This window comes from Citrus sinensis, chromosome 9, assembly GCF_022201045.2.
Source record: "Citrus sinensis cultivar Valencia sweet orange chromosome 9, DVS_A1.0, whole genome shotgun sequence".
In the NCBI taxonomy this organism is placed as follows: Eukaryota; Viridiplantae; Streptophyta; class Magnoliopsida; order Sapindales; family Rutaceae; genus Citrus; species Citrus sinensis.
In genome coordinates, this window is record NC_068564.1 from 11,431,927 (window position 1) to 11,502,552 (window position 70,626).

Genomic DNA, 70,626 nt, shown 5'->3' on the forward strand with positions numbered 1-70,626 from the left:
ATTTTCTCTCCGATAAAGCATTGTAAATAATTATCGTTTGAATTAAAAAAAAGAATAATTATTTTTTCTGTATTTACTTTATGTATTTTCGGGTGGTCCCCTGGACACAAGTGAGAGCGCACATGTCTCTTCACCCGAACCGTATCCGTATGTACATTCTTGATTACAAAGCTACAGTTTCGCTACAGTGGAGAAGCTACAGTTTCGCTACAGTGGAGAAGCTACAGACTCGCTACAGTTCTAAAAGCTCTTTCTATGTATTTAAATCGGGAGGAAGACTTAGACTCCTCAGAATTTTTTGAGAGCATTATCTATCTTCTCTCTCTCTCTCTCTTTGGGAATTAGGAATCCAAAGACACCAAGGAAATTTTTCTGTTTTCAAACTAGTTCCTTGTCTTCAGATTAATTTCTCATTTCTTTTCTTATATTTTCCTTTAAAGCATCAAGATCAAAAGAATCAAATGTAAAATTTATAATTCCTTTTAAAGTTTGTAATTTTAAAGTTCTGTATGTTTAATTTCCGCAATTATTTTAAAGCATTTTACTTTCAATCATTTAAATTTTTATGCATGATCTGCAGACTGATCGGTATCAGATCTGCCATACAATTGCTACGTTCCTCTGAGGCAACGAGACCAAATCTCTATCCTCAGTTGTATCTTTCTTTTCTCCCTCCATCTATTCAGAGTGCTATTTCTGGGATCCAAATTTAGTACTGTCTATGAGCCTTTAGATGTATGTTGTTGCTAGGCTTGCTTAAAGAATCTAATCAATATTTGGTAAAGCAAAGGTATATCGACTGGAAACCAGAACATGCGGGATATTGATCTGTTTTAAGTCAGATTTGGTCCCTAAGGCAGACTAGTCTCTGCATTGATCAGGTAGAACAACGCCACGTACCAATTAAAAGCAACCAACCGCGTTCCAAAGCAGATCCATTTATTTCTCTTGCTTTAAACATTTTCATTTACAGATTATCTTTTGTATTAACATCCTTCCTTCGATCCTATTTCCTTCTGGTATCAGAGCCAAGAGAAAGTGTATGTGATATAATTGTACGTCTTAAGTGGTCTTCCATGTCAGGAGATAGTGAACCACTCCAAGTTGAGCCTCGGGGGTAAGCGATGAGAATGGTGTAGACGTTAAAAGTCTTGAGCCCTAATCCTACAAGTAAACACACCCTTAAAAAGGAAACCCTAGCCTAATACAGAAGCTACATAAATATAGAATTGCCATGAACAAACTCTAGAGTTTTTTATAAATAAACATTAGACACAATCCATAAGGAAATCAAATGCTCGACTTTCCTTCCTTTTTTCCTTTTCATAAAATCCCCCCTCTTTGTCTAAAACGATAAAGCAATGTAATGTGAATTAACTGAATTACACCCTTAAGCATTAGACAATTTCTAATTACATATAAGCCACGCACCCATAACCTGCTGCAATAGACCTACTTTGAAGATTTATATGATGATTTGATCTTGAATCAACCAATTTCAACTCCTGAAAAGCTTTCCTTATACCACAAAATTGAAATAAAACAGAACTATATCACTCCTGCAAAACTAATTTCCAGATACAAACACCTCTTATGGCTAATAACAATGAGGTGCTCACATTCCATGCAAGCAATATAAGAAATTCTCAAACAGACATGGAATTCTGATTTGATTTTCCTGATTATTTGTACTGATGAACCTAAAGACAACATTGAATATTAGCAATAACTTTAATACACTTTTATTACTTTATTTTTCATACTGCACAAGTTGAATGTATTATTTGGCACATGGCAGTGATCTTAGAAAACTTTATTATCAATAATTTTCATATCTTGTCATATCTCATTTTAATGTACTGCCATAATCTTAGGGCTAAAGAAATTCACTGTGAATTTGACAGAAAGAAAACAAAGAATACACACTTTAATCGGACAAGATACAAAAATAAAACTAACCAATATGGGGTACGTCTTAGATGGTATCTGATAAAGGGAAGAGCTTCTCCAGCATGTTATTGGAGAGGATTCTGTTGGGATCCAACTCCTTTCGGGCTTTATTATAAGAATCCACTGGAAAACGCTTTCTTAGCCTTGCTTGGAGTGCTGCAAGTTCTTCTTTGTCCTTTGGAACCTGGATAGAATTTACCAGTGGCTTAAATATGAAAAAAGTGATAACAATAATAATAATAATAATAATAATAATAATAGAAAATGTTGTAGGTAAAGAATCATAAAAGAATTAGTTAACAAGCTGAATTCGGCATACAAAAAAGATACTATTTATTAGAATGTCAACGTATGACCCCAAGAAATTTTAATTATTATTTTTTAAGAAACATGAATAGAATTTAGAAAATTGGCGTATAATTCCATGGGCATCTGAAAATTCAAGAAATTCATTGTGGATTGAATAATGAAACAAACTTTTAATCTCATTCCAAACCATAAGTGATCACTTAATTTGTTTCAAAGGTCAAGTTTGTGAAAGAGAAGCTAAAAGAGCAGATCATAAAAGATGTAGACAGTACCTCAATCTTAGCCCAATGCTCATAAGCAGAATATTGATCCCACAACTGCTTTTGAGACAGATGCCTGTAGTTGAAGAATTCGTCCGTTATTTCCTTTCTCTGACGAGCGTCCATGGTAGGAAGGTACATAATAATGCCAACCTGAAATGGAATCAAAACATAGTTCAACACAAGCAATCCAAACAACTCACAACATTTTCCATAGATCACCAATCATAACCCACAACTAAACCATTATGCACATACAAGCACTCAAACTAATAGCTAAAAATAGTAACAGCGACTGGGGGCTGTAAAATGCAGAATAAGTGTGTTGATAATGGTTAAGGAATTGAATTTGAGGCCATTTCTTCCCTGCGGATCAGCAGTCCCCTAAGAATACCCTTAGTTTTACACTCATTAATATCCATTGGATTTGGGGTGAATCAATTGATCAGATTTATTGAAATTAAATATTCAATAATATTTTATATTTTTTCTCTTTGTGTGGACCCATCCCAAATCTTTCTCCTCCTATATTTTTTCTCTCCTTCTGCACATGCTCTCTCTCTCCTTCTCTCTTCTCTTTTTGCTTTTCAATCCCGGACTTTCATTTGTTTTTTTTTTTTTTTTTGCTCAGCCACAAAAATTTCTTTACTCTCTCCAAATTCATCTCACAATTCTTTGTAAAAATTTCTGAAAGAATAGAAGATTTGGTATATTGTCATATTTTTACAATTGACTTTTATAATTGCTTTTTTTATTTCCCCCAGTTAATTTTGGCTAACTTTTCTAATTCGTAAATTATTTTCCTTCTATATTTTCATCTTTCATACACTGTTTATTTTTCATTCTATTAAAATCATTATGTTGTCTCAGTATTGTTACTTTCTTTCATAAAATTCAATGAACTGTTTGACACATTGTAGGGAAACAATGGTGAAGTTGAAAAAAACCATGAACAATTAGAGGCACCATATGTGGGGATGCTTTTTGAATTGTTAGAGAAGACTAGAAACTACTATGAAGATTACAGTAGACAGGAGGGGTTTTGGATACGAACTTGATCTTCTTCCAAGAATAGTGTGGGTTGTAATGAGGTGACTAGTGAACAGTTTAAATGGGTTTTGGTAGTCTGGTAAAATCTTTTTACCAATTAGATCTAGAGACAAGATTTGAAGTAAAAAACATATACAGAATAAAAATTAACAGGGAATAACAGAAAATATTACCCATGAGAATATGTCATCCTGGACTGAGCTATAAGCAGGGCTCATGACGCTCTGACTTCGTGCTGTCCAGCGCTGTTCTATAGGAGCAGGTGCAGGTATATCTTCCTTCTCAATCAGCTGCTTTAGCTCTTCTGTATACTCAAGATCTTTCATGCTCAGCTTGGCAAGGGTTCCAGAAGGAAAGCAAGTTTCTGATACCCACTGTTGCCCACCACAATCAAAGCCCAAAATTTCATCAGCCCATCCCACTCTGTATCCCTCTGACTTCCTCCAGAACTCAGCCTCAGCTTGATTAACCTTTATGACATGCTCTTTGTTAAGAGGATCGAGTGCAAGAAGTTTATCTCTTAACTCTGTAAATGAAAGTTCATTTATGTCTGGTTCAGTGCCGTCAGGAGATTTAGCTGTCATTACATCAGCCCTGCAAGTAACTAAAACAAGCATTTAAAGTGACTGAAACAAATAAGCAAACACAACAATGGTGCTGTCATTACATCAGCCCTGCAAGTAGCTAAAACGAGCATTTAGAGTGACTGAAACAAATAAATGAACACAACAATGGTAACACTTCCGTGATATGAGGTAAGGCTTTAATTTTTTGAGGGTCAGCAGTTAACGGTCTTTATTTTGCAAAAGGGAACAACAATGACAAGTGGATTTAATAAATAAAAGATGAAAAAAAATTATGTTGATCATAAAAGTGGTTAACAAAGATGCAATTGGACAAACTAGGATCAGAAACAATCAAAATAGAGAGCAAATGCAAACTGGAACTTATAGTAAATAGCTACCATTAGGCTTAGAATATGGAGATATGTGCGTCCAATGGCCTACATTGACTTCATCAATTCGGTTACCAGAATTCTGAAGAATTAGACAACACCACGTACGTTTTGTTATTAGTCTAGCCACACGTGCTTGTTTATGTCTAAAAATAATTTATTGAAGCAACATAAAACTAATAATGTCAAAATTACTTTTTACATTCTTAAAGATTTTATCATTTTAATGTTACCCACTTACATTCTTGCACAATGGGTGGAATTTTTGACCAACTAATAATTCAATAGAATGTCAGGCAAGCAGTTCCTGACTGAATTAGGGCCTCAAATATACCCCTAAGACAACAAATTATAACAAATATAAAGTAAAGAACAAAGGAAAAAGGAAACAGAATGCAAATGTGAAACCATTCGTGTTCGCAATGTTGACAACCTTGATTTTTCCACTATGCAAGAAAAGTTTTAAAATACTTAGAAGCTAATACCTTGCTTTACTCTCATAAAGGCATTAATGCCAAGTTATATGGGATAAAAGAAAAGGAAAGCCTTATTAAAATTAGTTAAACAAAGAAAGAATAACTTATTTGTGCGATCTCATGTGTGTGCTTGTGGTGTTTGTGCATGAAAGAGAGAGAGAGAGAGATGTTCAGCTCATCCAAGCATTTCTAGGGCCCAAAAAATTATTAGTATCACTAGTTACCTATCCTTGTGCCCAAATTTGTAGAAGCAAAATGTATACCAAAGGTAACAACCATACCTGTACTTTTTAAGAGATTCCCTGTAGAGGTCTCGAAGATGCTGTAGAGCTTCGTCTTTAGTATATTTGGGCTTGAATTTTAGTGGACCTTTCCATTTTGAAACAGGGTTGCATGTCACAACTACAACTGTGTCAGTATAAGGAATATGAAGGTACTTTACATGCTTATTCTCAGACAGTAATTTCCTGCAAGTAGAAACAGAGAAAATTTTAGTATTTGAGACACAAAAAGATCCACCATCTTTTGTTATTTCATTACACACTACGCTATGATAAAAACAATAGTCACTTCTGTCTCAATCTCATCCCAAAGATATAAATAGTTATGCATCACATCTGAAATAAATTGCATGCAGTGCATAACCACTAAAAGAAGATTCAGTTTACAATACACAGGCAAAATTCTTATTTATATAATAATGTAAAATCTATAATTTCTTCTACATAGAGTTCATAGCATACAAGAAATAATGAAACATGATGAAAGCAAATGCACCAAAATTTTCCAAAATAATTCACAACAAAATAACATTGGGAGGGACTCAATGAGTTGTAGGCTAATGATCTACTTGAAGATTGGATTAATATTTTGGGACAACCAAGGATCTTAGATTTGCTCAAAATAAAATATAAATGGAACAAATAATTACTTGTGGTTTTTCTTGATTTCTTTTATGTTTGAGACAGTTGTGTGCTCTACAAGCTCTTGTCTCTCGACACACTGAAGGGTGACTTCAGCAACCACTCCAAGACCCCCAAGACCACAACGCGCTAGATAAAAGAGGTCCGGATCTTTCTCTTTGGAAACCTCTATTGTTCCCTTTGCAGGAGTGACCAATTTCATGCTGATGACTTGCTCATCAACAGGAGGCAATTTTGCACCTGTACCATGTGCACCAACCTAACAACCAATAGACAGAAAATAATAATCAGAGGATAAAAAAAATAAATAAAATAAAACACTGGCTCACATCATATAATCGATAATTCTCAGCTCAATGTGGAGTTTTGTTTCTTTTCCTTTAAAAACAGAAATGGCAAGTATCATATCCAGTTTTGTGCTGCTCTTGAAGCTTTCTAGATACTCCAACTGTTCCAAATTCCAAAGGAAAAAGTGAAAACGATTCTTTTAAGTCTCTTTTTAGTATCAAGGTGTTCAGCCTTAAAAGCTACAGCTACTATAAAATAGAACCAAATTTAATTTTGTTGAAATAGGAGATTCAAAAGGATTTTTATGTCAACATAAATTCATCTTAGCTCGAAATGTCAACATAAATTCATCTTAGCTTTCAAGCTTTGCCTTAAAAGCCACAGCTGCTGAGTCTAAGCTTAGTGCTTCACCCGTACTCGACAGCTCGTGATTCCATAGGAAAGCAGAGAAAGCTTATGCAATTTATAGCTTATAAATAAATAAAATAAAATAAATAAAAGACACCCAAGAAAAGGAAAATAACCTGAACAATGCCACCAATTTGTTGCTCTCGAATAGAAGCAAAGTTCTGAAGGGTAAGGCCATATTGTTTAATCTCATCGACCAAACCCTGAACTCTAATACCAGCCTGCACTCTCACTCTCTTCATCTCCTTATCAACTTCCAAAACCTTATCCAAGAGCGCCAGATTCACCATCCCAGCGCGGGCGAGCCCAATGCCATTGGGGGACAGCCCGGAACCGACGGGCCGGATCCTGGCCCGCTTCTCATTGGCTTCCTTAACTAACTTCTCAAGCTCCTCAACGCTCTCGGGCTGATGGAAGTTCCGAGTCTGCACCTCGTGGGTCCCGCTCCAGTTGGACACAGTGTGGAGGTCTTCGGGTAACGGGGCATAACGGAAGATCTGGGCCTTCTTGTGCTTGGCGTCTTCGGAGAATGGGAAGGAATAGTATGTGGCGGCGCCGCAGAATACGAGGAGAGCAGTGTAGCCCAAATACTTACGGATTTCAGCATCAGACGGTGATGGTGATGGTGATGGTGATGGTGATGCAGATGGTGTTGATGAGAGCGTACGGATTGAAGGTAATGGGTGGTGTTTCAATGGGACCGATTTGTTGAAGAGGAGGCGGTGATGAAGGGATTGGAGAGTGCGTCTGATGGAGAGAGCTCTCTGCATCTTTTTAACTGTTCAGTGGCTCAGAGGGCCTTGGGTTTCTGTTTTGTGATGCCGCTCTTTTATTGATTTTTCAACCAGGAATTTGTCCCCAAAGTAGGGTATTTATGTACATAGACCCTCGTACTTACAAAATTCCTCATATACCCTTTTTTATATGCAATTACCTAATTACCCTAAATTAAATTCTAATCCTTAAAAATTCAAGATAGTTGAGCACGCACCGCCTCTTCTTCACGACGCTGCTGCTGCTGCTTCACTTCTTCTGCTGCTACTAATTCTAGCACCACCAATCCGATACTTTCTACCGAAAATTCGCGGAATAAAGGGGTGATTTACTACATCTACACTTGATTTTTACTGTATAAAGAGAATTTATGGTTTATAATTGTTCGGGTTATAGGCTTTAGGATTTTAAAAAGTACCCTAAACTGTTCTACTGATTTTAAGAAATATTTACAGTAATAGAGGATTGAGTGCTCATTTAACTATGTGAATTTTCATGGTTTAACAAAAATATTGGAAGAAATTATTTGATTACATGATAAAAAGGTCAATATGTTTAAAATGTGCGTTTGGTACATTGTATTATAATATATTATATTATATTATTTTAATATATTTATATTGTATTATATTAATATTGTATTATAATAATATTATACAACGTTGTGTTATATTGTATTGTATTAATTTTTAATTATAATATGTTCGGTATTATACTATATTGTATTAATTTTTTGTGATTAATTTAAATTATATATTTAGAAAATAATATTTATTATTACTTAGAAAAATACTAAATATAGATACCTTAAATTTTAAAAATAATATTTGCTTTGAAATTTAACAGTATGTTAAAAAATATCACAATTCTACATAAAGATTGAAGCTCATGGCCTTAAATTTTCGGCAACATAATATTTATTTTTCAGAATTTTTAAATACGTAACATGTGAAATATCAAAGCAAATAATTTAATCAAATAATCTTTAAATAATATAACAACATAAATAAATAGTTAAAACCTATAAGTTAGTTTAAAAGTCATCTTAAGATGATAGAATAAAAGTTTCACAAAATAATAAAGTGATACAATAGCTATACTATATTCACTAACAAATAAATTGTGCTAAATAATCCAAGTAAGAGTTTTGTAGCATAGGTAATAATATTTTATACGATTATTTATATTACTATTAATTTTTCATTAATATTATTCAAATATATTTACATTTAATATTTATTATTAGTTATATTAAATTGTTAAATAATAATAAATTTTTATATATTAATTGCTATAATATAATTAAATAATGTAATATTATGCTATATTTTTATTTTTATAAATTATTTAAGTATTTATTATTAGTTATATTAACTTATTAAATATTAATCAATTTTATATATTAATTATTATAATATAATTAAATAATACATTATTTAGTTACATTTTTAATATAATATTATTGAATAATAAATTATTAATTTATTAATTTGCATTAATATTTATAATGTAAAAATAAAAGAATACAAAAATTTATATTATATAATATTACATTAAATTAAGAAGTTATATTTATTTAGCAATGCAACCTTATGTAATGAGGGGTGCCAAACATTCCCAAAGTACATTACTTATGGTTACATACTTGCATATGACTTTTTAGGCACGCATTACATTTTGCATTGTACATTTTGTTGAGTGAGGAGTGAAATGGTGAAAATGACAATTGAAAGAGTGAAGCTCTAGCGTCGGTCTTATATTTCTCTTTTATGGATATGTAGTTAATTCACAACCCAGAAGATATACGTACATAATTTTGAAATATAGGTTGTTTGGGGAAAAAATAGGAAAGATAGCAGAACGCCACGTGTCAACGAATGGAATAACTTCAGTGCAATCCGAGGTACCCGGCACGATTAGAGGTACCCCGCACGATTAGAGGTACCCGGCACGGTAAGAGATACCCCGCATAACTCCAGAGTAACTCAAGGTATCCCGCATAGATTGGGGTACCCCGTATAATTCGAGGTACCCGGAATAACTCCAGCATAATTCAAGGTACCCAAAATAACTCCAACATAATTCAACGTACTCAGAATAACTTGAGGTACCCAACCTGATTAGAGGTACCCCGCATGATTAGAGGTACCCGGCGTGATTAGAGGTACCCGGCGTGATTAGAAGTACCCCGTATGATTAGAGGTACCCAGCAAGATTAGAGGTATCTGACCTGATTAGAGGTACTTCGCATGACTAGAGGTACCCTGCACGATTAAAGGTACCCAGCGTAATTAGAGATACCCCACTTAACTCCAAAGTAACTCGAGGTACCCTACATGGATCAGGGTACCCCATATAGCTTGAGGTACCCGATAGGTCCGACTCAGGAGAATCCTCTGAAGAAGTCCACCATAGGAAATATCTCCATAACTTAAATGATAATATTTGATTTTGTCAGAATTAGGAATCAAAAATGTCGTGCTAAAAGGGGGGACAGCCGCTTGTCACCTCTACCAAAAGTGAAGGACATTGTCCCAAGGACAGTGGTCCTCAGCCGCCTATCCGACAGCTACTGCAGTGGTACCTTGGACCACTCTCTAGGGCGCACCACGTTTCCAAAAGATGAGATACGCCGCGAACATGCACATAACGGCCTAAAAATCATAAAAAGGAAAAAAGACATTAGCCAAAAAGGGTACGCCACGTGGCAGCTGAGGTACTCCATATATAAAAGTGCCTAGGTTTCATTCTCCAAGGGGTCTCTCACTCACCATTAACACACACTCCAAAAAAATAGGTTTTCTTCAACCTTAAACCCTAATTTATTGAGGGCTAGCCAGCTCTCTTTGCCATAAAAGCTTGAGCTTGCTAACTTGAGCGTCGGAGTGTGAACGCCGGGGTACCCTAGCTTCACCTCTAACCTCTATTTTACTGTTTTGTAGGTGTAAAGCTCATTTGAAGGACATCTCTCTTGGTTCTGACCTTTCACCATTGTTACCACCCTCTTTCCCCTTCTCACCTCCCCCGAATTTCAGATACACCACACTGCGCACAACAAACTAGTGAGGTACCCCGTCTCCTCTAAAAATAAAAATTTATTGTTCTAGATAGATTTGTCTTTTCCTAGCCCCAAAATCTGTTGAAAACAATTGGCGCCGTCTGTGGGGAGAGCACACAAAAAGCCTCATTCACGGTTACCAAACTAGTTGTTGTATGTACTCCAATACATGGCACCTGACGTACCTCTCGAAGAAAAGTGTCCTCCAAAATGAGCTTCACGCCTGCAAAATAATGAAATAGAGGTTAGAGGTGAAGCCGGGGTACCCCGGCGTTCACACTCCGATGCTCAAATTAGCAAACTCAAGCTTTTAGGGCAAAGAGAGCTGGCTAGCCCTCTGTAAATTAGGGTTTAAGGTTGAAGAAAACCTATTTTTTGGAGTGTGAGTGTTAATGGTGAGTGAGAACCTCCCTTAAGAATGAAACATACGCACCTTTATATATAGAGTACCTCAGCTGCCACGTGGCGTACCCTTTTTGGCTAACGTCCTTTTACCTTTTTATGATTTTTCGGCCATTATGTGCATGTTCGCGATGTATCTCATCCTTTGGAAACGTAGCGCGCGCTGGAGAGTGGTCTAGGGTACCTCTGCAGTAGCTGTCGGGTTGGCGACTAAGGACCACTGTCCTTAGGACAGTGTTCTTCACTTTTGACAGAGGTAGCAGGCGGCTATCCCCCCCTTTTGATACGACATTCTTGATTCCTAATTCTGACAAAATCGAATAATATCTTTTAAGAGATGGAGACGTTTCTCACGACGGATAATTTTTGAGGATTCTCTTGTATCTGATCTGCCGGGCACCTCAATTTATGTGGGGTATCTCTATTTGTGTGGGGTACCTCTATTTGTGCGGGGTACTTTAAATCATGCCGGGTACCTCGGATCGTGCGGGGTACCTCAGATTGTGCTGCAGTCATTCCATTTGTCGACACGTGGCGCTTTACTGTCTTTCCGGGGATACCTTGCTTAGTTTCTTTTTTTGACTAAACTTTGTGTACTGTCGAGATAAAAAATCTTCTCTTTGTCTTTTCCCTTTCCCGCCACTTTTTTTTTTTTTACTCAACTGCTGATGAGAACGAACAATTGTCTTTATGTCTCTCTCCTGTTTTCTTGCGAAATGGCAGCCTTCTGACACATAGTTTCAATTTTAAAAATATCAATCTCACACATGTTAACATAAATTATTTTTTATTGATTTTGATGATAACAAACATGATTAAGATTGATTAATCGTTTTAAAAGCTCAACATAATTTTCATCTATTTTGACAAGTTTCATAAAGTATTTTTATAAAGATTTGGAGACAAAACAGTCATCTTGCAAAATAGTTCACTGCAGCAGTTTTTGTGGAAAACGGCGATCCGACATGTGTATTAAACAGCTCACCGATTTCAAGCAGAAATGGAGATTAGCCTCTGGACGAAAACGGCACACCGACATTTGTGATAAACGGCTCGCCGATATCAACCAGAACTGAAGGGTAGTCTCTGGACCAAAACGGCGAACCGACATATGTGATAAACGGCTCGCCGATATCAACCAGTAGCCTCTGGACCTAAACGGCGATCCGACATCTAGATAACGGCGATCCGACAATTTGAAAAATCAGCCCAACGGTCATATTGACCAATCAAACGACGATCCGACATGTAGCTAACGACAATCCGACAGTGTGCAGAAAGTCAATATCAACCAGTAGCCTCTGGACCTAAACGGCGATCCGACAATTTGAAAAATCAGCTCAACGGTCATATTGACCAGTCAAACGATGATCCGACATCTAGCTAACGGCGATCCGACAGTGTGCAGAAAGTCAATAACGGCTAGTTTTCAGCAGCAGCTATAAATAAGCCCATTCAAATTCAAACAAAGATTGATCACAACACGACCATTGAGTAAATATTCGAGAATACAATCTTCATAGAGCTTAAAACACATTCTCTCTTCATCTATTCACAAATTGGGCATTGATTTGTAATCTTAAATATTGTGTGAGAGAAAAACAAATTTGTAATCTTTTACTTTGAGTGATTGTAAGTGTTGGGATACACTTGGGTTAAGAGATTGGGGATAATCTCTTGTTGTAAAGGTTTATTGACACCTTGGAAGTCAAGTGTAAGCATTTGAAGCCTTGGAGGCTTGCTTAGTGGAATCCTCAAGCCCGGAAAGCTTGGAGGCGTGGACGTAGGCGAGGTTGGCCGAACCACGTAAAAATCTCGGTGTTTGAATCCCTCTTCCCTTATCTTTTTATATTGTGATCATCTTAATTGTTATTGCTTTGAATTTGATTTATAATTGCATTAAGTTTTTCTTTAATAATTTGAATAATTTTTTAGAAACCCAATTCACCCCCCCCTCTTGGGTTGCATACTTGTATTTCAATTGGTATCAGAGCCTCGTTCTCTTGTTAAGACTTAATCGTCTAGAGTAAAAGATCCATGGCAACCCTAAATGACTCAACCTTTAGAGAAGGGCAATCCACAACTAGACCACCATTTTTCGATGGTAATGACTATGCTTATTGGAAAACTAGAATGAGAATCTATTTGCAAGCATTAGATTATGAAATTTGGGAAGTTGTTTGTGATGGTCCATTCATGCCTATGTTCAAAGATGTAGTAGGAGATTATATTCCTAAACCATCGAGCCAATGGAGTGAGTCAGAAAAGAGAAAGATGTCTCTAAACTCCAAGGCTATGAATGCTTTGTTTTGTGCCCTTGATAAGAAAGAATTCCATAGAGTATCTAGTTGTGAAAGTGCACAAGAAATATGGAATAAACTTGAAGTTGTCTATGAAGGGACAAGTCAAGTTAAAGAGTCTAAAATCAATAGATACACTCGTCAATATGATCTGTTCCAAATGGAACAAAATGAGAATGTGTATTCTATGTATACTAGATTCACGGACATAGTGAACACTCTAGGTGTCTTGGGGAAGACCTTCTCAAATAGTGAGAAAGTTAAGAAAATCATTAGGTCACTTCCAAAAGAATGGAGACCTAAAAAAACTGCCATTGAAGAGGCTAAAGATTTAAATATTTTACCTCTTGATGATTTAATTGGTTCTCTCATTTCATATGAAGAGGATTTAGCTGCAGAAAAAGGACATGAGGAGAAGAAGAAAAGCATTGCTCTCAAAGCTTCAAAATATGAGAGTGATGGGGAGAGTGAACCGGATGATGAAGAGCTAGCCATGCTAGCAAGGAGGTTCAGAAAATTCTTCAAGAAAACCGGAGAGCGAAGAAATTTCAGAAACTTCAAGAACCATAGGGAGAAAAAGGATGCAATCACATGCTATGAATGCAAGAAGCCTGGACATATAAGATCGGAGTGCCCACTTATCAACAAACTCAAGAAGAAAGCAATGGTTACAACTTGGGATGATAGTGAGGAAGAATCAAGTGATGAAGAAGGATCGCAAGAAGTATCAAACCTAGCACTCATGGCAATAGGAGGGGATGATGATCTCAATGAGGTAAGTGATCCCACTTATGATGAATTGTATGATGCTTTTAAAGATTTGCATGATGAGTTGATGAAGATTGGTAAAAAGAATATATGTCTTAAAAAGGAAATGGCAAAGCTTAAAAATGAAAATGAATCTCTAAATGCAAGAATTGTATGCCTAGAAGTAGGGAACAAAACATTGCATGATGAAATTGCATTATCAAATGAGAAACCTAACATCTTGCATGAGCATTTAGAATCACACATAGATGAGTTGAAAAATGAGAACGAAATACTTAAGAAAAAGAGTAATGAATTGAATGAAATCGTTTTGAAATTTACAAATGGGCAAAAGATGTTGGAAAATATGCTTAACTCACAAAAATGTGTTTTTGATAAAGGAGGATTTGGATATAAGCCTAACTTGAAGCAAAAGTATTATAAGAATTATTTTGTTAAAGCTACCTCCACAAATGATCATAAGATTGTATGTCACTATTGTAATCAAAATGGTCACATGAAATATAGATGTCCCGTGAAAAGGAATGCACATTATGGTGTCAAATACATTTGGGTTCCAAAAGGAACCGTTGCTAACTCTCAAGGACCCAAAAAGCTTTGGGTACCTAAAACTTGAGATTTTTTTTTTCTTGTAGGGATTGAAGAAGAAGAAAAATAAATGGTACTTGGACAGCGGTTGTTCAAGGCACATGACCGGAAACTATGCATGGTTCTCAAGCTTCACCAAAGTTGAAAATGATGGAGACGTATCTTTTGGAGACAACTCAAAAGGAAAAATTCTTGGAATTGGAAATGTTGGTAAAGTCTCTTCAACTCTAATTGAGAATGTATGTTTGGTTGAGAATTTGAAACACAACTTAATTAGCATTAGTCAATTATGTGACAAAGGTTATAAAGTTATCTTTGATAAATTTAGTTGTGTTATTGAGAACTCATGTGATGGCAAAACCTTATTTGTTGGAAATAGATGTGGTAATGTTTATATCATTGACATAGAATGTGCATCTACTCTTGATAAATGTTTTTCGGCATTGTATGATGATTGTTGGTTATGGCATAGAAGGTTAGGACATGCAAGTATGGATTTGATTTAAAAAATTTGAAAGATGATTTAGTTAAAGGTCTTCCGAAAATTGGTTTTCAAAAGGATAAGATTTGTGAAGCTTTTCAATTTGGAAAACAAATTAAAACTTCTTTCAAGAATAAAAACCATATTTCTACTTCAAAACCACTTGAACTTCTTCACATAGATCTTTTTGGGCCATCTAGATATGCAAGTCTAAATGACAAATATTATGCATTTGTGATAGTGGATGATTATTCTAGATATACATGGGTATTATTCTTAGCCAATAAGGATGATGCTCTTGATGCTTTTAAAGTGCTTTGTAAGAAATTACAAAATGAAAAAGGGTATGGTATTGTATGCATTAGGAGTGATCATGGAGGAGAATTTGAAAATCATGCATTTGAGAGTTTTTGCAATAATCTAGGCATTGAGCATCAATTTTCATCACCTAGAACTCCACAACAAAATAGAGTTGTTGAGAGAAAGAATAGGTCTATTCAAGAAATGGCTAGGACCATGTTAAATGAAAATGTATTACCAAAATATTTTTGGGCCGAAGCCGTCAACACCGCTTGTTATGTTTTAAATCGGGTGTTGATTAGACCTAATTTTAATAAAACTCCATATGAGCTTTGGAAAGATAGAAAACCCAACATTGGCTATTTTAAAGTTTTTGGATGCAAATGTTTTGTTTTGAACACAAAAGATAATCTTGGTAAATTTGATCCAAAATCTGATGTTGGTATTTTTCTTGGTTATTCAAATTCAAGCAAAGCTTATAGAGTCTATAACAAAAGAACTTTAGTTGTGGAGGAGTCCATGCATGTTACGTTTGATGAATCTAACCCCTCCTCTGCGGAGAAAAGAGTTGCTAATGATGATGCAGATGGAGAGTTACAAGAAGAATCATCAAAAGAGAATCAAGAGAATGCACCACAAGAAAATCAAGAGGATAGGCAAGAAGAACAAACCAATACGGAGCTGGAGCAACAAGAAGGTATTTCTCAAACACTCCCCAAGGAGTGGAGGTATGTCTCTTCTCATCTTAAAGATGTAATTTTAGGAGATCTGTCACGAGGTGTTACAACTAGATAATCTCTTAAGAATACTTGTGAGCATAATGCATTTATCTCTCAAATTGAACCCAAATCCTTTGCGGATGCGGAAAATGATGAATCTTGGATTATGGCAATGCAAGAGGAGTTAAATCAATTTGAAAGAAACAATGTGTGGGAATTAGTTCCTAAACCGGAACATCAATCTGTCATAGGCACTAAATGGGTATTTAGAAATAAGATGGATGAATCCGGGGTGGTTGTAAGAAATAAAGCTAGATTAGTGGCTCAAGGTTACAACCAAGAAGAAGGAATTGATTTTGATGAAACTTTTGCACCTGTTGCTAGACTAGAATCAATTAGAATGTTGTTGGCATTTGCATGTCATAAAGATTTCATCTTATTTCAAATGGATGTGAAAAGTGCTTTCCTAAATGGGTATATTATGGAAGAAGTGTATGTAAAACAACCCCCTGGTTTTGAAAATGAAAAGTTTCCAAATCATGTTTATAAGTTGCTTAAAGCCTTGTATGGATTAAAACAAGCACCAAGAGCATGGTATCATAGACTTAAAAATTTCTTGCTAGAAAATGATTTTTCTATGGGTAAAGCGAATACTACTCTATTTGTTAAGCATAAGAACCAAGACATACTTATTGTTCAAATTTATGTTGATGATATTATTTTTGGTTCTACTAATGAGTTGTTGTGTAAAGAATTTTCATCGTGTATGAGCAAAGAATTTGAGATGAGTATGATGGGAGAGTTGAAGTACTTCCTTGGACTTCAAATCAAACAAAACGAGGAAGGAATTTTCATAAATCAAGCCAAGTACGTAAAAGATCTACTTAAACGATTCGGCATTGATGACTCAAAGACCAAAAATACACCAATGAGCACAAAAACCAAGTTGGACAAAGATGAAAAAGGCAAAGAAGTGGATATCAAAATATATCGAGGTATGATCGGATCCCTACTTTATTTGACTGCAAGTAGACCCGATATTATGTTTAGTGTATGTTTGTGTGCAAGATTTCAGTCTTGTCCCAAGGAATCTCATTTGCTTGCTGTTAAAAAAATTTTCCGTTATTTGAGTGGAACCATAGATTTTTGCCTTTGGTATCCTAGGGGAACTCATATAGATTTAACATGTTATTCAGATGCGGACTTTGCCGGTTATAAAGTGGATAGGAAGAGCACTAGTGGTACTTGCTATATTCTAGGACACTCTCTTGTTTCATGGTTTAGCAAGAAACAAAATTTTGTCGCACTTTCAACTACCGAGGCTGAATATATAGCTGCCGGAAGTTGTTGTGCACAAGCACTTTGGATGAAACAAACACTTAGAGATTATGGCATTAATCTTGAACAAATTCCTATTAAGTGTGATAATACTAGTGCTATTAATCTTTCAAAGAATCCCATTCAACACTCTCGAACCAAGCATATAGAAATAAGACATCATTTCTTGAGAGATCATGTTCTAAAGAGAGACATTGCATTAGAGTTTATTTCTACGGAAAACAACTTGCCGATATTTTTACAAAACCACTTTGCGAAGAACAATTTTCCAAAATTCGGCATGAACTTGGGATGATGAAATTTTCACATTAACATCTTCATTCATGCTATTGAGTCTATTATTATTGATTGATCTATGACTTGATGCTTTAATTTCTATGGAATGCTCAATCGTAATATACATGTAATGTGTATGTATATTTGAAAATGTATGAATTAATTATTGCAATACATATATATATATATGTTCATGAATTATGCATTGAACTGGCACTCAAATCATTTTGGATCAATAAAATGATCTTGAAATGTATTAATAAGTAGCCAAATATCAAAATACATGTGCGAAATCATAGGTTGTAGAAAACGGATTGCCGTTATTTCAATAAACGGCTAACCGTTTTGGGCGGAAACAATGGAACGCTTTCTGGAAGATATCGGTTCGCCGATAAACTGTCTATCGGCTCGCCGATAAACTGTCTATCGGCTCGCCGTCATGATACATTTTTTGTGTGGACTCCCTGGACCCTATCGGCTCGCCGTTATTGATATAAACGGCTCGCCGTTTTGATGAATTTGTTTTGAGGACTCTCTGGACTCTATCGGCTCGCCGTTTTCTTTATAACGGCTCGCCGTTATCACGCGTTAATTGAACAGTCCTTTGTCTTCCTCCTCATTTCGGCTTCCTCCTCTCTCTCTCTCTCTCTTCAGCCCGCGACTGCACCAGTTCTCTACTTTCAAAACCATCACTTTTCTTGACCTTTTTCATCAAATTGAAGCAGCACAAACCAACTTTTATCTTCTCTAGACCCTTTTTACCGACTCAAATCCTTCTCTTTCATCTAAAATTGAAAAATCTTCTTTTTGAAACCCTAGAACCAGCCGAGCCTTCCTTGATCAAATTAACCCAAATCTCTTCCTTTCTCCAATTACATTTTCACCCACAATCACTATCTCATCTCTCAAACTTCATTTTCACCATTTTTTTTAAACTCATCCATGGCGGAACGACCTCCAAGGCGTGCTCGAACCAAGCACATTGCTCCACGCCGTTCTAGTCCAACCAGGTCTCCTCCTCAAGACTTCGAGAGTCTTCATTTTCCCGATGCTACCTCTGCTCAGCGATTTCGTGAGAAGTTCATGGGTAAACCTGTAACTCCCTCTTTTTCTCTTAACACTTTGGAGTTCTCGGATATTACTGTTTGTGGTAATTCAATTACTCAAATGCTTAGTCATTGGAAACAAGCTTTAAGTATTGAAGAACCTATTTATGAAAATCTAGTTCGAGTCTTTTATTCAAACATAGATTTCTCCTCTACTAGTCGTGACGAGCTTCATACATTCGTAGGAGGAATTCGCATTGAACTCGATGAACCCGAATTATGTAGTATTCTAGGAATCGCTTATGGAGGGTTAGATCTGTACACCTCTAGGAAAGAGCTATCTTTTAGTAATTTTCGTCATGTGGATGGTGTACGGAACATTTGTCGTCGTCGGGATCTTTCCGATGACATCTGTTCTTTGTCCTTTAGGTCTCAACTCCTCCCTTTTCAGATTCGAATACTTCACATTATTCTCCAACACATGGTCACTCCTAGGTAGGGTCACACTGATGAGGTCACTAGGCTTGATATTGGTCTTTTAGACTCTCTCATCCATAGACGCCACGTGAGCCTATCCTACACTATTATGTGTCATATGTTGTCCACTCCTAAAGTCTCCAACCGATCCCTTCCTTATGGCAGCATCATCACTAGGATCCTGAACCACTTTCATGTTCCTATCGTCGAGCCTGTTTTTCTCGAGACTCGTAAGCTCGGTCGAGACATAATTTCTGCCATCGGATTCTTTAAGAAGGGTGGGAAATGGGATAAGACCACATCCTCTAAAAACGAAGACACACTGCTTGCACCAGAGGATGATCGCATGTTGAATGACGTCTACTCCGAGGATGAGCTACCTGATTTCCGTCTTGGGGCTAGACCGCGTGTTCCACGCCGAGCAACTGCACCAGCAGCACCTGCAGCACCTGCAGCACTAGCAGCAGCTGTATCTCAGGATGACGAGCCTACCGAGACTGTCGTCCCTCCTGCAGCATCAGTTGTTCCTGAGGATCGCTTCCAGCAGCTTCTCGACCGAGTGGATGCCCTGTCCTAGTAGCAGCAGTAGCTTCGATCTGATTTTGCATCCTTTCGGGAGCAAATTTCTGATCAGCAGATGGAGTTAATTGCAGGACAGCGTCGCATTCTCGGCTACTTTGGATATGACCCCGGCAGCTCGTCTTCACAGCCCCCATCTTAGATTTCTCTGCCCCTCTGACATTCGCACAGACATCTTTCATTTCATTTGCCATATGTGTATGATATTATTTGTGTTCTGTGTGTTATGTGTTTTGTGATTATGCTTTTGATATTTCTTGTTGGACATATGCACTTAATTTCTGTTTGGGTTGTTTTTGGTATTATATTGATTATATTGCTCATTCTGGAAGTGTGAATTTGTTGGTATGGAGGTTGGTTGATATTGTGGTATGTTTATATGGAAGTGTTTTTTTTTTAACTCTGTGTGTTGTTGAGGAAATGCTCATATTTTAGGGGAGACTCTGCCCAAATTTCTCCAAACATAAGTCATTCATCGCGTATCTTTCTTTTTGATGATGAAGGGGGAGAGAAATTGGCAAAATGCAAAATTGGTTTTGGCAAAATAGTATTGGCATGCATGTGTTTACTGGCATAATTTTTTTTTAAAAATCAATCTGTCGTGTTTAAAATTTTGAGATTAACAGTTGAATATTTTTTTTAACAAGGGAGTTAACAAGTCTTTCAAAATTTCACTTAAGGGGAGCACATATTTAGGGGGAGCAAAAATTGCACAAGTATTTTCTTGAAAAGTTTGTCATCATCAAAAATGGGGAGATTGTTAACATAAATTATTCTTTATTGATTTTGATGATAACAAACATGATTAAGATTGATTAATCGTTTTAAAAGCTCAACATAATTTTCATCTATTTTGACAAGTTTCATAAAGTATTTTTATAAAGATTTGGAGACAAAACAGTCATCTTGCAAAATAGTTCACTGCAGCAGTTTTTGTGGAAAACGGCGATCCAACATGTGCATTAAACGACTCGCCGATTTCAAGCAGAAATGGAGATTAGCCTCTGGACGAAAACGGCACACCGACATTTGTGATAAACGGCTCGCCGATATCAACCAGAACTGAAGGGTAGTCTCTGGACCAAAACGGCGAACCGACATATGTGATAAACGGCTCGTTGATATCAACCAATAGCCTCTGGACCTAAACGGCGATCCGACAATTTGAAAAATCAGCCCAACGGTCATATTGACCAGTCAAACGGCGATCCGACATCTAGCTAACGGCGATCCGACAGTGTGCAGAAAGTCAATAACAGCTAGTTTTCAGCAGCAGCTATAAATAAGCTCATTCAAATTCAAACAAAGATTGATCACAACACGACCATTGAGCAAATATTCGAGAATACAATCTTCATAGAGCTTAAAACACATTCTCTCTTCATCTATTCACAAATTGGGCATTGATTTGTAATCTTAAATATTGTGTGAGAGAAAAACAAATTTGTAATCTTTTACTTTGAGTGATTGTAAGTGTTGGGATACAATTGGGTTAAGAGATTGGGGATAATCTCTTGTTGTAAAGGTTTATTGACACCTTGGAAGTCAAGTGTAAGCATTTGAAGCCTTGGAGGCTTGCTCAGTGGAATCCTCAAGCCCGGAAAGCTTGGAGGCGTGGACGTAGGCGAGGTTGGCCGAACCACGTAAAAATCTCGGTGTTTGAATCCCTCTTCCCTTATCTTTTTATATTGTGATCATCTTAATTGTTATTGCTTTGAATTTGATTTATAATTGCATTAAGTTTTTCTTTAATAATTTGAATAATTTTTTAGAAACCCAATTCACCCCCCCTCTTGGGTTGCATACTTGTATTTCAACACAAACATCCCTTACCTCCTTTATTGTGCAGTGTGTTTTGTCAGGTTGAATTAAAAACCCCTGACGTGAATGTCGATCTCCTCTCATTTATTTTGAAAATCCCCAAACGATCTCCAAAAGTTGATTATCTCCAGTGGTCTTCTTCTTTCAAAATTTCGTCTCTTCTCCTGACTGCATCAATATTGCTCACAGGTAAAAATTTCTTCTTTACTCTTTTCTTTTCTTTTCTTTTTTTTTTAGCCTGGTCGTCTTCCCTAGGCTTATTCTATCTCTTCACTTTTCTTCTTTTTCTTTCTTTCTTCTCTTTTCTTTCTTTCTTTCTTCTTTCTCTTTTCTTTCTTCCTTTTCTTTCTTTTTTCTTTCTCTTCCTCTCTCGGCCGGCGTTTTTCTCGAGTGTTTTCCGACGTGTTTTCTCGCGTGGGTCTCGGCTGCTGCAGTGGCAGTTTTGGCTCCCGATCTGGTCAGTTCCAGGCGATCTTCATGGCTTTACGGCGAGATCTCAATCAGGTGGTAGACACGGTAACCCCCCTCCCTTGTGTTTTCATTTTATCCTTGCTTTCTCTCTCTTCTTTCTCATTTTCTTCTCTCTTTTTCTTTTCTCTTTTCTTTTTCTTTTTCTTTTTCGTTTCGGCCAACGTTCTCCTTGGCGATTTCCAGCGTCAGTTTGGTGGCTGCAGTCCCCCCCTCCGTGTTGTCTTATTTGTTCTTCATTTTCTCTTTTCTTTTTTTTTTATTTTCGACAGCGTTCTCCTTTGGTGGTTTCCGGTGTCCTTCTCGCGATCTCCGGCATCGGTTCTCAGTGGTTGCAGCCATGACAACCGACGTCGGTTGCTGCAGCTCCCCCCTCCCCCCCCACCCCCGCGTTGTTTGGTTCGGTGGCTGCAGCTTCTTCGTTCTTCATTTTTTTTAAATAAAATAAATTGGCCAATTTTATTTGTGCTTGAATAAATAAAATAAATTTGCAGCTTCTTCGTTCTTCACACCATTGGTTTTTATATTTGCATATTCTTACTTACTGTTTTTGATTGCCTGCAGCTTTATCTCCCTACGATTACCAATCCCCATCCGTCAAGTTGGTAAATCACAGGTATCCTTCCTCGTTTCTCCTCCTTTGGCGCATTTACAATGGTGCTATTTTGCATATTCTGAGAAAAATTTGTTTGTTTTTTTTTTTTTGGTTGGTGTTTGCATTTGATGGTTGATGTGTGGTGGGTGGTGTATGGTATGAAAATGTTGTTGGGGGAATTGTGGCTAGGTGGTTATGTTGTTTGGGGAATTATGGCTTGGTGGTTATGTTGTTGGGGACTTGTGGCCTAGTGGATATGTTGTTAGGGAAAAGTAGATGAGCAAGAAACATACGGGACCAGTGAGGAAGCGTCGTGCAGTTGAGGCTACGGGTTCTCCTTCCCATATCTCTATTAACGAGGGTGACAGGTCCCCCCTAGTACCTCTAGGAGTTGTAACTCTCATTCTGAGCTCCCTCCCCCTAGGAGTACTCCTCGTGTCAGCCCACGTTTTTCCAGTAAATGCCCAACCCCCCGTCCTAAAAAAAAGGGTAGGTCATTCAAGCCTAAGGTTCCAGCTCATTCCTCAGGCCCGCCTCCCCAGTCTCCCTCTGCCACACCTTTAAAATCTGGCTACCTTTATTCCCTAGGCACTAGGAGGACTACTTTGGGGGATTTAGAATAAATTAGAGCCAAATACAATATTCCTCCCTCTGTCCAACTTAGGGTACCTCATGTGGATGAGCGACCTGAGTGTCCGAAATCTGACGGGATTGCTCTCCACATTGACCTTTTTGATCTAAGACTCCGCCTGCCTCTCCAACCTTTTTATATGAGGCTGTTTAGTTATTTGGGGGTAGCTCCTAGGCAGCTGTCCCTTCCCGGGTGGAGGACACTTACGGGCTTACATGTGTTATGGTTGGAGGTATTGAGACGCAACATTTCTATGCGGGAATTGAGGGGCTTTTACCAATTCAAAAAGCCTAAGGGTCCCGCTATTACTTACTTCTCCACTTGGGGTGATCATGACCATATTGTTGAGGGGGACCTCGCCTTGAAGAATGGTTACAGAAAGGGATGGTTTGTTGCTGAGGGTAGGTGGGGGACAGAGACTCTGGATGAAAAGGGTAACCCCGTGGAGGTTCCCAATTCCTTCAATGTAGACTGTAATATCTCCCTTATTTACGATTCTTTATCTTAATCTTTCGCATGGATGCCTCGCTAACCTTGGGTTCTCCATGCTCTTGTAGGTGTGACGTGAGCTAAAGGATCATGCCCAGTTCAGGAGGTGGGGAAAGAGGTGAAGAAGTTTGTGGAAAGGCTTTAAGGTGCACAGAGGGGTAGTAATGTGTTAGAGGAGATCAGATTATGGAGAGCGGAACTGATTGACCAAAGTCTTCCACCTGCTCCCGGGGGTGACTCATGTATGATTTGAGTGTCGGGGGGTACCCTATTATTATCTACGGGACTAGGGTACCCCATTATCACCGCATTCTTTATTTTGCTTCCCCGCTTTTCATTTCCCGTTTTTGCTTTTGTAATACTTAGTACTCGTCCAGCTAACATAACTTTTGTGCATTGGGTGCAGTTATGGAGTCGGCGGGTGACGCTTTTAATGCATTTTTCCAAGCGGTAGTGGGTGGCGCTTCTGGATCTCAAGATTCGGCGGTACCTCAGAAAAGTTCCCGGACCAAAGGAGAAATCCCAGGGTACCTCCCACAGTGGGTCGAAGAGTACCCCTTGTTCGAAGAAGAGAAAATTCGGGTTAGTTTCTGCTTTCCCCGATGAGTTGCATGAGGGTGACCTAGACCCGGCTTCCAATAAGGAGGTTTCACATTTGGCTCGCTGCTTCTACTATTCTGCTGAAAATGTTACCTCCGAGGTAGCTGAAGAGACTGACAAGATGAGTTTGAGCCAGCGCTATGGTCAGGCACTTAGGGTTACTCAAGAGATAAGCTATTAATGGGGTACCCCAGGTGTACCCTCCATTTTTTACTTGTTTACTCCTATTGCCATACATATATTTAATATGTCTTTTACGACCGGCAGGCATCCTTTCTCCTCAGCCACTGCCTTCCAGATCTCGACTCCCTTGTTGCCGCCCAATCGGAGGTTGACAAGTTAAGGGGTGAGCTCCGAAGTCGTCAGTCTCGCGAGGACGAGCTTGCTCGAGAAGTCAAAACTTTGCAGGAACGTATTACTGGCCTAACTGGAGAGAAAGCTCGAGTGGAGAAGGACTGCGATGAGTTGAAGGCCACAAACGAGGATCTGTTATCCCGACAAAAGACGATGGCAGAGGATGCGTTCTCACTCATCATGACGGAGGTGTGGAGCGTGGATCCGGAACTGGAGGTACCCCGTGTGCAGAAATTTGTCATGAAGACGATTGCGGAGAGGAAGAAGTCTTCCCATGTACGATCGGGTACCCCTTCTGAGTCTCCTAAAGTACCTCGTGCGCTTCAGCCGTTGCCTGCCTCAGATGCCCCTACTTCGGCTGCTCACATTTCAGGTACCTCAGAGTCCTCTGCTGATTGCCCTATGGAGACGGATGGTGGGGATGGTGTTCCACCCTCGGTGTAGCCGCTTCATAGTGCTCTTGTTTTTTGGATTTATCCATATTTTGCTATTTAGAACTTGTTTATTTCTTTTTGGTTTCTTGGGATATTTTGTATTATTGAGACTTCTCTTTTGTTATGATACCATGCCCTCTTGCATTTGCACCCTTGTTACTCTGCAAATGAATGCTTGGCTAAACTGTTATCTTGTAAATTTCTAGGGTACCTCTCTTTTTTTTTTTAAAATGGGGTACCCCTGGTACCTTAACAAATATTCGACATCAAGTGCATGCTGGTTTTTACAGATCAACAAATTTGGTGCATGTCCTTCTTGGAAACTATGGCGGATTCCTCACAAATAGGTAATCAAAATATCATCGCGACATCTCGATCAAAAATTGAAAGCGCAATTGGTCCAACCAATCACTTTCTTAGTCTTTCGAAGTTCTCTCCGAATTTTTTGAGTAGCTTACCCTTTACTTTGCTCAAGTAAGAGGACGTAGGTATGGGTGTACTCATACCTAAGCTGAACCTCGTGGCGCTAGGATATGCTTGTTGCTTATCTCAAGCTTTCTTAGGGTTCCTCTTGGTGTATTTAAGGAGTGACTTTCTGGCGTGAGGTACCTCGGAAGTACCCTTAATTAGTATATGGCGATTTTCATAGAAATGCTTGCCGTAAATCTTCACAAAACTTGTGGCGATTCCTTTTAAGAGATGATGGAAAACCTTATGATCCACCATTCACTCTACATCAAATATGCAAGATAAATAGTAATAAAGGTGGGCTGCTCGCCTACCCTTATGCAAGATGGTCAAAAATCTCATAATCCGCCATTCGCATGAAATCAAATAGACAACATAGATTGAGATAAAGGTGGATGCTCGCCCACCCTTATGCCATATGGTCGAAAACCTCATGATCCACCATTCGCTGGAATCAAATAGACAACATAGATTTAGATGAAGGCAGCTGCTCGCCTACCCTTATGCGAGATGGTCGAAAACCTCATGATCCACCATTCGCATGGAATCAAATAGACAACATAGATTGAGATGAAGGTGGCTGCTCGCCTACCCTTATGCGAGATGGTCGAAAACCTCATGATCCACCATTTGCATGGAATAAAATAGACAACATAAATAAAGATGAATGTGGCTGCTCGCCTACCCTTATGCGAAATGATTGAAACCTCATGATCGACCGTTCGCTCAGAATCAAATATGGCGAACAAATAATGATAAAGCTGGCTTTGATGTTAAGTATATTATCATGATTGAGGATAGGTCAGGTACCTCGGGTACCCTAGAGTAATGTGATCTCTGGATACCCTTTTGCATCACAATAAACAATACTTTTACTAGTAGTATGACTTTTCTTTGTTGGATCGGTGGCCCAAAGCGAGACTGAAACCTAGTCTTCAACCGGGGTACCCCGTTTTTCATTTTTGAGTATTTGAGGATCCAAAGGTGCCTCCAATTCACATTTGGGCTTAATCTAGTCCCCGTGGGGTACCCTCGCATAACTCTAGAGTAACTAGTTATGGGGTACCCTACCACCGGAGCCTCAATGGTGGCTCTTGCTGCTCTGGTGGTGGCGATCTTGGAGGTTGGGTACCCGTGAGATACCCTGAGTGTTAAACACTCGTCCCTGCGGGACAACCCGTGGAGGGCTCCGCATTCGGGGTACTCTTGGTATTGGGGCTTCCGTCCTCTTCGGCTTCTCCTTATTCTTTGTGACCTCGACCTTATTTTCTTGGCGCTTCAAATGCCATTTCTCATCCATCTCCACTTGCTGCAACGCTCGAGAATGGGCTTTCCCACATGAAAGTGGGCGCTTCTTTTGAAAGAAACGTCATAACTTGCACAACCGTAAATTTTTCTCGAAATGGGTCAGTGCGTGTTGGTTTCCAAATGCTCCAGTTTGCAACACCTCTTGGTGGAAGCGGCTCACATACTCCGCCAAAGGTTTGGCTTCCCCTTACTTGATAAAGGCAAGTTTAGAAGCTACCCTATCTTGAGTGGAAGCATAGGAAAACTCTTTAGTAAATTCGGATAACAATTGGTGTAGAGAAGATAGGCTACCCGCCTTCAAGGACCGAAACTATGACTTCGCGAGGCCCGTGAGTGTGTGTGTGTAAACATCCTACACATGTTTTCTCATCTACACCCTTGATAAGAATTTGGTCGCGGTATAGCTCAACATGCTCCGAGGGATCAGTGGTACCCGAGTATTAGGGTACCTGAGGCATGGTGAACGCTTCGGGAAGAGCTGCCGTCCGAATCTCCATAGTGAATGGCGATTGGTAGGTCATTGGTATTGGAGCAGCTGTGGTGTTTTGCTTCTCGGAGAGGAGCTTCACTTGGGCTTCCAGGTTCTCCATTTTTTCCACAAGTTCAAAGGGTACCCTCGGGGTACCCGACTATGTCGCCACCATTTGAGAAGCCCATTTGGCGTTTAACTTTTCACGGAGATCCTCGTGGGCACGTTTTGCACACCTCATACCCTGGCTGCTGCGGGAATTGCAAGAGGCGGTGGAACGCTCGTCTAGGGAGCCCATGAAAACAGGTACCCGATGGCCCATGTTTTGGCTTACTGACCTCGAGTACCTCTTTTCTGACAATAGCTTGTTGGTCCGTTTAAGGTGGTGGAGCATCTAGTGTAACCAGTAGAAGTGAACTTTTGAGTGCCCGAGATCCAACCACCCTAAGTATTGCATGGGCAAGATCCTCAAAACGCTTGTGAGAGATATGTTCCTTATCTTGGCGAATACCTGTCGATTACTTGATACCCTTGCCCTTGCTGAGACGAGCTACCCTTCTTGCGGGAACACTACCTTCACCACTGCTTTCATCTCCCATGCTTATAGGATCCACCATTAAACCTTCAGGAGGTACATCGGGTGCCATGTATTGGAGTACACACAACAACTAGTTTGGTAACCACGGTGGAGGCTTTTTGTGCGCCTCCCCACAGACGGCGCCAATTGTTTTCAACAGATTTTGGGGTAGGAAAAGCCAAACATATCTCAAACAATGAATTTGTATTTTTGGGGGAGATGGGGTACCTCATTGGTTTGTGCTGGAGTCATTCCATTTGTCGACACGTGGCGTTTTACTGCCTTTCCTATTTTTCCCACAAACACTTACCAACTTTTTTATCCTTCTATTTCTTTTAATTTATTTGTTTCGTATGTTTCTGAATAATAAAGGATTAACATTCAGTATTAAGTTAACCTTGTGTGGTTGATTTTTTTTCATAAAAAATAATAATTAGTTAAATTTTAATCATACATCATTATAAATCTCTCACACGTGTTTCTAAAAAAACTTAGGGTTCCTCTATGATGCTGTAAATTTTTTTACAGCATCAATAATGTATTAATTGTGAACCATTAGATCTAATCAATGGTATACAATATTTGTTCTAAAAAAATAATTTAAAAATAATAGTAACCGCTCAAGTGGGTAGATAATTTTTGTAAAATAATTGTGACCACCTTTAGAGTTTGAAACAATTTCACTTAAATAGTATATTTTATTTAAAATTACTTTTCAGCCCTCCTTTAAATTTGTAATATGATAATTTCTTTTAAATAAATCTTCCAAAATCAATTACCATTAAGTAGAAAATATAATATCAAGTAGGTTATTTAACACAAAATCTTGTAATAATTTGTATTGTATGAATTTAATTACAAACCATTAATACCTAAACAATAATGATAATAGAAAGCATTGCAATAAACTATTTTATATGTGTTTTATTAATAATACTATATGAGTCACAACAAATAAGAAATATTTTATTCACCAATTATTATTGAAAAATATATATGTCTATATAACTATAGAGTAAGAAATATTTTGATTTAAATTTTTATCAAAAAATTAAACTATTTATTTCATGCAATTCAATGGTGGAGGATATAACATTATGAAATGATGCTTTAACTTTCAATATCAACCATTAGACTATGAGATATTAGTGGCTCAAATATTGTGCCAAATTTTAAGTTAAAGTATCCCAAACCATATCTTTATAATGGAAATATAAAAATATACAATGATTTTTTTCCTCCTTTTGTCCATTAAATATTATTTGATGTAATATTTTATTTATTGTCACTATTAATTATCATAATAAAAGTAATGACTCTTCGTAGCATAAAAATTTTATAATTACTATCAAAGAATAACAATAAAATAATCTTTCATGATTCATAAACTAAAGTTAATTAGGAATATGTGTTAGATTTAACTTTTATGAAATTAACAAAGTGACATTTGAAAATAAAATGAAAACAAACTTATGAAAGTTAAATTTTATAAGGCTAAGATAATTTCCTACCATGTCAATAAAAATCTAAAAATATAAATGATTTTCTTTTACTTTTTTTCCCACGTAAATATTATTGGAGGTAATATTTTATTTATTGTCACTATTAATTATCATAACAAAAGTAATGACTCTTAATAACAAAATTTTATAATTACAATCAAAGGATATCAATAAAATAATATTTCACAATTCATAAACTAAAGCTCATTAGGAATATATATTAGATTTAACTTTTATGAAATTAATAAAGTGATATTTGAAAATAAAATGAAAATATATAGGCTTATAAAACTTAAAATTCCTATCATGAAAGGATATTAATTGTAAGATAAATATAAAGTTTATAGAATAAGTATGTTAAATAGGTATTAAAAATAATACATTCTTCATGATCAATTATACAATGGCCCTTAATATTATATAAAATAATGAGTATTTTAATATACGATATTAAATTTTATCAAAACATGTGTGATCAAGTAATTTTTATGTTACAAGCAATCTCAATAATGAGTTTATTGATGTAATTATGACATTTACGTAAGTATATGTACTTAGTTGTGTTATTTATTACTATTATATCATATATAAATTTTGCAATTGCAACTTATTTATTTGATTTGTGTTAAATAACCTACCATTATATTTTATACTTCATGGTAATAGATTTTGAAAGATTTATTTAAAAAAGATTATCACATTTCAAATTTAAAGGAGGATTGAAAAATAATTTTAAATAAAATATGTTATTTAAGTGAAATTGTTTCAAACTTTAAGGATGGTCATAGGTATTTTACAAAATTCTCCACCTCTTACACATTTGTTAATCGATTACCATTTTTTTTTACTATAAATATTGTGTACCATTGATTAAATCCAATGGTACACAATTAAACACATTATTGATGCTGTAAAAAAATTACAGCATCATAGAGGAACCCAAAAACTTATTACACCATAATTTTGGAATTAAGATTCTCCCATCATCCAAATTTTTTCTTGAACAAGATTCAAATGTCTACACTATCAATAATGTACATGTAGCATATGACTTTAAAAACTCGAAAAACTAAGATAACGAGAGTTCTTAATTCATAATTTTGTGGGAAGAAAGATTTAAAGAAACGACAAATTTATGTACTCAATCGATAATCTAATAAGCAACGTTTTTCTATCGTCCATTGGGAGTCGGGACTCAGGAAATTTCTCAACAGTATGAGAAACGGACTATTTTGTCCATCAGAGATCAATTATGACAAAAATGTAATAGCAAATGGAAACGGTTGGTAAATGATTGATTTTCTTTTTCTACCCAATGCCAAAGTTTTTGGAGATAATGCTTACGAAACTTAAATTCATTTCAAAACCAATAACAATTTCCTGTATTTGCTTGCTTGATTACATTAATAGCAATAATAATAATGGGACCTCATAAAAAGACATTAATATTAATAAGCACTGCGAATCAAAATAGGAAAATGAAATCAATTTTTGTGAGCATGCTTGGATTTCGGGGCCTTTTCCTTCTTTAGACCAATGTCATCTTCTGCAGAAAAATAAGCTTCATCTTCTGATTCAGCAACCTTCTTGTTCACGTTCGTGTTCATGTTCATGCCAATAAGCTTCTCATTATCTGGAATTGCCTCCTCAAATCGAACACGCTTTGTGATCTTTTCTTTGGCCGCCCCCGTTTTCATTGCATTACTCAGAATATTGCTTTGTTGCACGCCTGAAATTATTCCCAGACGCTAATTGTTAATACAAACAACCGCTGCAAATACAACTCTTTTTGTATTCTCTATTTAAGATTCTAAAACTTGTTAAAACTTTTTCTGATAAAAAATCACAATAAAAGTAATGGGTTCTGAGAACTAACCTTTATCCTTATCCTTGTTTGAAGACTTCCTGTTTCCCAATTCAACTCCAACATTGTTCTTTGATTTGTTGCAACCCATCTCCCTCTGCAAAAACAATCACAAACTTTTTTTCTTTTTTGGAGGGGGGGGGGGGGGGGTTGTAATTTCTGTTTCAGTATGAAGTTAACCTAAATGAATCCTAAAACGAGGAGAATATGAATGTCCAATATGGGAGGTTGATTTATATTACCCAATATCAAACAAGATTCTTGCCATATAGAGTGCACTGATTAATTGTACATGTTCAACATATTTACTTGCTCAATAAAAGCTGGAACAAGCCTATTAGATACTCATTCAATTTCTGAACAAACGATAATTAATACAGATGTAAGAGAGTTGTAGGCACATGATAATGATTTCTCCATCAAGAACAGAATGGTTAGCATGTCAAGAAAATAAAACCGTACCATGGCCTTGGCGCATTTGCTGTTCAATGCCACAACATGCTCCTAGAACCCCGTCTGGCTCGCGTGTTAATTTTTATATGGCACATGAGCAGAGCGCAGGGAAAATGCTGTTTATTTAAAACTAAAATGGTATGTTAGAAACCAAAACTAACAGCATCAGCTCTTGCAATTAGTCTCATAGAAGCAAATTGCTTATCAGCCCATATCTGCTGAAGAAACTCCCAAAATTCTCCACCCTACGTTTGCTGAAGAAACTCCAAAAATTGTTGATCAGCCTCACTACCAATTCAATCTATCAGAAGTACTCTACAAAGAAAGTACTGTCAACACTATCCAACAAGAAGAAACGAGGACCATATGATGCCGATTTCCAAGGCAACAATCTTCTCATAAAATATGAAAGTAATCCTATAGAAATATCTTAGCTTACCTAACAATACAAACAGCCAACAAAAAATTGATTATCTAAAATTCATATATAAGGGAAATGAAAGAAATGGAATGGACAAATTCTAATGAATCTGCAACTTCTAGTTGCAGAAGAAAGTGTATGACCATGTGATGTATATCTCAACTAGGTCACCAAAGGATTTATATATATTGCTGTATAGAGCGTACACAATAACACTTTCAGGATTACAATACATAATTGCAAAACTTAAACAAGTAAACAAGTTCTGCTCACAAACAGAAACCACAGGAAAGACCACATTAGTAATACTATGTACATCGCTTGTATTTGCATCACCACAACTGAACCCAACTGACAATACTTTGATCTAAAATCAATTGGGGAAGCTGCCTACACGAAACCAGGACTATCTCATAAATTCCCTCGATCCCCAGTTCCCGTCATGCCTTCCAAATGAGTATGCCATGTTGGGCACCTCAGGTAAATGCAGATGATCTGGTTCAATACCATAATCTGTCAGCGGTCTGTGCTCAAGAACAGTATCATGATTTTGCACAAATTCAGGGATCTCAATCTCCCCCTTCTTTATGTCACTCCAGAGATACTGAAGACGGCTAACATACTTGATTTTCCAGTACAAACTGCAAAGATAAAGACCTTGTTCAATAATTCACCCAAAATAAGAGATTATTAATTAAAAATGTCCAATTTTTCACTGAAAAATACAAATATATATATCTATGGAAAGTATAAAACATATATATCGAGAAGCTCATTTTTCCACAACTAAAAAATTCCTTCTGGTCGCCACATGGTTATACTATGAAATTATAGCCTTCCTTTAAAATCTGGCCAGGCAAAGGGGCAAAAGAGAAAAAAAATTAGTGATAGCAATAAATAAAATAAATATAAAAGGGCAATACAGAATATTGCCAATTCCATGCTTCAGGTCTATATTCCTTTTTGCAAAAAATGCAGCAATTCTCTTATTTATTATAGCTAAGAAAGTATTTCTAAAATATTTTTCCAATATAGGAGATCTATCTGATAACCTGCTGAGCTGAAATATAGCACCAATCATAAAACACTCAATCAAACACACTGTCTGGAAGCTTCTTGTTGTCATATATTCAGTAACTTCACAAGGAACCACTACAACAATGGTTGATCATTGAGCTGTGAAACAGAATAGCCTTTAGTCCAAGAAACACTACAAAGGTCACATAAAAACTCTAACAGCCACTGTAAATTCTTCCTCAACGCTTCAAAGGAACCCCATTAATTGATAGAGGAATAATTGATAACTACAACAGTCTAGAACACAGTTTCATATTGTTCATTGTAAATTTCAAGTCCTACAAATACTTAAAATTTAAAAAGCACTCACCCTCCACTTAAGAAGAATCGGCCAACAGTGGCAAAGGCTAGCCTTGACCACAGTCCAGGATGAATAAAGTACATGATTTGAAGCCTATTCTTAATTCTTGAGGGAAGTTCTTCATAAATCCATCTCAAGATGGTGAAGCCAGGATAGTTGTCCTCCTTTTGCACACAAGTATGCATGTAAACAATGCAGAATGGCCCATCCGGCAACTCGCTGCAAATTTTGTGAAATATATACTTCTTCAATCGCTCCCCACCGACAACTGGAGCTGCACATCATTAAAGAAACGAGCAGATTAGAAGGATATCAAATAAACCCAGACAAGGTTTAGTTCAACCCAGATAAGACAAGTACAATGCAACATCCTTTCCATATAACCAAAAAGCGAAGCACAAACACAGTGCATTGGTCATTTGAGCTACTATAACGCAGATACATACAAAGCGAGAGGGGGGGAGGGGCATTGCTGGCATACTTGGACCAGCAATATAGCAGTTTTAACTGATAAATTCGTGGAGTAAACTATAGAGACAATAACAATGCAAACAGTAAATCAGTGGATAACAACAACACTAAGACTAAGACTGAATATATCGGGCAGCTCTAACAAGAGAATCATATTAAGAGTAGTCAATAAAATAATGAAATTAATAACCACAAGAATACCGTAAATAGATAATCCACATTAATAACCCATTTATAACTAAATGGGCAGGATCTAAAAGGTCATCTGATACTAAATAGTGGAAAAACATTTGAAATAAATATTTCAACACTGTAACAATGCCAACCATGCCTTATAACACAAGAAGGTAAGCAATAAGAGTAGGCTTAGCGGCTTCACTCGCTTGCTCTATGCTCGTTAGTAGACGGTTGAGTAGAGTGCATAAGCCCCTTTAGAGATAGGGGCGAGTACTACACGAGCTCGTAAGTCAACAAGTACGGAACTTGTCCATGAACTTTGCTTGCAATAAGGGTTTATGATTGACCCAACACCCTCCCAATCTTATAAACAGTACAAAAAGATGAGCTTATCTGAATATTGAATCGAAGATATAGAGTAGTTTATATATGTTGTGCTTTTACTTAATTATGAATGCAGAAACTATGAACTTAAAAAAAAAAAAAAGAAGCATAAATATATCACCTCACTACCCATATCAGCGGAAGGAAGCAGAAAAAAATAAAGTAAATAATTTACGAACTTGACTGCCCAATTTCTTTTTTTTTAAAAAAACACAATCGGATAATAATATATACCCGAGAAGAGGAGGGTGTTTGGTTACCGGGAAAATACTTTCCAACGAGGCGGAAAATGCGATTTCCAGATTTATCAGAACCCTGGAGGCAAAAGAATTGAAGAGAATCGAGATCAGAGAAGTCTTCATCTGGCGAGAGATATTGGGCACAATCGTGCCACTGTTCTTGTTCTTGTTCTTCAATTTCTGTGTCTTGTTGTTTTGATAAGAAAGGACGTGCATCTATCCCCAAATCTGACGCCAATACCATCACCGAAAGATCGTCCGATGGCGGACATGAACTTCCCATCTTTTTTTTTTTTGACCCCTCAAAATTTTCAGATTCTCACACTTCCATCGTTTGTGTTGCTTGTATGTTGGATCGCATGTGTATCAGGGGTTTTTGTTTCAGGGTGTGATTGCGAATGTGGGGCGTCAGGCGTGTTAAGATACGTGGCATAATCCTATTGGCTTTACTCAGAATAAAATTAGGGATAAAGGTAGTACCTTTAAAAATAATATAAGGTCGGTATGAAAAAAATCAGTTATAAAAAAATTATTTATTTTAAAAAATAGTGTGAATTTTTAAAACTATCCCATGTGTTGAATAAATTTTATTGTTAAAGTATAGTAAGAATATAAATGATTAAATTGAATGATAAATAAAATTTATTTGCATATTTAATAAATATATAATTTTTTTATTGTATAATATAATAATTGATAATTAAAATAAATATTTTATGTTATTAATTTTATTTTTTATTTTTCATCTTAATATAATTGATTAGAATAATAATAACTTCTCTAAAGTTAACAATTTTATTCATAATTAATAAGAATAATTTTGGATTCTTATAATAAATGTGAGGATATATATAGAATTATATTAAGTATAAAATTGATTTTTAAAATTAAATTTTGAAAAGATACTAGATGGAGCGAGGTAGCAGAAGCTGAATTGATAGGATAGATAAATATTAGATATCATTGTATACTGGACCAAGGTCATGCAATTAGCTCATGCTCTAATCATGTTCGTGTTCTAATTAAAGCATGATTAGATAACTTTTGAATCTAAATAACTCAATAAAATTTTTTATGACACCTTATGCAAGATAAGATGACGGTCTAATATAAAAGACTTTAGAAAAGATATTTTCATAGATAATCCCATAGAAAATTTAAAAGAGTTTTTTTTATTAATAAAAAAGTTAAAGTTATGAAAATAATAACAAGTTTTCTCTATTATGGATGGCAAATCCATTTTGAAGGAAGCGTAAGGACTGTCCTAGGTCAGGCGCATTGCAGATCTGGGTCGGGCTTGAGCTTTCACTTATTTTTTTTTAATTTTTTAATTGTTATAAACTTAAAACAAGTTAATAATCAACAAGTTATTATAATTAATAATGAATGAAAGAAAATATATATTTCAAAATAAAAGAATAAATAAAGCAAATAAAAGCTTAGAAACTTAATTCAAGCACCTTCTTAATTAATCAACATTTTTAAAAGGCTTTATTATTGTAATTTTAGGGTTTTTTAATCATTATTGATTATGAATTAGGAATTTAAGTTTTTTTATCTCTCTATTATTTTTAAAATTTTAATTTATAAATTTATTTTTTAAAAGATTAAAGGACACGATCTTGCCCAAGTTTTTTTTTTCCATAAGCTCTCATCTAAGCCCTCATGTAGAGGGCCAGACTAAAGGCCTATGGAGTTGGGTCATGCTAGTCAGAGCTTGGGCTAGCCTAAGCTATTTTGTCATCCTTACTTTCTATTTATAATAGAATATACATATTTACTTATAAGTTAACTTAAAAAGGAAAAATAAATGTGATCTTTTTTCAATAATTTAATAAGCTATATCCAAAGGCAACGTCTCTCTCTTCAAGAGTTTTCTCTTAAAACAAATAGGAATGAGAGGAGTAGTAGAGTCGTCATGACTCTAATTGTATCACTCTCGGGTGGGTGGTTGAGTGTTTTTTAATTCTCTTGATTACATTACTGAGTTCAATCAGATGGATCCAGAAGAATTAATTAAAAGATGCAGAGCTATCAAGTTAAGCGAAGATAAAGAAGGGAGAGTTGCGTTCAGAAGCAAAATGAAGGCCAGAGGAGAGAATATTATAGTAGGGTGTTTGATTGGGAAGGTACTCCATACAAGGGGGTGAGCATTGAAGGTATGAAAACTGCAATGCAAAAGGTATGGAAAACTTCACGGGAAGTCAAAATAGAAAGTCTAGGGGACAATGTTTTTATGTTCAAATTTGGTTCTGAAAATGATAAGAGAAGCATTATAATGGGAGGCCCTTGGCATTTTGATAGAGCCCTTATTGCACTCACGGAACCAGTTGGAATAAAGGACGTCAAAAAATAGAAATTTAGTGATGTATCGTTTTGGGTTCAAATTCATGATGTATCTATTATGTGCATGTCAAAGGAGATGACTATGGAATTAGGAGAGGTGATTGGAAAAGTGGAAGAAGTAAATACAGATGCTACTGGGGAGTGTTTTGAATAATTTCTAAGAATGAGGATCTCGGTAGACATCCCCAAGCCTCTGAAAAAGTTGATAAAATTAGAACAAGAAGGGGAAGAGGAATAAGACATTCCTATGAGAGTAATGTATGAACGACTGCCCGATTTCTGTTTTTGTTGTGGGAGAATAGGGCATCAATATAGGGAATATGTCCATTACAAGTCACAATCAAAGGATGAACTTCCATATGGCCCATGGTTGAAGGGAATCACTATATCCGAAAGAATAAAACAGAGCAAAAGGAGAGAAAGATGGGATTCAGAACCCAGCAAAGTTCAAACATGCTTCTCAACGCCAACAAAGAATGAACCAAGTAGAAGCCAAACAGAGGAGAAGTAATACATATATGGAGAATTGGGTAGAGATGATGATGTGATCCAGACCTGACTAAATTTGGGTATGGATAATGGGAGTAAACAAATGGGAAAAATTCCTAGGGTATGTGAGGTGCAATTAATGCAAGAGGTCATAGAACATAGAGAACCAGGTGATAGTTGTACGGTATGCAAAAGGTCAGTAAATGATGCCATAAACCGATGGGAGGTGCTTGGGAAGAACGAAATTATGGGCTGGAAAGAAAAACAACGGGAAGGAAATGAGCAAAGTCAAAATAAAAATAGAAATGATGGGTTTTCAGGAAGAGTGAGAAATTTTGAGCGGGAAAGGGAGGAAATGATGAGAGTTCTGGATGAGCTGAGCTGTAAACAAAAAAACTGATGGGCCTCAAATTCTGATGGAATCCAAAATTGAAAGCAATGAGAGTGGGCCTAGCACGGAAAAACAAGGCCTAGAAAAAAGAAGTGGAAGTATCAAGCCTGCAATGTGGTAGAAATGATGGGAATAAAGGAAGGCATCACAAAAGCAAAAAGGCCTAGCAGCTCGATGGATTGGGAAAGTCCTAAGCCCAAAAAGAGTAAGCTAAATAGCCCACCAAAAATCAAAATAGTAGCACAGCACCTGGAAGCTAAGACAGTAGCTGGTCGTTTGACTTTTGAGAATGATAGAAGTGGAAACATAGTGGAATTTCATAATGTGGATAATGAGATATCGGCGGTGGCTGGGATGACGACAAAATAAATGCAAGAGAGAGCAAATGAATTAAGGTTCCAAAACTGATTGTTGTTAGTATAGAGGGATTAGGGGATGGCTTGGCCATGATGTGGACTTCTGAGATAAATGTGGAGACTAAATCGTATAGCAAACATCATGTAGATGCAGTGGTTTACAACGAAACTGGAAGTAACTGGAGGTGTATGGAGGTGTATGCCCATCTGGAATCAGATCAGAAAAGATTTACTTGGGAGCTCTTAAGAAGGTTAGCTGCCATCTCTTCCTTGCCATGGTTATGCTTTGGAGACTTTAATGAAGTTTTAAATCTAAACGAGAAGCTAGGGGGAAAAGACAGGGTGCATGGTAAATGATTTTTGGGAAGCAATAAGGGACTGTAATCTAACCGATTTAGGGAACATAGACTATTTTTACACATGGTTAAACAGGAGGTTTGGTGAAAATATAATTGAAGAGAAGCTAGACATATTTTTGGGAAACGGCAGCTGGAGAAACCATTTTCAAGACAAGGCAACTGTGAACCTAATCTCTTAGAGCTCAGATCATAATCCTATTATATTGGAGGTTTTGGAAAAAAGAGAGAAAGAAATAGATGCAAAGAGAACTTCCCACAGATGCCACTATGAAGATATGTGAAGTCCTTATGAGAGGTGTAAGGAAATTATCAAGAATGAATAGGAAGAAGAGAGTTGTTAGAGCGGCAGCAATCCAATTGAAATGTTCAGGAAGATCTCAAAAGTCTCTTTAGCTAGGCTGAAGATTTGGAGTAGGGAGGAATTCGGATGGAGGAAAAGAAAGCTAGAGGAGTTAATCAACAAGCTCAATGAGTTAAAGAGCAATTGCAGCCATCTTAAAAGTGGGGAGGAAGTTAGAAGAATAGAAAACTAGATTGACAATATCCTCCTTGATGAAGAAATTTTTTAGAAGCAACAATCGAGGGCAGATTGGCTGAGAGAGTGAGACAAGAATACGTAGTATTTCCACTCAAAAGCTTCAGTAAGAAAGGAGAAAAACAGAATAAGGGGTTTGGAAGATGAAAATGGCAACTGGATTAAAGATATGGAAGTGGTGGAAAGAGGTTTAAGGCAAGGTTGTCCTCTCTCGCCTTATATCTTCACCATGTGTGCATAAATTTTTTCGAATATGTTGCTGCACGCAGAAAACAGAGGTCAAATACTTGGGCTGAAGTTTAATAGAGAATTGTCAGTCACTCATTTGCTATTTGCGGATGATAGTTTGGTGTTTATAAGGGCATCAACCATTGATTGCAGAAATTTGAAGCAAATCTTTGATGATTATGCAGCTGCATCAGGCCAGATTATTAACTAAGATAAGTCATCCATGTTTTTTAGCTCAGGGGCAAACCAAAGTCAAATTGAGGAGATTAAAAGCATCTTTGGGCTAAATGTGGTTTCAAAGCATGAGAAATATCTTGGCTTACCATCTATGGTGGGGAGAAGTAAGATCAGATTTTTCAATGACATAAAGCTAAGAGTCTTAAATAAGTTATCCAGCTGGCAAAGTAAAAAATTCTCACGTGGGGGAAAATAAGTCCTTATAAATGTCATAGTGCAAGCTGTTCCAGCATATGCAATGAATGTATTCAAGATTCCTCAAACTCTCTGTGAAGACATTGAAAGAGCCATTGTAAGATTTTGGTGGGGGTTCTCCAAAACTCAAGGCTACATCCACTGGGCAAAATGGGAACGAATGTGTCATGCCAAGACAAGAGGTGGAATGGGGTTCAGAGATTTCTCAAGTTTCAATCAAGCTTTAATAGCCAAGCAGAGGTGGAGAATTTTGCAAAATCCTGAATCTCTAATGGCGAAAATTTTGAAAGCTAAATACTTCAAACACACAGGATTTATGAAGGCAAAGCTATGGTTGAGCCCCTCTTTTGTTTGGAGAAGCATTTTATGAGGCTGGCAAGTATTGCATAAAGGAGTTCGATGGAGGATAGGGAATGGGATGCGGGTGCCTGTTTTGAACAACAATTAGATCCAGAACATGGAGCTCTCTAGAGAAATCAAATAGTCTAGTTTGCAACCTAATGCACTGGTGGCTGATTTTATTGATGGGGATAATCAGTGGAGGGAGGACATGGTTGCTCATCACTTTTCAAGTGCGGCTGCAGAAAGGATTTTGAGAACTCCTCTTCCTCGAAATCCACGGCAAAATGCATTGATTTGGTAATTTGACAAGCATGGTAATTATACAGTTAAAAGTGGGCATCAGGTGGCAGGAAGATTGAAATTCCCAAGTCTTCCAAGCTGCTCAGATATTTTCAAAACCCAGTGGAGAGTTATTTGGGCTGCAGACATCCTAAAGAAAATGAAAATCTTTATGTGGAGAGCTACTCGAAACATGCTACCAACATCAAACAACTTATGGAAGAAAAAAGTGGTAAGGACTCTAGTTTGCCAGAGATGTTGTTGTAAAAGTGAAGATGTTTTCCATGCTTTAATGGAGTGTAAGGATGCTCGTAAAGTGTGGAAATTGACAGAGTTTCATGAAGACATCAAACAGATGGCTCATCAGGACATGTTAAGCGTATTGCAAGAGCTGGCAAAAAAGAGAAAGAACAAATATGTGGAGCAAATAATTACGATTTACTGGGCTGTTTGGTATGCAAGAAATTGCTCTGTAATAGAAGGGAAGAAAGAAGATCCAACAGTGATAGTAGCAAAAGTAGAAGCTGTTGTGGAGTCTTACAGATGAATTAAAGGTCCAAGTGCTCAAGGTCCGACGAATCATAAGAATAGCCAGCAAAAATAGGAGCCCCCTTTAGCTAACAAATACAAAGTGAATGTGGACGCAACTATCAAAGTTTCTCAGTCAAAAGCAGGATTGGGGGTAGTAATTAAAAACTCAAAGGGTGAGATAGTTGCTGCAGCAGTGCAGAAGGTCCTTTTTAAAAGAAATGTGGCAAACATGGAGGCTGAAGCAGTGATTTTCGAAATTCAAGTGGCTCAACATACAAATTGCATGCCTTTAATAATCGAATCAGACTGCAAAGAGGTGGTGGAGCTCTCTATGGGTAAAAGGAGTAGTATGACTGAGATATGCTAGAACATTGAGGAAATCCAGGCAAAGCTACAGAATCAGAATTATTTCTCTATCCAACATGTTCCTAGGAAATGCAATGTAATGGCTCATTCCATAGCTAAGGTGGCCTTAGAATTTGAAAATCCTGGAATTTGGACAAATGACTTTCCAGTCCAACTCATGTTGTTACTGTTGAAGTTAAATCAATAAAAACTGAGATTTTCTCCTAAAAAAAGGAAAAATAAATCACAGTTATAAGATAAATGAAAGACTAAAACACATATCATAATTGAGTATAATTAACACCGGAAATATCAAAGACCTTAAATAAAGTTTTAAAATCTTAAAACAAAGTTCTACATCAATCTCCCTCTCTTGAAAGAAACTATAATTAATACATGAAATATCAAAGACCTTAAATAAAGTTTTAAAATCTTAAAACAAAGTCCTACATCAGTCTCCCTCTCTTGAAAGAAACTCGTCCTCATGTTTGGATACATTTTGGAGGATGAAACTTGTAATGTAAGAGCAAGCCATTTTGTAATTCGAACTTGTTGCCTTCCTTATCAATCTTTCTCGAAACTTTAAAGAATCCATTCTTCATTAGTTTCCTTTGATTGTATTTTTTCGAGGCAATGAAGACTCCCATGAATGAATAATGATCAAATAATTCTTACCCTTCTTACATGGTCGCTCAATGTGCTCTCTAACAAATTTTACCTTTTCAATCAAATCTTCTTCAACCACAACTAGGGGTGTTTGCGGATCAGATTTTACGGATTGGACATCAATTCATATCCGATCTAAGAGTTTACGGATTATAAATTTTCAATTCAATCAAATCCACAGATTGGTGAAATTCAATCCAAATCTAGTCCATACGTCTGCAAATTGAATGCAGATTTGACCTAATCCACCAGTTTGCGAATTGGTTTACGAATTAAAAATTTTTAATTATGTCCAATCTACAAACTAAATAAATAAATAAAATTAATATAAAAATAATTTTACTACCGATCAAATTTAAAATTAAATAAAATTTAAATAAATTAATTGATTAAATAAAGCTAGAAAATACATTTAAAGTTTCAAAATATAACAAAAAAAAATTATTTGTTTAGATTAGTACATGAAAATTAACTATTTGGGAAGCTATATTTGTTTATTTATATTATTATCGGATAAGATATAATATAGTGTTAATGTAAATATATTTTAACTTATTTATTTACTAGTAAGTACTAATGCTATATTTGCGAGTTTTCTTTTTAATTAAATAAATACTTCTTTTTTCTTTTTGCCGATTTACAGAAGTAAATCCATATCCAATCCACTGATTACGGATTATCAAATTTTCAATCCAATCCAACAATCCAAGGATTGGATTTTTATGGATCAGATTTCTACGAATTGAGCGGATCAGATTGGATTCTGAACACTCCTAACCACAACCTTCTTATCTTCAATGTAAATAGATAGAACCATAATTATCATTTCAACTTCTTCAACTTTATTTTGTTGCACAACCTCGATCCTACTATTAGGCTTAATTCTCAAATTAAGAGTAGGTTGTACTTCTTCTTTAAAAATCTCATATGACTCAATAATCTCATCATCTTTAATGCTTGTCTTGTCTTCCAAAGAAACATCATGCACATTATCGCACAAATTGTTACGTTGAAACTTTAAATCAATAATAAATTGTACCTTTTTTTCTGTAACATTAAGCATATCTTCAACATGTGGATAGACACAAACATCTTATATATATATATATATGTCTCCCCCAAGCTGCCAAACAAATTTCTAGTGCCACCATTTGGATTCAGTCGAGAACTATCGCATAACAACCCCAAAATTGTAAGCCACATCACCATAAATTGATGTCGCTTCAAGTTGGATTTTACAACAAACCATCGCAAAGTCTGACCACTAGGCAGCTAACATCATGCTCCTCACTATCATAGCTTTCATTTATTCAAAAAAAAGTTTGAATAAACAAAATTAGGGCGTTGGACCCCTTTTATTATATCCCTAAATATTGCGAATTTACCAAATAGGCAATCTAAAATATTGTTTTATAATAAAATTCTCTTAGTCTAAACAAGAAAACGAAAACAAAAAGATACCTAAATCGGATATCTAGAAAAAAGACACAAATCCTGAAAATAACAAGTAAAAAAGAAAAATAACTTGAAGCTAAAAAGTTAACAAAAAAGCAGAATTTTCAGCTCAAAGCATAGAGCAAAATTGCATAAACTATTTTGATTTTAGTTCATCTCGTCGCAAGCTTTGAAACGGTATATTATACACCCATAACAGACATCTCTAGCCCAAGTTATAAGTTTCTAAAAGGAACTCTACCCATTTCATGCAACCATCCTACATCATTACTCTTTCCCTATTTTTCAAAATCAGCTGTAAGATATAATGAGTTTGCAAAAAATGATTTCGAAATTTTTTTTTACCAAATAAACAAAATTAGTTTTTATTATTTAAAAATCATTTTAAGCCTCCAAAAATTATCCTTGAGGGACTTTAAATTTGTACATCCCAAAAATACATTCCAAAGTTAGAAATAATATAATTAAAACATTAAGATAACATTTGTTTTTTTTTTTAATTTTGAATGGGTCTAAATGTTACTAAGGTTCGAATAGGTTTAATGCATATGTCTGAATAGTATGTTTGTTTCTTATTTTTTTATGTCTTAGTGTAAGTGGTAAGTTGTTTATTTTTATAAACTTAAAACATCTTAAATATAATATTTTTACACCTATGACCTTGAAAGTATTGTGTATACCTAAAATTCAAATAGTTATGTATTTACGGTGCTATCTAGTACAATAGATTTTATATGTTATAAAAAATAATTTTGATAACATTATTTTTTACAATTTAACATAATATTTATACATAGAAAAGAAATTGTTATTCGGTAATAAAAGAATTTGCCTAAAAATTCAAATTAAAAGTATATTAAGTACTTGATACAAAGTAAAAGTTGAGATTAAGAAAAATTCTAATATGACATCTAAATTATGTTAATTTAAAAAAATCATTTTGATTAGAAAAAAAATCAAAGGGTTATTAGGTTTTACATAATAGCTAGGTGGGAAATAATTACATTTAATGAGGATATTTGCAAGAAAAAATTAATTTTTTATTTAGACATTTTATCATTCCGATAAAAGTCAAGAATTTTTTTTTTCATTTAGATGAAAAATGTCTTATAATAAGACTTTGGATACAAAAACAAACAAGTTAAAAGATCAATACATCTTAAATTAAGCCAAATTAAGAATTCAAACAAAAATATAAACAACCCCTCAATCTTATAAAAATTATTAATAATCCAGAGCAGTAGCGGTAATGTTAGGCTTAAGCACTTAATATTTTGTTTTTTAAAGAATAAAAGAAAATATACAAAAGCTGATAGGGGTGGTAAACAGGCCTAGGCTTAGCCGGGGCGGCTGCTGTTAAGTAGGTTCGGGCGGGCCTTTAAATATCTAGGCCCATCATTTTTTTTTAAAACTTTTTAGCTCAATAACAATTATGCAACCAAAATATTATCATTTTTCACTCCACGTATATAATTCCGCAATCGTTGGTTCGTTATGACCTTGGAGGTTGAAACCACAACAGCACACTAACTTCAACTTAGTTAGCTTTGATTAAGATTAATATCATAACTGTTCCATAATTCTCACTGATTTTGGAAAGACAAATTTACTATAACAATATTGTTGTTGGATATTATGACAAAGTGGGGAGATCTGGAAAGACAATTTTCTTTGTTATATACATGCAATAAAAAGATTTATTGACAACAATTATTAAATTAATTTAATTATGACATAGTTCAACATATTTAAAAAAGTTAAAAAAAAAAAAGGACTGTATCTGTTTCTCCTCTTGGGTCTTTACTGTTAACTCAAATTTATAAATGAAGAAACTTACCTGTTGCCTCTAATTTATCTTGAACTCGAATACATGTGCCATGTGGGTGACCCACTCGGGATGGGTATGGCCTGAAATGCGTTTTAGTGGGTCACTATCACTTACTTTTTTATGGCTGACGTTCGCTCATCTCCCTCATCGCAAAAATATTATTTTTATTCTTATTTGGGTTATTTTTCGCCACCCCCATAAGAATGGACAAATTTTGTCCACTCACTTCTTTCAACAAATATTACAACGCACCCACTTTGTTAAGATTACCGTTAACTTTTAACAATTTTTTAGTTATTATTTGAATTAATTTGGCTGCAAGTACTAAAATTACGCATCATAACTCAAACGAATTTAAAAAATGAAATATATCGTTATAATAAATACGATTTATTTTTATTTTTGTACTAATTTACTAATATAATTAAAGAAATATGTATAACAGTGGTATAAAAACAAAAATCAAACTCGAAGGTATTACAATTTTTACTTTCCCATGTACTTGTAGTTTGTGTAGAACTTTTAATGATTAGTTAATCTTGAATCAGCAGGATGAATACCTAAAAAGGCACTCTAATACTCAAGAAAGCACAACAATAACAACAATTAGAACTTCAATTTTTGTGCACAATTAAAATAAATATATTCTAAATAATTCACTCAAATTTAAAAACGATAAACAATAACAAGCAGACTCAAAAAACATTAGGACTTTGATTTGCAGCCGCCAATCTCTAAAGCCGCGTTTGCTAGTGATAGCTCACCGAAGTGTGCTTCTTATTGCATTGCAAAATCGGACTTCAATTTTACAACCATCGGTCTTTGACACATCTTCTAGCAACATCCCAAACCAATGTCTCACTTACGCCTCTTGTTGAACTATACAATTAGACTTTTGGTGGTTGCATTTGCGACAGTTGGACCACTAGCTTTGTGATCCTTGTGACTAAAATCATCAACCCTTGATGAATATCCTTCGCTATTGGGCATGAATGGAGACGGAAGAAAATGAGATTGAAGGAAGAAAAATGAGCGTGAGGGAGGAAATGCGAGAAGAAAATTTTTTTTTTTTTTAATTATCCATAATGATAAGTGCATATTTTCCATATATTTTGCTATTAATTTCTCTATCTTTTTCTTGTTTTGCTCTTAAATATTCTAGTTATTTTAGTTAATTTTTAATTTAGTAAATTATATTTTATTATGTTAATTTTTATATTTTGTTATTTTAGGTGCATTTTGGGAATAAAGAGGAATTAAATCAGAATATTCAAGTAAGGAGAGCTTAAACAAGAAACTAATTAGAAATTTAAAGAAAGTAATGGGAGTTAAAATGGAAGAAAATCAAAGCAACCAATGCCTAATTGAAGTTCATACGTGAAGATGAGAAGAATTAGCATTGGAAATAATTTAATTAATAAGGCAAACACTTCTTGTGATGGGCTTTGGCCAAATTGTTATTGGCTTATTAATAATATAAGTCACGTGCATGGCATTGAATTATGGAAAGCAAAGTGAAACAAAAAGGGAAAATGGCCTTGCACGTGAATCCAAAGAAAAGTGGGGGCTTGACTTTTGTCTTTAATCCTTTTCATGTGAGGATTTAAGGCACAATATAAAAGAGGGCAGATGCAAGGAAAAGAAAAAAAAAACCAACAGCTGCTGGATGGAAACAGAGGAGGGCAGACGCAATTGGAGCAAGAGAATTTGAGATTGCAGCTGCAAGAAGGAAAAAAAAACAAGGAAGACACCATAAGGAATTCAATTGAAGAAAAAAGGCAGCCGTTTGAATTAATCTCCATGATTGGTTTTGTCAATTCTCTTATTCCCAATTCAATTATGTTAAGCTATATTTTTATTTGGTTAAGGGTGAATTCAAAACCCTAAATATGATATGCAATTAAATTTAAATTCTATCATTCAATTTATTTAATTGAGATTGTTTATGTTCTTCTATAATTAATGTTCATGGTTTATTCTTGTTTTATTTAAGTGGCCAATTAAATAGGACTTGAATAAATATTATTGCTAGATTAAAATTCTTGACCCGTAATTGTCTTGATATTTTAATCATTAGTAGCAGGTTGGAATTAGTGATTTCAATTGAAGAACATAACCTAGGTTAAATAATCCGAGCTTGTGTGTTTATTGCCTAGATCAACCTAATATCTTTCTTTATTTAATGCTTCCATTATCTTAAATTTAAAGAGCTTGTTTTAAATTATTTAATGGTTAGAGATTATGTGAAGAGCTTGTTTTGCCTAACAACACACTAAGGAAAGATTGAGACTAACAGAGCTTATTGTTGTCTACGGTTGATAATTCAATATAAATTGATAATAGAATTGATATATTATGTATATGTTTAGTGGTGGTGAATGATCCTTTAACCAAAGTTTTCGTTATTATTATTTCTTTCTCATTTAATTAGAGTTTTTTTTCTTGTTCGTAATTTTAATTTCTTTATTTCTTACTATTTAGTTAAAAATTCATAAACCCCCCTTTTTATTTTTAATTGGCATTTTCTTTAGTTAGATTAATTTATATTATTATTACTATTACTATTATTTTATTTTAAATCTTGCTTTGGAGTTAATAATAAATATAACTAGCATAGTCTCTGTGGGATCGATCATTACTCGCTCTGTACTAATTATTTATATTAGTGGTAAGGTTTTAAATTTGGTGCACCTTAACGACACTACCACATAACTTATATTTACTATTCAACCCTCGTGACTGTGAAGTTATTTGTAATACTTCATAGATGGGTGTACGACGATAGTTGTTGAAAGAAGTGGGTGTGAGATAAAATTTGTTGATTCTTATGGGGGTGTGGCGAAAAATAACCCTTTTTATTATTCACAAAATTCAGATTATTTAATTTCTCTTTCATTTGTCGGATTATTCTTTTAATTTGTTCAGTTTGTCGTGAGGACAGGCCACACACGCAACACAAGCTTCATCTTTACCAAATATCCGTAAGCAACTTCTGGGCTGAAAAATGCGCCCATTTCTCTCCTCTCTGCTTAATGGTAAGTCATCACATCTCTCTTTGCAATAGATTGAACAATTATTCCCTGAATTGACTCCTCTGTTTATAACTTCAACAAGACCCATATTCATATTGTATTTCAAGGAGTCACGGATAACCCTTGTAGGAAAGCCATGGATACTGTACTCAAAACTCATAACAAGCTTGAATTCTTGCCCCAAGTTCACGGGGCTTTGGAAAAATCCAGTAGTTTAAGCTCATTGAAGATTCAGAACCAGGAGCTTAGGTTTGGTCTCAAGAAGTCTCGTCAAAAGAGGAATATGAGTTGTTTCATTAAGGCTAGTAGTAGTGCTCTTTTGGAGCTAGTTCCTGAAACCAAGAAGGAAAATCTTGAATTTGAGCTTCCCATGTATGACCCATCAAAGGGCCTTGTTGTAGACCTAGCAGTTGTCGGTGGTGGCCCAGCTGGGCTTGCTGTTGCTCAGCAAGTTTCAGAGGCGGGGCTTTCGGTTTGCTCGATTGATCCATCTCCCAAATTGATTTGGCCAAATAATTATGGTGTTTGGGTGGATGAATTTGAGGCCATGGATTTGCTTGATTGCCTTGATACTACTTGGTCTGGTGCTGTTGTGCACATTGATGATAATACAAAGAAGGATCTTGATAGACCTTATGGCAGAGTTAATAGGAAGTTGCTGAAGTCGAAAATGCTGCAAAAATGCATAACCAATGGTGTTAAGTTCCACCAAGCTAAAGTTATTAAGGTTATTCATGAAGAGTCCAAATCTTTGTTGATTTGCAATGATGGTGTGACAATTCAGGCTGCCGTGGTTCTTGATGCTACGGGATTCTCTAGGTGTCTTGTGCAGTATGATAAACCCTATAATCCAGGTTACCAAGTGGCATATGGAATACTAGCTGAGGTAGAAGAGCACCCGTTTGATTTAGACAAGATGGTTTTCATGGATTGGAGAGATTCGCATCTGAACAACAATTCGGAGCTCAAAGAGGCAAATAGCAAAATTCCTACTTTTCTTTATGCCATGCCCTTTTCGTCAAACAGGATATTTCTTGAAGAGACTTCGCTAGTGGCGCGGCCTGGAGTGCCAATGAAAGATATCCAGGAAAGAATGGTGGCTAGATTAAAGCACTTAGGCATAAAAGTTAGAAGCATTGAAGAGGATGAGCATTGTGTCATTCCGATGGGTGGGCCCCTTCCAGTGCTTCCTCAAAGAGTTGTTGGAATAGGTGGTACCGCTGGGATGGTGCACCCTTCAACTGGCTATATGGTGGCAAGGACTTTAGCTGCGGCTCCTATTGTTGCAAATGCAATCGTTCGAAGCCTCAGTTCTGACAGAAGCATTTCAGGACACAAATTGTCTGCTGAAGTTTGGAAAGATTTGTGGCCCATAGAAAGGAGAAGGCAAAGGGAGTTCTTCTGTTTTGGTATGGATATCCTGCTCAAACTTGACTTACCTGCCACTAGAAGGTTTTTCGATGCTTTTTTTGATCTGGAGCCCCGTTATTGGCATGGTTTCTTATCATCGAGATTGTTTCTCCCCGAGCTTTTAGTTTTTGGGCTTTCTCTATTCTCACATGCCTCTAATACTTCTAGGCTAGAGATCATGGCAAAGGGCACTCTTCCTTTGGTTAACATGATCAACAACTTGGTACAAGATACAGATTAAGGTGACCACGATATTTATAATGTGCTTAATAACTCATGCACTAATCGTTTATAAAACACTTCAAAATTAGTTTTGATGTTTATAGCTTATTACATGAACCAAAGCTTATGATAGTCGTGCTTTGGTATTTAAGAGTTTCAGATTACTTGGTTTGCTCATTCATCCACACAACACTTGATTGAATGATATCATGTATTGATACCTTCCATTGTTTAGAAGTTTGATTCATTTGTTCTTCATTCAGTAAGATTTGTAGGAAAGTAGCATGAATGCCCAAAATATAGGTCAAATTTACAATTCACTGGTGGGTGGGACTGTGTAATGGGAGAGATCAGAATGGACCTAGGCAGTTGAAGCGCTCAAATCATGGCTATTAGCTAGATTGCAAGCTGATGAGATTAATCACTTAAAGTGAAGACCATATTCTGTAGAGAAAGAAGTGATATTGTTGTACTATTTCTCTCTACTTGACCATCATTTTTGATATAATTGTGAAGTCTACAGTTAGCGTAATGTACAAGTAATTGACTAAGACCAACACTTGTGATACTATCCGGAATATTACTGAATTTCTTAATTTAAGCTAACGTGCTGAATCTTTCTTTCTTCTTTCATCTCCTATGTGGTACATGAAAAGGTGAATTATAGTGACCTCTGCATTTTACAAATTAATTCTTTCAAAAAAGTACTAAATTCCAAGCTTGACAAGGGGGGAACTGGGGATGTGGAGGTGCTTGTTCCAAAACCACAAGAAAGCCTTCATTTGCAGCACACTTTATTTTTCCAAATAGCAATTTATAAGATCTCACGATCGTGATAATACTTATATGCAAAAGTCAGAAAATCAAACCCAAAAATGAAAGCTTCTGAGGATATCTTCTCCATGAGAAACGAAGTCCCGCTGCCTTGTACCACCCAGCCGCAGCCTGGTGATCAGATTGAAACGCTGGATATTGTCATCCAAAACGATGCAAACAGATTTTGTGAGGATGACAAACAGTGGCTTAAATCCATAATCAATCTCGAAACCAACCATGGGGTCATTGACAAATCAAGAAAGTTGAAATTAGAGAAAGTTCCAAGAATATTTCGTGAAAAAAAAGCAAAGAAAAATTGCTTTGATCCTTTCGTGGTTTCCATCGGTCCTTATCACCATGGGAAACCGGAGCTTCAGTTCATGGAGAAGCATAAGCTCACAATGGCCCAACAGTATGTCAGTAACAATCTACATATGCTTGAAGAATTGTACAAGAAGGTCTTGGACGTTGCCAAACCTGCCAGAGAATGCTACAGTGATGAGGATTCAATCAAAAAGTTTGACGACAAGCAATTTATCCGGATGATGGTTCTTGATGGCTGCTTCGTTCTCCAGTTCATTTACTGCTTTGCACAAGATAAGCGCGACCTTTTGAAGATGAAAAGCAACATTGCAGCCTGCGTACAACGAGACTTGTTGTTACTCGAAAATCAACTTCCTTTTCCAGTCCTCAAAGAGTTGATGAGTTTCAGGTTCAGTGAAGATCAATGGAAGAAAATGTTGAGCAATTTCGTTGCACAAATCCGTGGACCGGTTAAAATAAACAAGAGTTTCTCACGGAAAGCACAAGCTCAAGCAGACCATCAGCTGATACATTTCGAAGATGAACCTGCTCATCTTCTTGAAGTTGTTCGCACACAGCTAATCGAAAAATCTGCATACACAATTCCTCCTCCAAGCTGCAGTGACTGGTCTTCATATCGCTCAACAAAGGAGCTTAAGGCCGTGGGAATCCATTTTCGTCCAAGCAAGACTCGTAAATTCACAGATGTCACATTCATATCAATGTTTTTCGAAGCATTTCTGAAACTTCCGCCAATAACAATTGACGATTCTACAGAATCCATGCTTCTAAACATGGTTGCTTATGAAGCTTGCCCTGAAGGGCCCGATGATTTCGGGGTCTCTTCTTACGTTTGCTTCATGGATTCACTGATTGATCATGCTGAAGATGTAAAGGAGCTGCGATCAAAGGGCATACTTTTTAATTTTCTTGGAAGTGATCAACAGGTTGCCGATCTTTTCAATCAGATAGCTGACAATTTGGTGCCAAATCCTTATGCCTATGCTGTCGTTAAACATCGAATCGAGAAGCATTACAAGAACAAGATCAAGATTTGGCTGGCTGAATGGTTTCATACTCATTTTAGTAGCCCATGGACCGTTATTGCATTTTTTGCTGCCACATTTGCCCTTTTCCTTAGTGCCATTCAGACATATTGGGCAGTAAAGCCTGGCCATTCCTAACGCAAGCCACCCCAAGATACTTTATACGCTTGATTATAATTAATTATCATTATAATTCCTTTCCTTCAATGTAAGGCAAAAGGACTGTCTTTCTGTTAAACTGAGTAAAGTCTGAAATACTGTTGTTTGCGTTACCTATCTTACGCTTGTTTGTCCCTTAATTTTTTGAATAATAATAAAACTACAAACTCTTATACAAACTTGACACTGTATTTAAATAAAAAGCGTAAGTGAATTAGGCATCAAATTTTCAGCCATTTGATGTCTGAGTCCGATTGATCATTTTCAATAAAAATTAGGATGATACCAATTGGAAGCAAGGTATGTACCGAAGTTAAATAAGTAATCAAAATTTCCCTATTCATCAACGCCTGGAAGTACATTATTAGCATATAAGCAACTTACCAATGCAGCTTCATGCAACTGTTTACATCAATATAAATACAGAAAACAAAAAAAAAAGAGAGGTTTAATCGCCATACTAGAAGTGTAAGAGCTGAGAAACTGGAATCAAAATGAATTAGCTCTAGGACAGTTCTCGGCTTCGCTTAGCAGCAGCAACAACAGCATTCATTAATATCCCACGAAATCCACTTTTCTCCAACTCATGAATACCAGCAATAGTAGTCCCACCAGGCGATGCAACATCATCTTTTAGCTGACCAGGATGCTTCCCACTTTTAGTGACCATTGATGCTGCTCCTAATACCTGCAGAAATAACCATTTACAATTTATTAGTTAACTGTACAAAAGCTTTGAAATAAAAAATGTCATATGGAAGCTCAAATAGCATTCAAAATAAATATGCAAAGGACTAACGAAAAGAAAAGGAAATACATACTCACCTTCATTCACAGTACTGGAATCAAATTTGAAAAGATACTGGGTAATTCCAAAATTTCAGACAAACTTGGGTAACGGTAGTTCCAAGCCGCAGTATAACCACAACTTTTCATTTCGTGACAACTTGGCATTTCTTTAGAGGTGTTTTCTTTTTGTGGATCTACCCCGGTACTAGTAAATATGATAAAAATTTTGAACTAGTTGAATTATTCATTTCATGTTAAAATTTTAGCAGCTAGTATCTGATCAATGGTGTTATGAAACAGCATAATAGAAAGTAACTTCTAGTCTAATATCTAAAACTTTTTCTGCTCTATGACATCATCCCAACTCCATTCTACCATATTTGTTTACACATGATCCCTACGGATTTTTTAATGCGCCATAATATGGATATCAGATTGTGAATCAAAATCAGTACCTACGACAACAAATCTAGGCCACAAGGCAATTATATTTCCAACAAATATTACATTTCATCACATGTAAGACCGGATACTACAACCTATACAAATGCTAGCCACGTAGTACATATCTAACTCTAAAAAGAGGAGGTTGTGTGTTTGAATCATGTAATGAGTTTCGAGTGAAACCAACAACTCCATTCCTCCCCATGTCCCAAACGAATAAAAGGTTAGCACACATACACCCAAAAAGGAAAGTGGGATACAGAAACAAATAGCGCACTAGGGTGGGAAAGTTATAATGTTCATAGCCAATAAAACCAATGAATCAAAGAAACAGTGTAAAAGGTTCTAATTGACTTACTGTCTGAGAAGCTAGACCAAGTGCAAGTTCTCGCGGTAGCCCTGCAGCCACACCTCCATCAGCCAAAGCTTCAATTGCTAAAAATATATATGCTGGACCGCTGCCACTGAAAATTTAGGAATAAGAAGTGTTTCAATAAAACAACGAATAAAATTTAATCTATCTTGAAACAAACAAATTTCAACAAACACATATGAGTAGCTGTATTTTTGATTACATGTTTACCCAGGAATCTAAAATGAGAAAAGATTGGTTATTAGCTGAAATAGTGCCTCTGGGTAATAATTACATGAAAGAATTTTCTGAGCATAATATAGCTCCCTACTCACAGAAGCCACATACCTCAGGCCCGTGATTGCATCAAACAATTTCTCATCCGCTCGCCATATCTTGCCAACTGATCCGAATAATTTACCGATTAGTTCCCCATCCTCTTCTGTTGCAGTTCCTCCCAAGCTCATAACTATTTAAGGGCAAGTATTAGAGAACTGTACCATTTTCATATAACCTTTTTATGAAATTGATATGAAAATAAAGGATTGCAAACAGAAGCTATAGGGATTTCATAGTCTAACACTAAACTGTCAGAGAAATGAAGATCACTTCATTTTGTTATAGTTAAGAAACCAGCATAAAGATAGAAGTTTTACTTAGAAGTCAACAAGCCGTCCACAAAAAAAAAGAGAAAAAAACAAGGATCAAATAATCTCTTGAGAGATCTCAGGAAAAAGGCACTCTCAAGAATACCCCTAAAATAAAAAATGATTACCAAAAGTTATCTTGCATCAACTGCTTTCTCCCAATCAGGATAAATTGAAAAGAACGTCGCTTCTTCAACTTAAAAACTCAAGGAGCTCAAGGTTCAAAGGTAAACCCAAATAAACCTTATCCCATAAACATATAGTTTGCTCCTTACTATAGTAGTTAAAACACAAAGTTCCACATATTCCCACTTTCAGACTTTCTAACTACCCAAAAAGCATAACTCCCAAATACTTCAGATTTTGTCAGGCAACCAAATACTTCAGATTTTGTCAGGCAAATTGAGTAACATAATATAACATTCATTATATGGAAGGGATAAGGTCAACTCTAGTGGGCTAAGAAAAGTGAAAGAATGTAATTTCTGTTTTTAAGTAATCGTACATCATAAAAGGCGGTAACACTAAACATAACATAACATTCATTCATTGCAACATTATTTACACAATTATGTTAAACTTTTACAGATAAAATATATTAGAATCAGAAGAATCATCCTGACAAAAGCTGAAAATATCAGTGGGTGAATTAACTCTGGTCTATTACATCACTTACATTGAGTCATCCACAAATTGTATGGCTAGTTGATAAATGCCATGCATTAGACACCAATAGCCATCACAAATGCCAAACAAACACATAGTTCGCAACATAAAAAATAGTTCATAGCAAATAACAGAAAACGTGATAGCATGCTTATATCTGCTTCACCGATGTAGGTGAGGAAAACAATGATTGAGATTACAATGAAAAGTGAGAAAGCATACCTGTTGCAGCCTCACCTACAGCAGAAGGTGTATTAGGCATAACTCTAATAAACCGGCTGTGACCAGTCCATTCCTGAACAAAATATAACATTTTTTTTTTCAGCTACCCAAAACTGAAGCATAAACTAAAAAATTAAAAGAAGCAATCGGATGCATAAAATGAGTAGAAAGAAGGTGCAATTATAAAGTGGTAGGGGAAAAAAAAATTGAGACTATAGCAACCCAATTATAGTATTAAAAGAGGAAATATTACATTCACAAAGTTGGACTGTCTGATCTTTCAATTCAATTTCCTCCTCTTTCTTTCTCTATTTTCTCCCTCCAATTTCTCCCATACAGTTCTCCACCAATGGTACAATATTACTACGTCTAGCATCTTACAGAGGAGTAGCTAGTATAAAATTTCATTTTAATCCAAAAATACTAATGCACTAGCAAACAATCATATCCCCAAAATGAGCAAGCTATCTTCAAAGCTCAGAGCAATTTAGATATTAATCAATTGTGAAAACCATAACCATAATTATTACATAATTGCACCATTTTCTCTAGGACTAAACACGTACACACTTTACCACCCAACGACTCAAACGCTGCAAACCTGAAGGTCTTTCAATTTCACTCCTGCAGCAACAGAAACCAAAAGCTTCTTCCGTGATAACAGCGGCCTTATCTGCATGGCCACATCTTTAACTGTAACAACAACATAAGATGATTTCAAGTATCAACAAAATATTTGTAACTAAAAAATTAAATAAAAAAAAAGAAAAATAGATAAACAATCAGGACCACTAACAGGCATTAAAAAAGAACATTAATTTAGGGAACCAATGGATCTATACATTTTTCAACGGCTAAAATTTAACTAGGTTCCATCAGAATACATCAATCCAATGGTCTATAAATCGAAATAAAAATAAAATAATAAAAACTAATTAGGGAAAAGGGTAATACCTACTTGCGGTTTCACAGAGAAAACAACCACATCGCTGTATTCAACAACCTATTGATATGATAAATTATTAATTATTATTATCCCAATAACTATGAAATTAGAAATAATTAAATTGAGAAAAAGAACGTTGTGTAATAGCGCGTACGGCGTTATTGTCGGATAATACTTTGACGCCGATGGACTCAAAAGCATCACGGCGTTTGAGATTAGAGTGGACGGCGGTGCAGATACGATCGGGCGGCAACACGCCCGATTTCGCCACTCCTTTGGCAATGCTCTCCGCCATTTTGCCCGCTCCAATGAAGCCTAGAATGAAGCTTTCGGCAGGAATAGGAAATGCGTCCATGATCGCCTCGTCGTCGCTGTTCTGAACAAATTTTTTTCCCCTAATATCTCCACTTACGTCTGAGTGTAGAACTGAGTAAATTACTTCAAGTAAACCAACGAGAGGAAATGAATCACAGAATGCTGTCTCTGAGTAAAAAGAATTTACCGCCTATGATGCCGTAATTTTTAAATGGCATTAATAATGTAAGAAACGTGTACGGTTGGATTAAATTAATAATTCATATTTATTTTTTTAATAAGAAACTTTAATTATTTTAAAAATAATATGACTGGTTAACAAAGCAGTTAAGAAGATAATTTTAAATTTAAAAAGAGAAAAGAAAAGAGAGATACGATAAAATTCAATCTCTCTCTTTATTTTATTGAATTCGCTATCGATTTTATTTATGAAATTCTTGTATTTAAAATTAAATTCTTGAAGACTGTCCTGTTCCTAAATGATTAGTCAGTTGGCGACCAAAATACATTTTGGTCATTATATTTCTACTGCATATAGCTTTAATGACCCCAATCAATTCTTTAATTTGTGTACAGAAAATTCCTCATTCATAACAGAATTTCCTGAAAATTTTATTTTTATAAATCTTACTCATTAATCGAGTTCAGTCTCAAGATTCTTTTATTTTTACATTCGATTTTGCTTCGTATTGCTACTACACATAGTTAAATTCAGGGACGGATCTATTAAAGGACAAGCATGAACCATGGCCTTGTAAAAAAAAAAAAAAATTATTACTCAATATTTTATATTTTATTAATAATTGCTTAATTACATTAAAAAATTTATTTAATTTTTTTGAAAATTTTTTTTGACCCCCAGCCAAAGTTGGCTTGTTCCGCCCTTGGTTAAATCCAAAGAAAAAAGAATACGTTTTTTTTTTTTTTATCTTTTATCACAAATTCACAAATTTTTTTTATCAAATTAAAATTATTTTGTTTTAAGTTTTAAGATACAGAACTCAATAGGGATAAGGGTGAAGAAATAGAGGAACAGGAAAGAGAGGGAAGATCTATAAAAAGTCAGGCTCACTTCTTATTTATTGTTACTATTAAAAAAAATCTTATATAAGTTTCAATCTAAGCCATTAAAATAAGTATCATTTCATAACTAAAGCCTAATATTTACCAATAACAAAATAGAAAATATTTAATCTAAGCCTGCTATCTTTTATTATTTAATTATTTATTCATTATATAAAATGAGTGACTGAGATTAAAATTCTTAAATATAAGGATCCAAAATAATCACACTATCAATAACTATCAATAAGGTGAAAACACACAAATCATTTTAGAGAAATCTAAAAATTTATAATAATAATGATAAGTTTGATCATTTACAGAATAGTCCATCTTCTTTTACTGACTTGTTAATTAGGTCCTTTGACTATTTTGACTGTAATTCTGTAAACTTCAAATTTCAAGCACCTCGAGTTTCCCTTTAAAAAAATAAAAATAAAAAATAAAATGAATAACTCCCAGTTCTTCGGAGTTGCCTTTGCCAGAACTGAAATCGTAAATCCTATCAAAAATTGTTCGGCTTGTTTTTATTTTTTTATCTCTCAATTTCATTTGCATGCCTTGTCCCTTATATTTAACTATTATTATTATTTTTAAGCTACAATCAATCGAGATATTTTACGAGTACTATTACTATACTATATTTATGTATGACGCGTGTGATAAAAAATTATAAGTATTAATTACATGATAATTTATTAAAATAAATACACATGCATCGTACATGTATTAAATGGGTGTAATACAACAAAAATATTCGAAAATTTCTTAAATCAATCTCTTCACACTTTAAAGTCGGGTTCAAAAATCAATCTTCACAACTTTTGTTTACAATTTATTTTATCAATTTAATTAGTTAACATCCAGAATTAAATTATAATTTGTAAAGTTAAAAATTACGATTTATTACCATGAAGTGACCTACAAAAATTTGGAGGAATTCTACTTATTGATATTGCAAAAACTTTTAATTTGTTTGATTTCAGATCAGGAATTGGCTATAAATTACCACGAAACACGCCTCAATTTTTTTTAATTAATATTACATTACAAATAAATGAATAATTTTTCATTTAAATTTGTTCGGATTTCTTAAAGTAACAGTGTGATGATCCAATCCAACACATAATAAGTTGGAATGCCGTTTGAGCTATTTGGATGCTCTGTAAATTTCACCTCCTAATACATGTAGATTGTAATCATTAAGCCCTCTATTTCTCAATAGAAGTAAATTTCTTTTTAATCAAAATTAACATAGAAAATAAAGTTAATCGAGGTCAAAACTTCTACTGATAAAATATTAAGGTTATGAAGTAGAGATAAACTAGTAAACTAGAATTTGGAGTGGATACTAATGATTAAGAATAACAATTACAAAGAGGATTGTATTATATAAACTCTTTGTACACAAATTAACCATGGTGCGTTTGAGATTGATGTTAGACAATTGTAACTTAAAAGATATAATACTAAAGTGTTTAGTAAACACTAGTTGCTGTAACTTGAAAATTATGTTGATATAATTTTTCACTTGTATCATGAAAAATCTATTATAGCTTTAATAATTTTGTCAAAATTACTATTTAAAATTTATATTTACTACATATTATTAACTTTTATTTTATAATTACAGTTTTTTTTTTCATAACATTTGTACACAATGTTATGATAAAATATTAAGGTTATGAAGTAGAGATAAACTAGTAAACTAGAATTTGGAGTGGATACTAATGATTAAGAATAACAATTACAAAGAGGATTGTATTATATAAACTCTTTGCACACAAATTAACCATGGTGCGTTTGAGATTGATGTTAGACAATTGTAACTTAAAAGATATAATACTAAAGTGTTTAGTAAACACTAGTTGCTGTAACTTGAAAACTATGTTGATATAATTTTTCACTTGTATCATGGAAAATCTATTATAGCTTTAATAATTTTGTCAAAATTACTATTTAAAATTTATATTTACTACATATTATTAACTTTTATTTTATAATTACAATTTTTTTTTCATAACATTTGTAGCTTAAAAATTACAGCACCTCAATCTCAAACGGACCCATAATTGACAAAATTACTATTTAAAATACACATCTTACGTACGAAAAATATGAATAGTAGCAATAAATAATAATAATAATAATAATAAAAGTGAAATTATAAAATTTAAGTGGGTAAAATGAATAGTTCAATGAATGTCTAAAAATATGTGAACCCTAGATGTTTCATTCTCATTTTTACTTCAATTTCAGTAAAAAAACATTATTAATTATTTCAATTTCAGTAAAAAAACATCATTTCCAGATTCACGTTCACCAAGCGGAAAAGTAACTGCTACGTTGTTTTAGAATGAAATCACTTGCCACAAAAAGTCATGATCTCCCACACCACATCTTTGATTATATATATATATATATATATTGACAGATTCATTCTAATTTGTTTGATTTGTGTTTCATTTTAACTTTTCAGTTAAGCTTATGTTTTTAAAATAAGTCTGGATTACTCTGGAATATCAGAAAAATAATAGCATAAATTATTGCCTTACGATAGACAAAATAAATAACAAAGTCCTTAATTTTTTTTAAAAAGACCGTAAATGACAAAGAAATGTACTAATTTTTAATTTTCTGAAAGAAGAAATAGAGCCGTTGATCGATTACTTGCTGTCCAATTAATATACGCACGTGCCATGCGTTCAATAGCGTTTAGGAAACGCGCGAGGGCGACACTATATATATCTGGCAAAGACCAGCAACAGAACGCTGAACACTTTTAACAGAGCGATCGAAATTTTCCTTTGCTCTTCGAAAAAAAGCCCTAACTCACAAACACGTAATCCCTTCACAAGTCTCTTCTCAAATCCTCAATCATTCTCGCTTTCGTTTTTCCGTTTGACGAACCCAATTTGGTTCCAGAATCAACAGCAGTTTTTGAAAATCAGAGCTCGTCGACGTCGTTTTGGAATTACCTCAGGTTTGCTGTAGTCTCTCAATCAATCAATCGATCAATCAAGATTATGTTTCTATAATTAGGGTTTCGTTATCATCGTTCTGCAAGGATGATCGGATCCGAATGTGGTTATTATTCGACATGTATTAGCGTTAGGTTTCTTCTTTTATCGTTCTTACTTTTAGGTTTAAGGTTAGGGCTGGGGTTTTTCGCTGAGGATTTGGCGGTCAGATAATGATCGATTTTCAAGATTATCAATAACCCGATTGTTATGACCGGCCCATTCTGTATTTAGATTATAGAATTCTTATTAGGGTTTACCTTGGAATCACTTGCGTATGGATTTTCCAATTGGAATTGGAGGATCAAAGGATTGAAAGATGGACAGTGTTATGTTCGTCTGTGCTATGTGTTCTGATTATACTGATAGATAATGATTGATTTTCATGATTATCAAGAATCTGATTCTTGTGGCCGGCCCATTCTGTAATTATATTTTAGAATTCTTACCATGGTTTACCTTGGAATCGCTTACATTTTGGATTTTCTTATTGGAATCGGTGGATCAAAGGATTCATAGATTGACAGTGCTTTGTTCTTCTTCCCTGTGTTCTGATTTTGGATCTTCTGCGATGGAACTGTTGATAATCTTTGAAGGAACAGTTATATGTTTCGTCAATTGATTTCGTCTGTCTCTGTCTATTTATGATGTATAGTATGGAGGTTAAGGCATCCAGGAGATTCACATATCAACGAGAACGATCACTCTTTAATCCAGTTAATGAGCGAGCAGGAGGCAGAGTAGGAGGAGGATGGCCCACCAAGAAAGTACTATGCGTTTACTTTTTAGAAGGAAGGTGCAATCGTAACCCTTGTAGGTTTGCTCACACTGAATCACAAACCCTGCCTGTTAGTAACCATAAGAAGAGTCCACCCAGCTATAATTGTCCAAAGAATAATGTACGGGTTTCCAGTGGATCAGAAGAGGGAACTACCCATGTTCAAAATAGAGAAAACCCAGATCGTACTGTTCCTAATAAATCATCACTGGATTGTTCTACTGGAAGTGATGATTCTGGGAGTAAAAGAACTTTGGAGAGGACTACGCCGAAAAATGTGTGTTACCACTGGCTGTCGGGTAATTGTGTAAAAGGTGATGAATGCCGTTTTTGGCATTCATGGTTTTGTGGGGAGGGGTTCACAATGCTTGCAAAGCTTGAGGGGCACAAAAAGGTATGGTTGTGCTTAGAAACCTTTCTGGTTGTAAGTACAATTTACTGATGACTTTGGGCAATTTTTTATGACAGGCTGTAAGTGGAATTGCCCTTCCTTTGCGATCTGACAAGCTTTATTCAGGCAGCAGAGATGGAACAGTACAACTCTGGGACTGTCATACTGGTCAGTCTGCTAGTGTGATCAATCTTGGTGCTGAGGTTGGATCCTTGATTTGCGAGGGACCCTGGGTGTTTGTGGGCATGCCTAATGTTGTTAAGGTTAGCATATAGCTTAGTATATTTGTATATCTTTTCTTAAATTGACAATGGCCCTTTTTCATCTACAGCTCGTTAATTTTGTGTTCAAAAGCTCATTTTGTATGTGTTGATGATTTTACAGGCATGGCACATTGAGTCGTCAGCTGAATTTAGCTTGGATGGACCAGTTGGTGAAGTCTATTCCATGGTTGTTGCTAATGAAATGCTTTTTGCTGGGGCACAGGTAACTAGAGCTATTTGATTATTATATGGAACTGACATACTTGCTGCCTTTTATATGTTGATTGCAAAGTCTTGGAATTTGTTAGTGTAACAAGCTTTCTGTCGATATTTACTAGGTATAATGGGTCATACATTTTGAAAATCACGGCTGATGATATCCCTTTCTAACTTATATGTTTACATCAATCTCCTGCATCATCTGTCTAGTCATTGCAGTATGCATAAATGTTTATTTATTTTTTGTTGGATATGGCAGGATGGTAATATTTTGGTCTGGAAAGGCATTCCCAACACTCAGAATCCCTTTCAACTGGCTGCATTATTGAAAGGCCACACGCGTCCTGTGACATGTTTAGCTGTTGGAGGCAAGAGGCTGTACTCTGGTTCCATGGATAATACGATAAGGGTAAGTTAGTTAAATATTTTGCAAAAGTTAATCTATTGGAGACCTATGTAGTGCTACTGGGAAGTTCATATTAGGCACTGCTCTGTTGTCTTACTGGAAGTTCATAGTTATTCTTATTCTTAACTTCTATTCTTGCATAAAAGTGGTAACTTTTATTTGTACTTCTTTTATATGTGATCAACCTAACCCTTTGTTTTGCTCTATATGTCTCCACCAGGTTTGGGACCTTGACACTTTGGAGGCTGTAATGACATTGAATGGTCATACTGATGCACCGATGTCTCTTCTTTGTTGGGATCAGTATTTGCTATCATGTTCATTGGACAACACAATAAAAGTTTGGATTATGACTGAAGAAGGCAACTTGGAAGTTGCCTATACACATAACGAAGATCATGTATGTTGAATTTCTTTAGCTATTATATATCTATATATATATTCCTTTGTTTATTTGCTTGCCAAAATGGAAAATCCTGCTGGCTGTATAATGTAATGTGCAATGCTGTTAATATGCTAAATGAAAATAATGCGGACTGATGCAGTGTCGTTGATGGGATTGATTTTTATGCCCTTGAATCGTTTTGGCACCTTTATTCTACTTGAACTGTTTTCTAGTCTGTTCATTGTATGTATGCATTTGAGTATTTCTGTTGCTGTGCAGTAGGAGGGGAAGATGATGCAGCAGCCCCGTCTTTGAAAAATATATTTGATCTTTGCTTCATTGAATGCCATTTTTTATTGTGTTATCTAATAATAGTTATACCTCTCCCACTTTATTGCATCAACTTTGTGCTCTGAAAGTGCATGCACGCATCCTACATGTCGTCGGTGCCACTGTTTTATTGATTATTTTCATTTGCTTGTTCCAGGGTGTGCTTGCTCTTGGTGGGCTGAATGATCCAGATGGTAATCCAGTTCTGATTTGCTCTTGTAATGACGATTCTGTTCACCTATATGAGCTGCCATCGTGAGTGTCTCAATCTGTCCTTAAATCAATTCGGCTGAAGTTTATTTCTCCCTATGCTTCTGTTTAACGAAATTGAGCTCCTTTGTGCCAGGTTTATGGAGAGGGGAAGGATATTTTCCAGACGTGAAGTTAGAGTAATCGAAACAGGACCTGATGGTCTGTTTTTCACTGGTGATGGAACTGGGATGTTGAGTGTTTGGAAAATTTTGGCAAAGCCGAACGCGGAGATGGCATGAATTATATATGTATTATTGAAACTGCGTGATTGGCACGTGATTTAGCCAAATTGGTCAATAAATTGTACATAATAAATGTTAAAAATTTTGGTTATTGCATCAAATAATGAAGTTTTCTATTTAAATAAAATTTCTTCATTTTCATTATATTTATTTGCAACATATTTGATGATAGTAATGATTAATGGTAAAAAGATTGACACCCAAACCTATAAATAAAGCCTTTTTGGGAAAAAAATATGATTTGAGCTTCGAAATTTGTTTTAGGCAAAGAATTCTCATATTGATAAGGTTGGGTAAAATCGGATTCGGAGGAAAAAAATGATCCGACAAGCAATCCGAAATCCAGATCGGACTAATTCGAATATGGATAGCTCGGATCAAATCAGACCACTTGCAAATTGCAATACAAAATTCAAATCGGCTTTGTTTTCTCCGCATTTGTTGGTTTATTCGTCTATCAGTGATTTGAAAGGACAGATATTACTCATCAACTATCACTTATCAGGAAAAAATTATAGTGTAACTGTGATACCGTATCATAATTATATTCAATCGTTAAATTTTAATAGACCATACTCATTCAAGTGGATCCAACAATTAAATACAACTGTAACATGATAACACAGTTGCATCGTAATTGAACTCCACTTATCATACTAAAGAACAATCAAAAGCTTGAAACCAATTTGATAGTTTTTACTGTGTCGCCAAATAAATATATATTCAAAGATCGAAAGGATAATTAGGTTTAGGTTTATCTGAATTAGATCCAAACCTGATCATTTTGGGATTGGATCGGATATTTTACCCAACCCTCTACTTGAATGTAGTTTTTAGTAGTACAAGAAACCTACCCAAAGTCGGAAGAATCACAGTATCGATCAATAAATAATTAATCCAGTTTCATTGTTGCCAAAAATTGAAGCTTATAAAAGAACTTGGGGAAGATCTAAAGCTTCTTTTTTGCACGTTAACATTTGGCTTGCTGCTTCCATTGCTCGACATTGCGGCGGCACTCACCGTGGGCGGCGCCTGCCGCCGGCTTGCTCCATAACTGGCGCTTCACCGCGTACGCGCGAATCCTGCAACTTGCTTGCGTGCAACTAGTTGGAAGGTACTTGGTCTCTCTAATCTCTACTGAAATAAACTTTTCTTTTTCTGATTAAATTCAGTCTAAGTGGATTGAAAATGAACAAAAAAAAAAAAAATTAGTTTATTGTTGAGTTTCGATTGCTCTTCTATAACAATCCAGAACTTTTTTGATTGCTGATAAATTGCGATTAATTTTTTTTAAAAGAGAAGCAATAAAATACTTAGATTGATTGTTAATTTTAGATTTTGCTTTTGAGTTTAAATGATGAATAACTAAGTTTAAATTTTCAGTTATTATTACATTATTTGCAAATATTTTCAAATTTACATCAATAGTGCTATGTAGATTTGGTTTTAATATGTTGATTGTTAATTTTTTATGTTGATGAGGTAGAGTTCAAAGAGGGAAGCAGAAATGTTGCAATAAAATCACATGTGGTGGATTTTGATTAATACTTTTGCCAATTTTTCGTGTTTTGGCTAGTGAATCTGTGCTGAAATTGTGGTGTTTTTGTGATAAGAGTTTTTGTATTATTAATTCTTATATTTTGGGTTTTTACTAATTATTATATGCAAAAATTGATCAAATCTCACTCACACAAAATGGACCCGATTGCAATTTGACACTAATCAATGTTCAAACAGCATTAATTCACTGAAGGAAAATAGAGATTGATGAGTTTGACAGAGAGTTGTAGAAATGAACTCCGGACTGCCATTAGTCAACTCAACGGCAGATGACTTTACTCTGCTGCCAAATGGTACTAAAACCCTAAACCCCCAATGACTTCATTTTCTTATTATCGTTATCATTTTTTGATACTTTAATTATTGTTTTTAAGGTCATTCTTCGTTTATATGAAGTACTAAATTGGTTTGCATTTTGTTTATTGAAGCGAAAAAGGGAGTTTTCAAAATGCCAAGTAGATACTACCTAAATATTTGATATTGGCTGTTTCTTTTATCATTATGTCTCCAGTTATTAACAATTAGCTTGTGGGTGCTGTGTTTCTGTAATAAATGATAACGCTACAGTGTTGATGCTCCATTGGTGAATGTTTAGGGAGAAAAAATAAATCAAATATCGAGTTTAGTGTTTTGCATGTTCTCTTAAAATTTGAGAATGTGGAAATCAATTTGAGCTAAATGATTGAATCGTGCTCATTTCGAATGAGTAACCAAAGTCTGGAAATACTTACTAGTTTAAGTTTGCCATTTGATTTTAGTATCAATGAGTATTCTTGGGCCATTATATATTCAGGGCAGCAGAACAGCTGGTGGGAATCAAGCAAAACCGTGCAAAATATACTCCTTCAAACACCAGATTCCAGCGTGGAAGCTCAAGCATATGCAGAAGGTTCCGCACAAATGAGATAAGTTCAACACCAGTGGCTGGTGTCTCTTATGTGTCCACTCCTGTGATGGAGGAGGATGAAGTGGTGGATAGTGACTTTTACCTTTTGGCAAAGTCGTACTTTGATTGTCGAGAGTACAGGAGGGCTGCTCATGTCCTCCGTGATCAAACTGGAAAGAAATCGGTGTTTTTGCGCTGTTATGCACTTTATCTGGTTTGCTACATTCTCTTCTTTTTTTCTTGTTCTTTATTATTCCATGGTTCTGATTAGGTGGTAACAAGTGATGATACATAAGGAATTTGGATCATACATTTCAAGTGACTATTGCAACAAAATGAAGTTTGGGGGAACAAGAATATCATGGATTTTTGTCCCTCTTGTATTGGCACTTCATTCTTGTGTTACCCCCTTAAGCCCCTTATCCAAGCAATTTGGAATCAAAAGAATGCTCTTTGAAATTTTTTCTGCCTGAATTCCAAATTCTCCACACTGACTTTTCCTCATTACTACCTATTATTTTAATTCCCTCTTGTTAGATAATTAATACACTTGAGCTGCACTTGATTCTTTTGAATGATTTTCCATTTCTAATGAAGCTGAAGTCTGGGTTTGTTTTCAGAAATTTTGGATGTGCTTAATCCTAGGTGTTAAGATCTTTTTCTGCGTTTCTTTGGCTGCTCCCTTTTATACTTAGTGTACTATGGTTTCCACATCTTTCTTGGTGTTTTGGAATATTATTGTGTAATGAAACAAAAACAGAAACAATTAGGACGAGAAACTTTATGGAGGAAACCGTCTTCACTATATTTAGAATTTTGCAAAGAGACCATAAAACCTTTATCACAATTCATGCCATGATTTGTGAATTAATGATTAATACAAAGTTATTGGTTGATTCTGATAATGAAATGTATAAAGACAATGTAAGTGCTAGTAATTTGGATAAAGTTAAAAAGATATTAATCATCAATAGAAGAGACTTAATCTTATGTTTGCGGCTTATATTCATAATACATCACTTTGTTGCTTACAGATGTACTTGTGTGGTTTCTGGTGCTTTTAATTGGTCTTTTAGGATAGTACAATAATGCTCTGCCTTTTTGGTGTTTATACTTTTTACCTTTTTGTTTCTTTTAAAGGCTGGAGAGAAGCGGAAGGAAGAAGAAATGATAGAACTTGAGGGTCCATTAGGCAAGAGTGATGCTGTGAACCGTGAATTAATTTCTCTGGAGAGGGAGTTATCTACTCTTCGGAAGAATGGGACAATGGATCCCTTCATTTTGTACTTATATGGTCTTGTGCTTAAAGATAAAGGAAGTGAGAATCTTGCTCGTACAGTTCTAGTGGAGTCTGTGAATAGCTACCCTTGGAATTGGAATTCCTGGTTGGAACTTCAGTCCTTGTGCACCACAATTGACATCTTGAACAGCATTAATCTCATTAACCATTGGATGAAGGACTTCTTTCTTGCCAGTACTTATCAAGAACTCAGGATGCACAATGAAGCATTGACAAAATATGAATACCTACAAGGCACTTTCGGCTTCAGCAATTACCTACAGGCTCAAATTGCTAAAGCCCAGTACAGTTTGAGGGAGTTTGAACAAGTAGAAGTGGTATTTGAAGAGCTGCTAAGAAATGACCCTTACCGAGTGGAAGACATGGATATGTATTCCAATGTGCTCTACGCAAAAGAGTGTTTCTCTGCTTTAAGTTATCTTGCCCACAGAGTATTTACAACTGATAAATACAGACCCGAATCTTGTTGCATTATAGGGAATTACTACAGTTTAAAGGGACAGCACGAGAAGTCAGTTGTGTATTTTAGGAGGGCACTCAAATTAAACAAAAATTATTTGTCCGCTTGGACGCTAATGGGCCATGAGCACGTTGAGATGAAAAACACTCCAGCAGCCATTGATGCCTATAGACGGGCTGTAGATATAAATCCACATGACTATCGAGCCTGGTATGGGTTAGGACAAGCTTATGAGATGATGCACATGCCTTTCTACGCTCTACATTATTTTCGAAAATCTGTATTCTTGCAGCCAAATGATTCTCGGTTATGGATCGCTATGGCTCAGTGTTATGAAACTGAACAGCTTCACATGCTTGAGGAGGCAATAAAATGTTACAGAAGGGCAGCAAATTGTAATGACAGCGAAGCAATTGCCCTGAACCAACTAGCAAAGCTGCATCATGCACTTGGACGTGACGAAGAGGCAGCGTTCTACTACAAGAAGGATTTGGAGAGGATGGAAGCTGAAGAGAGGGAAGGTCCAAATATGGTTGAAGCTTTGATATTTCTTGCTACTCACTGCAGAGCCCATAACAGATTTGAAGATGCAGAGGTGTATTGTACTCGTCTCTTGGATTATACTGGGCCGGTGAGTTTTACTACCTTTCTTGCTTTTATGGTTTATACTGAGACTGGTCAACCATTGTACAAATTCTTAGAGGAAAAAAATTATCAAAACAGGTTAACACATGTTTTAACTTCTTTGTAGGAAAAAGAGACTGCTAAGAGTATGCTTCGAGGAATGAGAATGGCGCAGTCTAGTTTTCCTGCCATGGATGTTGAACACTTTCCTCCCTGATTTTTCTGCTTTCACTTTGGGAAGTTAAAAATTCTTCTGAAGTTGCTGTGACTTATTTTCAGTTTTGGGAGAACTGTCAACCTGTGAATACCTTGAGATATCTTGAATTACAGTGGCAAGCATATCTTGCTCTTCCGAGCTGCAGAAGCCGCTGTTGTATTTTCTGAAAGTAATTTTGTTTTGCTTGTTATGAAAGATAGAAATTCCCGGGGCATGATATGCAAATTTGCATATGCTGCCTGATTTTATAGGTGGTGTGAGGCTGAAGCATGAACATGTTTCCTGTATCAGTTAATTTTAACCTTCAGCGTTGTACAGGAGGGTTGTAACCTGAAAGAGTGGCTGGACCGTTGCATAATTCTTTTGAAGCTGGACAAGGAGGTGATGAAGTTGGTGCCATATACAACCTGGGAGGCGATCGCTCTTTGTAAATTGATTTTTCAGCTTGCATTTGTTGCAAGCTGGGGATTGCTTGAAGCATTACTAGGGCTCTGGGCAGTCATAGCTATAGACATTGTATCATTGGGGGCAATGATCTCCACTTTGGATCAACGAAGAAGCAGATTTTAGGCATGATTTCAGGGGTCTTATTGTGGACATATAATCTTAGGAAATGCTCAGAGAACTCCTTTCCCTCGGCAAAGTTCTCCAAAACTCCTACTGCTCTGTTTTCCTTGCTCAATCTGATTCAAAGTGGCCAAAAGGATGATTGTAGGTCAGGCAAAAAGTCTCTTTTATATGTTCCTCGAATAATTTATTCTCCTCTCCTGTGTAAAGTAACAAAGGCAAAGGCTTCAACAAATATATTGGTGATAGCCTTGTCATTTACTTCTGCCTTTCGAAAAGAGAAATATGTCCATCATTTTGTACACACTCAGACCATCGTATGTTACCATAAGAATGGAACGACGCACCTTTTGGCAAGATTAGTCTTAATGTCTTATCCTACTGAAAATCCACATGAAAATAAGGGTTGATAGTCCCATTAGGTTTGGACTAATCTCTTAGTCCTGATAGTCAAATATAGCGTAGGATGAGAACTGTTCTTTTTTTTTTTTCAGTTCCAAATCCCATAATCTAATTCAATCCCATAATTTATCGTTAACCTCCGAAGGCAGAAGGCAAGGCTGAAGAGGCAAAACATAATGATGTAGCAGATGCGTTGTTGCTTGATTTCATCATCCATGACGCACTCTCTGTATCAGTACCACTTTTATGGCTGTTCCAAAGAGACCATGACGAATCCTCTGATCCCATTATTATTAAAATTCTTTTCAAAAAATGAACCACAAAGTAAGACGACTTAGACGACATTTACAAAAACCGAAGCACATACAAGAAAAGAAAGTCGATAACTGGCTATTTAATCTTTGAAAATTGAAAGGTTAATAATGAAAAATTCAGGTCAAAATTGAACATTTTCTAAGGTTCTCCGAGTTCAAGTTCAATTTG

At 35.6% G+C, this 70,626-nt stretch overlaps 8 protein-coding genes across 13 annotated transcripts in view; 4 read left to right on the plus strand and 4 right to left on the minus strand.

Annotated features, from left to right (window-relative positions):
- Window positions 1–7,465, minus strand: part of LOC102611546 (L-galactono-1,4-lactone dehydrogenase, mitochondrial) — a 15,576-nt gene extending 8,111 nt beyond the window's left edge. Inside the window, exons 1-7 of one of the 4 annotated variants that reach the window (XM_052433441.1) lie at window positions 6,736–7,465; window positions 5,932–6,182; window positions 5,282–5,467; window positions 3,743–4,163; window positions 2,532–2,672; window positions 1,960–2,134; window positions 1–1,158 (exon numbers count right to left, since the gene is read on the minus strand). The exon at window positions 1–1,158 is cut by the window's left edge and continues 8,111 nt beyond it. In XM_052433441.1, coding sequence (XP_052289401.1) covers window positions 1,976–2,134; window positions 2,532–2,672; window positions 3,743–4,163; window positions 5,282–5,467; window positions 5,932–6,182; window positions 6,736–7,389 — 1,812 coding nt within the window. In that variant the 5' untranslated portion in view covers window positions 7,390–7,465 and the 3' untranslated portion in view covers window positions 1–1,158; window positions 1,960–1,975. Of the gene's footprint in view, window positions 1,165–1,719; window positions 2,135–2,531; window positions 2,673–3,742; window positions 4,164–5,281; window positions 5,468–5,931; window positions 6,183–6,735 lie in introns of those variants that run through there. The other 3 variants (XM_052433440.1, XM_025092638.2, XM_025092637.2) reach the window with 3 other exon arrangements.
- Window positions 7,466–30,799: 23,334 nt separating this feature from the next.
- LOC102612424 (uncharacterized) lies at window positions 30,800–32,150 on the minus strand. Of its 2 annotated transcripts, none has more exons than XM_006491511.4 (3): window positions 31,768–32,150; window positions 31,318–31,402; window positions 30,800–31,170 (listed from the first exon to the last, which is right to left on the minus strand). In XM_006491511.4, the coding sequence occupies exons 1-3, from the start codon at window positions 31,768–31,770 to the stop codon at window positions 30,926–30,928; spliced, it is 333 nt and encodes a 110-aa protein (XP_006491574.2). In that variant the 5' UTR covers window positions 31,771–32,150; the 3' UTR covers window positions 30,800–30,925. The 2 variants fall into 2 exon arrangements, with proteins under 2 accessions (XP_006491574.2, XP_052290227.1); XM_052434267.1 differs by having other exon boundaries at window positions 31,318–31,429.
- Window positions 32,151–32,331: 181 nt separating this feature from the next.
- Window positions 32,332–35,184, minus strand: LOC102612724 (uncharacterized). The gene is made up of 3 exons (XM_006491512.3): window positions 34,850–35,184; window positions 33,567–33,831; window positions 32,332–32,820 (listed from the first exon to the last, which is right to left on the minus strand). Exons 1-3 carry the CDS (start codon window positions 35,109–35,111, stop codon window positions 32,586–32,588), a joined length of 762 nt encoding a protein of 253 aa, XP_006491575.2. The 5' UTR covers window positions 35,112–35,184; the 3' UTR covers window positions 32,332–32,585.
- Window positions 35,185–48,534: 13,350 nt separating this feature from the next.
- LOC102578042 (lycopene beta-cyclase 1) lies at window positions 48,535–50,140 on the plus strand. The gene is given in 1 exon segment (NM_001288920.2): window positions 48,535–50,140. A coding segment is annotated over 1 exon segment (1,515 nt). The 5' UTR covers window positions 48,535–48,578; the 3' UTR covers window positions 50,094–50,140.
- An 809-nt stretch (window positions 50,141–50,949) lies between these two features.
- LOC102613330 (UPF0481 protein At3g47200-like) lies at window positions 50,950–52,377 on the plus strand. The gene has a single exon (XM_006491514.3). The coding sequence runs from the start codon at window positions 50,950–50,952 to the stop codon at window positions 52,375–52,377; it is 1,428 nt and encodes a 475-aa protein (XP_006491577.2).
- Window positions 52,378–52,711: 334 nt separating this feature from the next.
- Window positions 52,712–56,923, minus strand: LOC102613618 (pyrroline-5-carboxylate reductase). The gene is made up of 7 exons (XM_006491515.3): window positions 56,619–56,923; window positions 56,473–56,521; window positions 56,120–56,211; window positions 55,519–55,591; window positions 54,332–54,452; window positions 53,990–54,095; window positions 52,712–53,086 (listed from the first exon to the last, which is right to left on the minus strand). The coding sequence occupies exons 1-7, from the start codon at window positions 56,817–56,819 to the stop codon at window positions 52,904–52,906; spliced, it is 825 nt and encodes a 274-aa protein (XP_006491578.1). The 5' UTR covers window positions 56,820–56,923; the 3' UTR covers window positions 52,712–52,903.
- Window positions 56,924–60,606: 3,683 nt separating this feature from the next.
- On the plus strand, window positions 60,607–64,271 carry LOC102613916 (zinc finger CCCH domain-containing protein 48-like). 2 transcript variants are annotated; one of them, XM_006491517.4, is made up of 8 exons: window positions 60,607–60,824; window positions 61,517–62,033; window positions 62,108–62,293; window positions 62,415–62,516; window positions 62,772–62,921; window positions 63,139–63,318; window positions 63,791–63,888; window positions 63,980–64,271. In XM_006491517.4, exons 2-8 carry the CDS (start codon window positions 61,518–61,520, stop codon window positions 64,122–64,124), a joined length of 1,377 nt encoding a protein of 458 aa, XP_006491580.2. In that variant the 5' UTR covers window positions 60,607–60,824; window position 61,517; the 3' UTR covers window positions 64,125–64,271. The 2 variants fall into 2 exon arrangements, with proteins under 2 accessions (XP_006491580.2, XP_006491579.2); XM_006491516.4 differs by having other exon boundaries at window positions 60,607–62,033.
- A 502-nt stretch (window positions 64,272–64,773) lies between these two features.
- LOC102614407 (anaphase-promoting complex subunit 8-like) lies at window positions 64,774–70,098 on the plus strand. The gene is made up of 5 exons (XM_006491518.4): window positions 64,774–65,241; window positions 65,865–65,980; window positions 66,481–66,787; window positions 67,714–68,964; window positions 69,085–70,098. The coding sequence occupies exons 3-5, from the start codon at window positions 66,641–66,643 to the stop codon at window positions 69,172–69,174; spliced, it is 1,488 nt and encodes a 495-aa protein (XP_006491581.2). The 5' UTR covers window positions 64,774–65,241; window positions 65,865–65,980; window positions 66,481–66,640; the 3' UTR covers window positions 69,175–70,098.
- Window positions 70,099–70,626: the final 528 nt, after the last annotated feature.

Coding starts and splice junctions, on each gene's coding strand:
- LOC102612724 (XM_006491512.3), bottom strand. CDS start 35,111: ATGGGAAGTTCATGTCCGCCATCGGACGATCTTTCGGTGATGGTATTG. Junction 33,832..34,849: donor CGTTGGAAAGTATTTTCCCG/GTAACCAAACAC, acceptor AATGATGTGCAG/CTCCAGTTGTCGGTGGGGAG. Junction 32,821..33,566: donor CGATTCTTCTTAAGTGGAGG/GTGAGTGCTTTT, acceptor TTATCTTTGCAG/TTTGTACTGGAAAATCAAGT.
- LOC102613330 (XM_006491514.3), top strand. CDS start 50,950: ATGAAAGCTTCTGAGGATATCTTCTCCATGAGAAACGAAGTCCCGCTG.
- LOC102613618 (XM_006491515.3), bottom strand. CDS start 56,819: ATGGACGCATTTCCTATTCCTGCCGAAAGCTTCATTCTAGGCTTCATT. Junction 56,212..56,472: donor CTCTGTGAAACCGCAAGTAG/GTATTACCCTTT, acceptor TTGTTGTTACAG/TTAAAGATGTGGCCATGCAG. Junction 55,592..56,119: donor TGAAATTGAAAGACCTTCAG/GTTTGCAGCGTT, acceptor TATTTTGTTCAG/GAATGGACTGGTCACAGCCG.
- LOC102612424 (XM_006491511.4), bottom strand. Junction 31,171..31,317: donor AAACAAGGATAAGGATAAAG/GTTAGTTCTCAG, acceptor GAATAATTTCAG/GCGTGCAACAAAGCAATATT.
- LOC102613916 (XM_006491516.4), top strand. CDS start 61,506: ATGATGTATAGTATGGAGGTTAAGGCATCCAGGAGATTCACATATCAA. Junction 62,294..62,414: donor GCATGCCTAATGTTGTTAAG/GTTAGCATATAG, acceptor ATGATTTTACAG/GCATGGCACATTGAGTCGTC. Junction 62,517..62,771: donor TGCTTTTTGCTGGGGCACAG/GTAACTAGAGCT, acceptor TGGATATGGCAG/GATGGTAATATTTTGGTCTG.
- LOC102614407 (XM_006491518.4), top strand. CDS start 66,641: ATGGAGGAGGATGAAGTGGTGGATAGTGACTTTTACCTTTTGGCAAAG. Junction 66,788..67,713: donor GCTGTTATGCACTTTATCTG/GTTTGCTACATT, acceptor TTTCTTTTAAAG/GCTGGAGAGAAGCGGAAGGA. Junction 68,965..69,084: donor TCTTGGATTATACTGGGCCG/GTGAGTTTTACT, acceptor ACTTCTTTGTAG/GAAAAAGAGACTGCTAAGAG.